General features: G+C 43.6%; 3 protein-coding genes across 6 annotated transcripts; all 3 read left to right on the forward strand.

The window, feature by feature from the left end:
• The first annotated feature begins 27,849 nt into the window (after positions 1-27,849).
• On the forward strand, positions 27,850-34,465 carry LOC115403178 (uncharacterized). Of its 4 annotated transcripts, XM_030112001.1 has the most exons (7): positions 27,850-28,045; positions 28,590-28,621; positions 31,437-31,506; positions 31,601-32,582; positions 32,710-32,877; positions 33,069-33,164; positions 33,604-34,465. In XM_030112001.1, the coding sequence occupies exons 4-7, from the start codon at positions 31,620-31,622 to the stop codon at positions 33,913-33,915; spliced, it is 1,539 nt and encodes a 512-aa protein (XP_029967861.1). In that variant the 5' UTR covers positions 27,850-28,045; positions 28,590-28,621; positions 31,437-31,506; positions 31,601-31,619; the 3' UTR covers positions 33,916-34,465. The 4 variants fall into 4 exon arrangements, 3 of the variants coding, with proteins under 3 accessions (XP_029967861.1, XP_029967862.1, XP_029967863.1); XM_030112002.1 differs by lacking the exon at positions 31,437-31,506; XM_030112003.1 differs by lacking the exon at positions 33,604-34,465 and having other exon boundaries at positions 33,069-33,405.
• A 14,709-nt stretch (positions 34,466-49,174) lies between these two features.
• On the forward strand, positions 49,175-56,020 carry LOC115403362 (trace amine-associated receptor 8a-like). Its single transcript, XM_030112228.1, has 5 exons — positions 49,175-49,338; positions 49,569-50,086; positions 54,947-55,008; positions 55,711-55,790; positions 55,948-56,020. The coding sequence occupies exons 1-5, from the start codon at positions 49,175-49,177 to the stop codon at positions 56,018-56,020; spliced, it is 897 nt and encodes a 298-aa protein (XP_029968088.1).
• Positions 56,021-57,649: 1,629 nt separating this feature from the next.
• Positions 57,650-58,841, forward strand: LOC115403364 (trace amine-associated receptor 13c-like). The gene is made up of 2 exons (XM_030112230.1): positions 57,650-57,813; positions 58,031-58,841. The coding sequence occupies exons 1-2, from the start codon at positions 57,650-57,652 to the stop codon at positions 58,839-58,841; spliced, it is 975 nt and encodes a 324-aa protein (XP_029968090.1).
• The last annotated feature ends 13,096 nt before the right edge of the window (positions 58,842-71,937 follow it).

Consider the following 71,937-nt stretch of genomic DNA (forward strand, 5'->3'; position numbering starts at 1 on the left):
CCAGGGCCCAAGAGCCCGAGAGCCGACCCCCCACACAGGCGGAGGGCCATGACCCACCCGGGAGAACCGGCCCACATGGGTGGCTGCCCACCCCAGGCCAGTACCCCCCCAAGTGCTCCGGCCACGTACCCCGAGATCCAGGGCATCCCCCACATTGCAGACAGGTAGGCACCCCCCAGAGCCAGCAGCCCCCCAAACCACAGCCGGTCCAAAGAGAGGGGAAGAGAGGGGTCCGGGGATGCCACAGCATCCCCGTCACCCAGGAGGCCCCGGATGAAAGACAGGGCCAGGAGCGCCACCCCCCCCAACCCCCCCCACCCATCCACCCCACCCCCCATCCCCTACCACCACAACCACCCACCCCGATACCCCGGATTCGCGGGCAGCAACCAGACACCAGGGCGTGCGCCGACCCAGGCCCGCGACAGCACACCCGAGCTGACTGGCACCCCAAGCCAGGTCGACCCCCTCACCCTCATTGAAGGGGACAGCCCCCAGGCACCAGGGCCCCTAGGCACACCCGCCCCAGGACACCTGGACAATCTGCCGTCAATCTGATTACAAGCAAGTCGGGTGCCGGAAGGAAAGTAGATACGTGTTCCAAAATAAGTGATTTCAAAATAAAATCTGTCGTGTTTTTGCCTTGACATTCTTTTTTTATTAATTCTTCTAGTGGAATAAATAACAAAAAATGTGATCTCAGTAATGCGACTCAGTCAATAATATTGTAGACTATTGTTATTGTTCTGCCCTCAGTAAAATGTGTCTGATAAATAAGTTTAAAAAAGTTCATAAATTTAAATAAATATTTCAGAGTTCATTTGTTGGAATTCATATTAAAAAGTACATGCTAAAAAGAAGAAAATGTTGTGCAGTCGATCAATCAATCAATCAATTTATTTTTGTATAGCCCAGTATCACAACAACAGTTGCCTCAGAGGGCTTCAAGATGTTACATTGGTTGGGAAAAATAAAAACAGTGAATAAGCATAATATTAATACGTCAAATTCACAGTAACGAGACAAAACGAAGCAACCACCGCCTTAGACCCTCACATCCGGCAAGAAAAAACTCCAAAAACCCAGTGGGAAAAGAAGAAATCTTGGGGAGAACCACAGTATGGAGGGATCCCTCTCCCAGGGATGGACAGCTTTGGCAACAGCTAGCATGAGACAATAAGAAGTAAAGCCGAGGACTATGTTGAGTACAGTCCGTTGGACGGTCCAGCACAGGAACTACGGATCCCAGAAGTAGAACCGAAGCCAGTCCGCGGGCAGCACCGACAGGAGTGTCCTCCCGGTCCGGACAGAGCTTGTTCGTAGGCCCTCGTAATAGTGGAGTCAGCAACTGGCACTGGAGAAGACTCCCCCTCGAAGGGGGGGGACAGCAGGTGAAAAGCAATGAACGGACTAAAGGGAATAACATTCAGACATTAGAGGATAGGGCTCAGTGCACCGTACTTCACACAGCATTCCAGCTCCTAGGGCAGCTTTGTGAATAGTTTAGTATTTAAAGTAGTATTTAGTTAGTATAGTTTAGATAGTTTAGTTTAGTTTGGTTTAGTTTGGTTTAGTTTAATTTAGTTTAATTTAGTTTAGCTTAGGCTGCACGGTGGCGTGGTGGTTAGCGCTCTTGCCTCACAGCAAGAAGGTCCTGGGTTCAAATACTGGCCGGGGCTCAGGGCCTTTCTGTGTGGGGTTTGCATGTTCTCCCCGTGTGTGCGTGGGTTCCCTCTGGGTACTCCGGCTTCCTCCCACGGTCCAAAAACATGCATGGTAGGTTAATTGGTCACCCTAAATTGCCCCTAGGTATGAATGCGTGAGTGAATGGTTGTCTGTCTCTATATGTCAGCCCTGCGACAGACTGGCAACCTGTCCAGGGTGTACCCCGCCTTCGCCCACAGCAGCTGGGATCGGCTCCAGCCACCCGCGACCCCGAAAGGGAGCAGCGGCAGAAAATGAATCAATAGTTTAGTTTAATTTAGTTTGGTTTAGTTTGGTTTAGTTTAGTTTAGTTGAGTTTAGTTTAGTTTAGAATCCCTGACTGACCTGATCATAGGCTGCATTGAAGAGAAACGTCTTGAGCCTAACCTTAAATGTGGAGACTGTGTCTGCCTCTTTGACACCACTTGGAAGCTGGTTCCATAAAAACGGTGCCTGATAGCTTAAGGCTCTTCCACCTAATGTCCATTTAGAGACCCTAGGAGTCACCAGTAACCCTGCATTTTGAGAGCGAAGTGCTCTGATTGGTTGATAAGGCGTTAAAGCATCTTGGAGATAGGTCGGAGCCATCCCATTTAGGATTTTGTAAGTGAGGAGAAGGATTTTAAATCTAACTCTAAACTCGACAGGAAGCCAGTGAAGAGATTTTAGAACGGGAGTAATGTGTTCACGTCTTCTAGTTCCAGTTAAAAATCTGGCGGCCGCATTTTGAACCAACTGAAAGTTTTTCAATGAACTTTTTGGGCAGGCTGCAAGAAGGGAGTTGCAGTAGTCCAGTCTAGTAGAAACAAATGCATGGATGAGTTTTTCTGCATCGCTTCTAGGTAGAATGTTTCTTATTTTAGCTATGTTGCGCAAGTGGAAATATGCTGTTTTACAAGCCAGGTTGATGTGTGCTTTAAAGGAGATATCCTGATCAAATAAGACCCCGAGGTTCCTGACAGTAGAGGAGGAGGATACACTGACGTTATCTAAGGTGATAATCTGTTCAGATAGACACTCTCTCAGTTTATGGGGGCCTAGTATAATGACCTCTGTTTTGCCAGGATTAAGACGGAGATAGTTCGTAGTCATCCAAGATTTAATTTCTCTGATACAGTCACTGAGTCTGTCTATTTGATTAGTTTGATCAGGTTTCATAGATAAATACAATTGTGTGTCATCTGCATAACAATGAAAATTGATATCGTGACTTCTAATTATGTTCCCTAAAGGAAGCATATATAACAGAAATAAAATTGGCCCGAGCATGGACCCTTGAGGAACCCCATAACTGACCTGGGAGCACGGTGAGGACTGTTGGTTAACATGAACAAATTGGTACCTGTTCGATAAATAGGATTTGAACCAGCAGAGGGCTTTTCCTCTGATGCCAACCTCACATTCCAACCTCTGCAGGAGAATATTGTGGTCAATTGTATCAAAAGCTGCACTGAGGTCTAAGAGAACCAGAATTGAGACTAGACCTGCGTCAGCCGCCAATAGCAAGTCATTAGTGACTTTAACTAATGCAGTCTCAGTGCTGTGATAAGCTCTATATCCAGACTGAAATTTCTCAAATAAACTATTGTCCTGTAGGTGGCGGGAAAGCTGTTTAACCACGACTTTTTCCAGGACTTTTGAAATAAAAGGCAGATTTGATATTGGTCTGTAGTTGGCTAGAATATCAGGATCAAGATTAGGTTTTTTCAGCAGTGGTTTGATTACTGCGAATTTAAATGACTGTGGCACATAGCCAATTTCTAGAGACGTATTTATTATAGTTATGATCGTATTTAAAATAACTGGAAGAATATCTTTGAAAAGCTTAGTTGGAATTGGATCTAGGAGACAGGTCGAAGTTTTAGAAGACATTACAATTGAAGTAATCTCAGCCCCATTTACTGGTGAAAAACTATCTAGTATTTCATGTATTTCAGGTGGCGGCAGTGGTTGGTTTCCCTGAGCTTGATCTGAGGAAAGCGCTTCACTGATTTTACCTCTGATGGTTATGATTTTATCATTAAAGAATTTAAGGAAGTCATAGCAGTTTAAAGATTCTGGGATTATTGGTTCCACTACAGTATGACTGTTTGTCAGTCTGGCTACAGTGTTGAACAGAAACCGAGGGTTATTTTTGTTTATTTCTATTAAACGAGAGTAATATAATGTCTTGGATTTAAAAAGAGTTTGTTTATAGCAAGCTACATTTCCAAGCCTTCAGAGATTGTTCTGATTTAGATTTACGCCACAGTCTTTCTAATTGCCGAGTTTTTTGTTTGAGAACACGAGTTTCAGAATTAAACCATGGAGCAACGCGCCTGGGTCGATTGGTTTTCATCTACAACGGAGCCACTACGTCAAGGGCAGATTTTAGTGATTGCATAGCACTGTCAACAAACTGATCACTATTATCACCACTGGCCAATAAGCTAATTTCTGTGAGTTCACAAGATAATGCAGCAAATGCAGGATGGATCAATTCTTTGTACCGAGCCACAGATTTTTCAGGTAACGTCTGTATCAGCTGAATTTTATCTTTTTGTCTTTTTGAGCAGAGTAGTCTTCAATCAAAATCTGAAAAGTAAATAAAAAATGGTCTGAGAGTATGGGGTTCTGAGGGAGAACATTTAGGTCACTGAACCCTATCCCATATGTTAAAACCAGATCCAGGGTGTGCTTGTGACTATGAGTGGATTCATCAACATTTTGAGTGAAACCGATACTATCTAATACTGCAATAAACGCATTACTCAAACTGTCACCAGAATCATCCACATGGATGTTAAAGTCACGTATTATAAGGATCTTGTTATGAGTCAATACTATATTGCTTAAAAACTCTGAGAACTCAGTTAAAAAGTCAGAGTAAGGACCAGGAGGTCGATACACAATAATTAATAGCACAGCTTTTTGATTCTTCCAATTTGGACAAGTAAGCGTTAGTATTAAGCTTTCAAAAGAGTTGAATTTAACATTAGTTTTGGGTTTAAGAAGAAGACTGGAGTGCGATATCACTGCTACACCTCCACCTCGACCTGTTGATCTAGCTGTTTGGAAATTAACATAGGTTGGAGGGGTACATTCATTGAGCCTCACATAGTCATCTTGCTGAAGCCAAGTTTCTGTTAGAGCAAGGAGATCAATGTTATTGTCATCGATAACGTCATTAACTAACAGAGATTTAGTAGAGATTGCTCTAATGTTTAGTAGACCACATTTTATGTATTTCCTACTGGAAGAGTTATTCTGTCTCGTACAGGTGTTAAGCTTTTTACCCATTGACTTTTTTCTAATGCTTTGAGCACTATGGACAGACACAGTCTCTGTTTGCCTAGGTAAACCTCCATGCTTGACTTGTAAAAATCTGGGAGCAGGATTAGTGACAGGATCAACAAGGTCAACAGAGGAGCATTCTACACGACTGCTCTGCGCCCGGGGCTCATAGCTGGATTGTCAATTTAGGGTACAAAGCCGATCAGCCATATTGTGAGCTAAAAGGGCTGCACCATCCAAAGTTGGGTGGATGCCATCTCTGTGGATGAGCCCAGGCTTTCCCCAGAAGGTGCACCAGTTGTTTAGAAAAATAACTCCGTTTTCCTCACTCCATCTAGACAACCAGTGATTGAATGATGAAAGTCGGCTATACATTTCATCATTGACAGGGCCGGCGCGGGCTTCTCAGGCACCCTGGGCAAGCCCAACACGAGCGCCCCGTGGTAGTGTTGCTGAGAGTCGCGCCGCCACAGTTGTTGAGCGGGGAGGAGGGGGGGGGGGGGGGTGTTAAGAGGCCGCCGAGTGTCGCCGAAAGTTGTCGAGCGGGGGGGTGGGGTGAGTCGGCAATAGTTGTCGAGGGGCGCGAGCGAGCGAACCAAGCAGTGCGCTGCTCAAACGGCCGTCACAGCGGCGCACCCTGGGCGGTGTGCCTCACAGCCTCATCAAGCGCCCCCCTGTGGCTCGGCGCCCTGGGCAAGTGCCCCGGATGCCCAGCGTAATCGCCAGGCCCTGATCATTGACCAAATTGGGCAGGGGACCAGAGAATATTACAGCATCAGACATCGACTTAGCCAATTCACACACTGAAGCTACTTGTAATTTGAGCACCTCTGATTGTCTCCGCCGGGCATCATAACCGCCTGCGTGAATCACGACTCGACGGAATCTCCTACCTGCCTGCTTTAAAAGCCTAAGGTTCCCCTCGATGTCACCCACTCTGGCCCCCGGGTAACACCTAACCTTCACCGCTGGCAGCTTCACGCCACTAACTATAGAGCTGCCAATCACCAGCGTGTCCAGTTTAGCCGGTGTGTCGTCGCTGAGGGGAGAGAACCTATTGCAGACGTGAAGCGCTTCTTGGATTGCTACGTGGCGGTGCTTGGCACTAGCCTTCCTCCGGACTGTCACAAACCGGTTCTGGTCTTGCCCCGGCTGCTCGGGACATGCTGCGATGTGTGTTTATCTGCCTTTTATTTTGAAATGAAGTTGATGCATTGTGGGTAACAGAAGTTCAGCCTCGGAAACGTGTTATCAGTCTGTCTGCTATCGTCTGAGTTTCTCCTGTGTCTCAAAGCTCATCTAAGCCTCCGAAAACAACGGCTGTAAGTTCAAAAAGTGTTTAATAACTAAAGAAATGAGAATGTATTATTTGTGTAAGCTGTAGAAGCTCTGTTAGAGATCGTTTTTGTGCTGTGTGTTACCAGGAAGTAGACAGAGCCCATTCATTCTCTGGCCTGTTGTAATGCTGAAGCATGTTAATTCAGCTTTTCATATGTGTTGACAATCTAATTAGCATATGAATGAATCGATCTTGCTGTTGTAATAATCTGTGACTTTGAGGATGGCAGTTTGATTAAGGTTAATGCACTGTTTTATGCTCATTATTTGTTATTTTTCTGATGACAAACTGATGTGTTTTTTCTTCTCCATTTCATGTATTTCAGTTTCACTCGACCTTTTCAAGCCACAATTTGTATCGTAAGCTGTCTTCAGAAGACTGTATTAAAGGAGCAAGACGCTCGGATCTTACCTTGTGAAAACGAGTTTGGCTTGCTGTTCATCTACGTTAACATACACGGAATATCTAACACATAGTGGTAACAGTACAGTTATCATTTGATAGTCTTTGCTTATTGATTTAGTATAACTACTTATAAAAACAAAGAAAGTTATGCCTTTCTTATTTCCAGTTTATGCTGCTGGTGTAGCAGCGCCCCCTAATGGATGGTGCTCTTAGCATCTGACTATATTGCCAATGACACAGGCCGACTCTGTGTTGGTGCAACAAACGCATGATGAGTGCCGTACTGTCCAAAGAAGAAAAACAAAAACGCAGTCGCAAAATAAAAGTATTTATGAAACTGCACTAATATTTGTCATCGCACAAGTGCACTTCAATGCTTTTAAGTGCTGACCCTGCACTGTGTTGCCAGGTCATCAGGGTGAAAGAGCAATTGGTCATCAGCTGGTGACTTAATCAAGAAATAGCTGGACAAGCATCACACTGTAAGAAAGAAACTGGGAACCAGGCCTGCCGACAGGGGGCGGACAAACGGGTCTGTTGTCCCGGGCCCAGGGTTGGGGGGGCAGAACCGGGCCCTCATTGAATTAAGGAATTAAGGGGGGGCCCAACCAATATTATCTTGTCCCGGGCCCAGGCAAAGCAGTGCCTATCCAAGCATGTTTTATGTTTTACAGGGGAACTCAGTTTTTTCATTGTGAGATATGAGTCACATGAGCAGTTTGGTCAGGGGGCAGGAGCATTGCCCCCCCCCCCACTTCAGAGAGTGAGCTATCACTGACCCTTAAGTAAAATATGGTGTGTAATTCATACTGACTGTCATAAACCAAGGAGTAAACATAACTATCTACAACCTCCAGACAGTGCTCTAGGATTGTGACAGCTATATGCTTTAAAACACATGAACAGAAACATGAACTCAAAAACAACTGAGAAAGACTGAACCAAGCACCAACCTCTGTTCATAAAACATGAAGATAATGCGGAAGTGCAAAAATTCTGTATTTCCAGAGAAATTCCAGCAGGGGGCAATGATTTTGGTTTCAAAAAGAGCCCGGGTCTCATTGGAGCCTATTCAAAAATGCAGATTGAGTGCTTTTGGCCGAGTTGGTAAGCAGCTTACAGTCAAGTCGGCACCGACCAACTCGGCCACTTGAGAGCCCCCCCCCCCTGCGAGGCCGACTTGGCTTGATGCCGACTTGGCTTGATGCCGACTTGACTGTATCCCGGGGGCGGTGCCGAGTTGGCCAGGGCCAACTTGGATTGGTGCCGACCTGACTGTATCCCCTTGCTGGATTGTTAACTTTCCAGATTCTGGATTCTGCTGCTCTGCCAAACCGGAAAGAAGATATAGGGTGTGTCCGAATATCCACACTATGCCCTAACACCTCAATCACTATATAGTGCTGGACTACATAGTGGACTTTATAGTGCTCTGAATCCATTGGCAATTCGGACACGCAGCTCCCTACATTTTCCCTCAGCGCTGATCACGTGACCCCCAGCCGGTACCATGGTAGCCAGATGCACCGGTTAGCGAAGACGTAATTCCACGACACAAAAAACATTTGTCATATATTTTTTTTAAATGTGCTCTGATTCTGCATTTTACTTTCCTTGTCATCTTTCTAATCATTGAAGAAATTCAATTCATACTTTCATCCATACATAGATTCGCAATGCACGATGGGTAATATTGAGCCATCGAGGGACCATCGATGCTCACTACTTTACGAGATGCACTGTGGGAAATTTCTAGTGCCCTTTTTTTTTTTTTTTTTTCTTTTTTGCTATCTGGACATTCGACAGCCCTACAAATGGCATCTTCACAGTGTAGTGTAACTGGCCTAGGATACTTTTTAAATAAAAATTCATGACAAGTGCCCTATATAGGGAATAGTGTGGACATTCAGATACAGCCTTAGTCATCCTTTGTCTTGCCTTGCCACACTTCGCCATGCCTCACCATGCCACGCCTCACTACACCACGCCACACCATGCCACAAGCCGACTTGTGACGCTGCAGCCAGGCTGCAGCCCTGTTGGATTTCCTGTACTCAATAAACATGTGGAAACGTCAATCCTGTTTCGGTCTCTCTGCGTCTGGGTCTAACGTCACTCCGATCATGGCAGAACGATCCGGCCAGACCAGCAGAGAGGCACCCCGCACGTGGGCTCTGCAGCTGGGGCTGGATTACGCTGCTATGGCCACCAACCAGCAGGCTGATTCCGAGGTCCAGGCATACAGGACAGCCGCCACAGGGTTACGGTTGGAGGACGTTTCATTCCAGGGGATTGGGACTACGATCCTGTGTGACGTCTCCACAGGACAGCCTATGGTACCTGCAGACTGGCACCAGCGGGTGTTCGACACCATCCACATGCTGTCGCACCCTGGGGTGAAGGCATCGGTGAAGCTGGTGGGGTCAAGGTTCGTCTGGGCAGGTCTCAGGAAGGACGTCAGGAGTTGGGCAGCCTCCTGCGTGGCGCGTCAGAAGGCCAAGTTTCACCGCCGCACTAAGGCCCTGCTGGAACCATTTTCTGTTCCTGAACGGAGGTTCGACTATGTCCGTCTGGACTTGGTTGGTCAGCTGCCCTCCTCCCGAGGCTTTATGCACCTCCTCACCATGGTGGACCAGACCACCAGGTGGCTGGAGGAGGTCCCGCTGGCATCGACAACATCAGCAGAGGTGACTTGGGCCTTCACATCCACCTGGGTTTTGACACGCCACTGGATGTGGCATCGGACAGAGGCCTCCATTTCACCTCCAAGCTCTGGACAGCAGTGGCAACGAACCTCGGGGTGAGGCTGCACCACACCATGGCATTCAACCCTGAGGCTAATGGGCTGTGCGAGCAGTTCCGTCGCTCCATGAAGGCGGACATCCGTGCCAGCCTTACGGGCTGCAACTGGGTTGACCGTCTGCCGTGGGTCATGCTGGGCCTGCATTCAGCCCCAAAGGAGGATCTGCAGGCATCTTCTGCGGAGCTGGTCCTGGGTCAGCCGCTGCGGGTTCCCAGAGAATTCCTCCCTCATCCCTCGGAACCCTGGTCAATGGCGGTTGGGCGGCCCATTTCCATGGAGGCCAGTTGGCATTTTGTCCCGGTTCCGGCTCATCACTGCCTCCCCCATTCCTATGTACCAAGGATGCTGATGGCGGCTAAGTTTGTATTCGTTTGTCACAATGCCCACCGGGCTCCGCTGCAGCCTCCTTATGATGGCCCGTTCTGCATCCTGGAAGCGGAGCCCAAGAACTTTCTTTTGGACATTGGTGAGAAGCAGGTCCGGATTTCAGTGGATTGCTTAAAGCCTGCGCACGTTCTGCCGGAGGAGCCGGTGGAAGTGGCGCAACCTCCAAGGTGGGGGCGTCGCCCCAAATCGGCTGCTGCCACCATGCCCCCTGTGCCTGAAGTTGCCCTACCGGCCGGTCCTGCACCTGTGCCTGTGGAGATGCGCAGTCGTTTTGGCCGTGTGATTCGGCTTCCTGTGTGGGGCTGTAGATAATTATTCATGGTGCTTTTTCATTTTTTGTTTTCCTTGGGACGCTTGCTCCCTTCTGAATGTTTGTCATTGACATCAGTTTAATTTGGTGTTACATTAGTGCTGACTCGTCCTCACCCTAACTGGAATAGCAGAAAGCCGCCACCTCTGAGCCTGGTTTGCAAAGGTTTCTTCCTTTTAAAAGAGTATATCCTTTCCACAGTGGCTTATGCTTGCTCATGTGAAACTGTTGAGTTTTCTCTGTAAAACTGTTTAAAAATATATGTTACAATTGGCATTATATAGATAAAGCAGAATTGAATTGAATTGCTGATTACCAGATGTGGGACCAAGTCACAAGTAAGTCTCAAGTCTTTTCCTTCAAGTCCCGAGTCAAGTCGCAAGTCGAGACTAACAAGTCTAAAGTCAAGTCACAAGCCCCATACTTTCAGTTTCAAGTCTTTTCAAGTCATTTTAACTACAAAAAAATGATGCACTGAATTTAGACAGTTTACATATATACTTGTGTATATAAAAAAAATTGCGTTCTCGCCACCCCGGCGGTATTGTGTCTGTCTCCTTCAAGCTCGGGTCCTCTACCAGAGGCCTGGGAGCTTGAGGGTTCTGCGCAGGATCTTAGCTGTTCCTAGGATTGCGCTCTTTTGAACAGAGATTTCAGATGTTGTTCCTGGTATCTGCTGGAGCCATCTCCCATCACTACTGGTATCACTGTTGCCTTCACACCCCACACTCTTTCTATCTCTTCCCTTAACCCTCCAGCTTCTCGTGCTCCTTTTTTCTGATGTTGCCATCACTTGGGATTGCTACATCTATCACCACAGCTGTCTTCTGCTGTTTATCCACCACCACTATGTCTGGTTGATTCGCCATCACCTGCTTGTCAGTCTGGATCTGGAAGTCCCACAGGATCTTGGCTCGGTTATTCTCGACCACCTTTGGAGGTGTCTACCATCTTGACCCTGGGACCTCCAGTCCATACTCGGTACATATGTTCCTGTACACGATGCCCGCTACCTGGTTGTGCCGTTCCATGTATGCCTTGCCTGCCAGCATCTTACACCCTGCTGTGATGTGCTGTACTGTCTCTGGGGCTTCTTTGCACAGTCTGCACCTGGGGTCTTGTGTGGTGTGGTAGATCCCGGCCTCTATTGATCTTGTGTTAAGGGCCTGTTCTTGTGCAGCCATGATTAGTGCCTCTGTGCTGTCCTTCAGTCCAACCTTTTCCAGCCATTGGTATGTTTTTCCAATGTCAGCCACTTCTTCAATGTGTCGGTGGTACATGCCATGCAGGGCTTTGTCTGTCCATGATAGCTCCTCTGGTTCCTCCTGACTGGGCTTCTTATGTCTGAGGCATTCACTTAGCAGATCATCACTGGGAGCCATCTTCTTGGTATACTCGTGGAGACTCTTGGTTTCCTCCTGGATAGTGGCTCTGACACTCACTAGTCCTCGGTTTCTCTTGGTGTATAGCCTCAGTATGCTGGACTTAGGGTGGAACCCTCCGTGCATTGTAAGGAGCTTTCTTGTCTTGATATCAGTGGCTTGTATTTCTTCCAGTGGCCAGGATATTATGCCAGCAGGGTATCTGATTACTGGTAGGGCATAGGTGTTTATGGCCTGGATCTTATTTTTGCCATTCAGCTGACTCTTCAGGACTTGTCTTACTCTTTGTAGGTATTTGGCTGTGGCTCACTTTCGAGTTGCCTCCTCTTGGTTACCATATAGATGTATAGATGTATATGTATATACATATACATATATATATTATTTATATATATATATATATATATATATATATATATATATATATATATATATATATACATATAGATATAGATATATAGATATATATATAGATATTCTTTGAAACAAACTCTTTGTGTGTGTTTGAGAGAGTGAAACATAAGTACATCAACAGGGTTGTGTATTTTCTCTTATTTAATGTAAATATTAAGTTTAAAGCAAACCTATTATGCTATTTTTCAGTCACATCATATATGTCGCAGAAGCCCAAAAACATAGTACATAAGTTTGTTTGCCCCAAATTCATCTTATGTTCGGAGTTTGAGCGGTCTAAAAAGTGGCTATGGGGAGCCCTCTTCCGAACAGCCTGATTTTCATGGGATGCACTTGAACGCATCTGGCCACTTCCACTCTCTCCCACACGTGGGGGGGGCACAGTCAGAGGCACGTCTCCTCGACCGTTTCAGCCTAAAGCTGGGGTTGGCGATCTTAGAAAACTAGCATGTATTCGAATGTAGCATCTCCCCAAGGCTCTGCCTAGCTCCACCCAGCTCCCACCCCATTGGAGGAGCTCCCGCTGTTACAGGGGGAACGCACTGGGCGCGGAAGCGCCGAGCACAGAGGGTCTTTTTGGGGGGGTTTTCGCCGCACGCGGAGTTTCTGATCACCCCCCATCACCTATCTGACTGCCCGCACACAACGCGCAGAGCCGCGGCTCGCACTCTGCAGCGCGCCCACGTTGCTTCCTTCTATTTTTTACGCGAGCCGCGAGCGCCAAGAGCACGCTCGGCAATGCGCACACTGAACCAGGGTCAGTGCACGCCATTGACATGTACGCGCAGGAGGCAGGTCGAACGGTGAAGGGAGTGGTGTTTCTCTTGTTGATGTCGTCTAGAGGAAGATTTCAGAATCGCGTGTTTGAGTGTACCGTATTGGCCCGAATATAACACGATGTTTTTTTCCAGAAATTGCATCCTAAAAAGTGGGGTCGTGTTATAATCGCGGACTTACAGTAGATGGTCAATACCCATCCGCGCCACTAGATGGAGCCAAAGTATCACTGACCATAGAGCGAGTGGAGCGATGAAATGAGATCAAATGATCTGATGAAAAATGGCGGATCATCTGGAACAAAGGGGCTCGAACGCTGGACAACTGAGCAAACAACAGAGGCGAAGTTATGATACCAACTTTAAACTGATGGTGATCAACGCAGCAGAGTCATCAAACAACTGCCAAGCCGCCAGGAGATCTGGTGTAGCAGAGTGCCTCCTCCAATATTGGAGAGCACAGAAAAAAACGCCTTCAGATGCTAACGCTATGAGAAAAGCTTTCCATGGTCCCAAGAGAGACGCTTCAGAGAGACTGATAGGAGGGTGAGTGAATACGTCACTGAAAGACGGAATGCCCACCGCCAGAGACTGATTCAGCGAAAGGCAGTGGAAAGTTATTTACATCATTTATGCAGTTTGGACCCCTTGAGCCTTCTTATTTTTTCATTTTATATCTCGTGAAATGTTATCTCAGTAGTGAGTTTTTGAGTTTATAATAATTGTACAATAAAAATTTCTTTTATGGGTGACCTTACTGTCTTCAGCATTTTTTTTTTTTTTTCACAAAATGATCTTTGAAAAATAGGGGTCGTGTTATATTCGGAGTCGTCTTATATTCGGGCCAATACGGTATATTTTCTTAAAAGTGGAGTGCGCAATTGAGGGAGGTGGCTGAATTTTTCACTTCTGAGGGATCATACAGAGGCTCTGGGAGGTAATAAGGTAATATGACTGTAAAGACACCTCTTTAAAGTGAATTTTGCATAATATGACTCCTTTAATGAAACTTCTCAAGCGTGTGCAGTTTTTATTGTCGGGCATGTGGGCAACTGCCCAGAACATTCAATGAATCGGGTGAAGGATGGGAGTCGAGGGAGCACCAGCTGTATAGGCAAGTTCAGTATATGCTGTCCTACGGTATCCAGCGCCCACAAGGCGAGGGAAAAAAAACAACGAACTGCACTGCAGCATAGAGCAAAATGTGTGTCAGAGGCCACGGTTACATGGGGTTTTTAATTCGGAATTAGTTGATTCCAAATTATTTCCAAATTATATTTATTAGCTTGGTGTTTACATGTGAAAGACAAAGGATTAAATCTGCTTTTATGCGGGAGGTTGAAGTGTTCTGATTGGACAGTGGGCAGATGTGACATATTTAAATCTACCGGAAATGAGCAGATCCTGGGACTGGGCTTCTTTTCTTTGTTTCTCGAACTGATGTTACAGTTTTAAAAATGTCTGCATAGATATGCTTAAATCCATTTGCTCTTTTCATAATATCAATTTCTTCTGATGCTCTCATGAAAGAAATACATGTATGATGACAATAAATGCATTCTATGCTTCTAAATTGTCTCCGGATGAGTGGAGCGCACGTTCTCGAGTCCACACCTCTGGCTGACACACACTGCACGAGAACAGTACAGCTGTTGATAACTACATTAATAGATCGCCAAACACAGTACGATCATTAAAAAAAAAAACTTTTTTCAGCCACAAAAATAATACAAGACAATAGTCCTTGGTGTTTTTCTTCCTCACACCACCATTTGGATTCAAATGGATACACACATTGATTTCACTATGCTTTGATTCAAATTGTAGTGACCTATTTCAACAAATAATTTGACAAGAAAACAGTGTTAAATGAAAAGAATGATGCAAGAGATGTGAGGGGGAGGAGGGAGATTCATTGAGGGAAAACATGGGAGATGAATCAAAGAGATAAATGAGCTGGATGGCAGAGGGGTTGGTCACAAAGCTGTTTGAGCTCAGCAGCGTCTCCTCTCATCCTCACTCTGTCAGGATGGAAGAAACTGAGCTCTGCAACACCTCCTGCTGGAAGCCGAAGCGTCCACTCAGCGAGGCTGTGTTCATTAACTCTCTGCTGTCCTTCATCTCTCTGCTCACTGCTTCTCTCAACCTGCTCGTCATTATCTCCATCTCCCACTTCAAGTAGCAACTTTTCATCCACCTCATGCATAACATCAATGTGTTGAATGTTTTTCATGTTTACAAGACAGCATATTTTCATTTGTGATAATATATGATATCAATTGCCACTTTCTATGCATGTTCCTGTTTTTCATTAACTAAATGTGCCAATGATAGATTTGATGTTTTATTCAAAGAAATCACTTAGTAACACATGTGATGTTCCTCTTTTAATGCAGGCAGCTCCAAACTCCCACCAACCTCCTCCTATTGTCTCTGGCTGTCTCAGATTTCTTCGTGGGCCTCGTTATGACATTTATGATCATTCTCACGAACGGCTGCTGGTTTCTTGGTGACCTTGTGTGTGCACTATACAGTGGTTTGACTTGCTTAACCACCTCAACCTCAGTAGGAACTCTGGTACTCATATCAGTTGACCGCTATGTGGCCATTTGTGATCCTCTCCACTATTCTACTAAAGTCACTGTGACAAGAGTTTCTGTCTGTATTTCTCTCTGTTGGTCTTTTTCTTTCCTGCTCAACAGCTTCATATTTAAAGATAGGTATAACAGGTATCAGGTAATAGGTATAACAGACAGGTATAACTCCTGCTATGGAGAGTGTGTAGTGATTATTAATTACACAGTTGGAGTTGTGGACTTATTTCTGACCTTTATTGGCCCTGTTTCAGTGATCATAGTTATGTATATGAGAGTGTTTGTGGTGGCTGTGTCTCAGGCCCGGGCCATGCGCTCTCAGATTAAAACATTTCAGGGTTCAGTGACTGTGCGTGTAAAAAGCTCTGAGTTGAAAGCAGCCAAGACTCTGGGTGGAGTTGTCCTCGCCTTTCTTATATGCTGCTCTCCGTTTTATATTTCATCTCTTGTAAACTTTCGCAGCTCTCCTGGGCTGACATCTATTGCTATACAGACATGGTTCTTTTACCTTAACTCCTGTCTGAACCCAATGATTTATGCTTTTTGTTACCCCTGGTTTCTGAAATCTGTCAAGGTCATTGTCACCTGTAAAATACTTAAGCCTGACTCCAGTGATATCAGTATTTTGTAGAGACAGTCAGTCCTTTTACAGACTGTTGACTTGTAGAGGTGTATCAGGCTTTCACCTAAAATCACCTGGGATAAGCTTCAGCACCCTGTGACCCTGTACAGCATAAAGAAGTATTAGAGATTAATGGACATGTAACCCTGTTAATTTCTCTCCCATGCAATAGTTGGAGTTGTATTTTTTGTTTATAGTTAATCTTGGATGATGTTCCTGAAATGTATGTTCTCTGTGTATTGGATATGTGCATTTCTCTTGTCCACCACTGTGGGGCAGTGCATCATAATTTGTTCTTCTCGTGGGTCCTCCATCTTGGATGGGCTGCAGAGAGCTTGTAAGAACTTGAACGGAGCTGAACGAAAACACAACGTTTTTAACTGATTTTGAGTCAGAAAGAAAAGAAATACTTCAGGTGTCAGAGTTTGAACCGTGGGAGAACCCAGTGATTGAGAAGATCTCTCTTGGTGAGTTGTTTTGTGAACATGCTCTGTATTTGTTAAACTAACCTCATGCCATGAGGCTGAATATGCATGTTTCACCATTTCAGTGGATAAGAGGTGAATAAGAAAAACAGTCTGGCTGTCTACAACCAGTGGATGTTGCCCAAAAGGTATTTTGCTGCCTGATTCATTGTGTAAATTGTGAATTCATATCCAAATGTGTGTATTTTGGACATGGATATTCATTTGTTGTTGTTTTATACAGTTCAGTACATTTCATCACAACTCATATGTATTCATTTGAATTAAGATTTAATTCATGTGAGATTACAGTGAAATTGACTATTAGGGTAAAAGTGAGATGGTTAGTTATAAAATAGAGGTTAAATTTCTGCACATTGTGTGCAGACTGTTTTTTTTTTAGGGCCCTTCTGAACCCTGTTTCCTGGCACCCGGCCTCTCTGTGCTGGATCCTGGTTGGCTGTTCCTGAGGCTGGATTCTGCTCTTCATCTGCTGCCTGGTTCTATCGTCCGAGTCTCCTCTCATCAGCGCTGCAACGGTCCTATCAGGTTTTGCAATGGACGCTCGACAATTAAGTGATGACCGGTCTAGAAAAACTCTTATAAGTGCACTCAAGGATACATTTATTTCTGTTGTTCCTGAGATCTCAGTGTTTTGGGGGGAATTTGTAATACCTTTGTATTCTTTTTTATGTGATTCAACTGATAAAAGAACCAAAAGTAAGAAAGAAGAATATATATTTCAGTTTAAAACTTCAATTTGTTGTCCTGTGCTTCATTTGGAGTGGAGTCTATGCATCATATTCCTTTATGATAGCCTACACAACCAGCCTCCTCATTGAACCTAGATTTAGATAGCCCTATATATCGATATTCAGATCGCTTATCAATAGCACTACCATCTGAAGGGTTACAGAACGTGGCGAGCCAGCCAGGAGGTTGGTATAGCGTGTATTTTAATAGACTCCACTCCAAGCCAGGACGGTATTGATAAGTTTTTGATCAACAAAGTTTTTGGATAAAATGGATCTTTGTAACCAGTTTGATGTTCATGGGCCTCGTTGTCTCTATGTCACAGGCATTGATGAGTCCTATTCTGATGATGACGTTATTAAGTTCTTTGAAGTTAACGGGGACGTTAAAAAAGTTGTTAGAGTTCCCAGTGACCCAGAACAGCCCCAAGGCCGCGTCCTCATTGAATACGCGGCAGAGCAAACAATTTCCAGGCTTGATCCCGCTCACCTAGGTGACTTGGCCAGCCCAAATGATCCAACTGTTACCTGGTCTGTCAGAACAATCCGTGAGTTATGCCAAGAGGATCTTGGAAGGGAATTAGCTCAGAGATATTTGGCTGAATTAAACACACTTCCTGGGGGCAGTCAAGCTGGCTTCTGGAAAGCGCTTCATAGTGAGCTGCGAAGCACCCCGGCTGAACTTCCCTCTCCACAGAGCCCGGACACTCAGCTTCAGCCCACTGAATGCCCAGTCGCTGCATCAACCATGGACAGTGGACGTATTGATGGACAAGTAAACAATCCCACTCATGTTTTTGACCACATGCCACGCAGCATACCGGCTGCATCTGTGCGAAACACTCCAATTCTGGATGAAGGAACAGTTAATCCACCACATGTTCAAAAGGTCATAGTTGAGCATTTCATTCGCAATGACTCCACACCCTCAAGTTACAGTCAGAGCAGGGTCCGAACATTTTCTGGCCGACTTCCAGTACCAAAGGGCGAAGTTGATTACGAAGCCTGGCGCACTCAGGTAGATTTGCTCCTTAATGACATGTCCCTCTCCGATTCACAGAAAGTAAGGAGAATATTGGAGAGCCTCCTCAGCCCAGCAGCTGACTATGTCAGGCCACTCGGAACTAATGCAACCCCACAAGCTTACCTCATTCGGCTTGAATCAGCATTCGGAATGGTAGAAGATGGACAGGAGCTTTTTGCTAGGTTTCTGGACTGCAATATAAACACAGGTGAGAAGCCCTCAATGTACTTGAGCCGACTCCAAGTGCTCCTCACCAAGGCTGTGTCTAGAGGGGGAGTCCCACCTGCAGAGTCTGACAAGTACTTGCTCCTACAATTCTGTAGAGGGTGTTGGGACCAGAGTCTGATAATTGGTCTACAGCTGGAGCACAAAAAATACCATCCTCCCTCATTCCCAGAATTACTGTTACTTTTGAGAACGGAGGAAGACAGGAGAGCAGCAAAATTTGATCGCATGAAAAAACACATTGGAAGCACCAAAGCTGCTGCACACCTTCACTCGGTGATGAGCATGCCTGTATTTGAATCCGAACCTGTAGCAGCTACAGTAAAGAAAAGTGACCCAAGTTCTAAACTGGAAAAGGAGGTTGCAGAGTTGCGGCAACAAGTGGCAAAACTGTTAGAGCATGGCAAGAAGGAGAAAAAACATGAGGAGATTCACAGCCGTCCAGTTCAGAGTGAACCAACTGCACAGAGTGAGAGTTTACTCGCTCAAGCTACCTTCAGAAGCCCAAACCCCCAATCTCCCACACCACCAAAACCGTGGTTTTGCTTCAAATGCGGGGGTGATGGCCATATAGCCGCAAAGTGCACATTTGAGCCCAATCCTGGTCTGGTCCTTAAAAAGAATGCTGAGCTCAAAGAAAAAAGAAGCAAATTTTGGGCTAAACAAGCAGTGAGTCAAACTTCTTTAAACATGTAGGCGCTCCTGCCGCGGGACGACCAGGAGCTGAGAGTGAGAAAGAGATAAGTCCCATTGTGATGATGCATAATGAGTGTTTTTCGAGGAGCAGTGATAATACATGCCACACTTTGCCACCTGGACTTGTGGGACCACGTTGTACTTCAACCATATCTGTGGGAAATGTAAAATGTGAGTCCATCCTCGACACTGGGTCCCAGGTAACAACAATCTCAGAGACTTTTCACTCGAAACACTTGTCAAACTTACCAGTCCAGTCGATACATAATCTTCTCCAAGTCGAAGGGGCTGGAGGTCAAACAGTACCTTACCTGGGTTACGTAGAAGTTCAGTTGACCTTTCCTGAAGATGTTACTGGAACTGAAGAGGAAATGACAGTTTTAGCTCTCATTGTCCCAGAGAACCAGTTCAACAGCAAGGTTCCAATCTTAGTTGGCACAAATGTCTTACTAAGATTATATGAACTTGGAATAAGCCATGATAAATCCCAGTTTCTTGGAAGATCAGACAGCTTTGCCATACTCCTCCAGCATGTGGCTCAGGTACACATAAGTGAAACTAAAGCATGTCCTGTGAGAGTGCATGGGGAAAAGTCCATCACCATCCCAGCGAGACACAAAATGTATCTCTTTGGAGATGTAAGGTTGCGGAAAGCTAGTCAAACCAGCACTTTTGTTCTTGAACCACCTACGTCTTCTTCCCTGCCAGGTGGACTGTTTCTCCAATGTGCACTGATCAACATTGATACGAGGGCGGCAACTAAGATTCCTGTTGTCCTCAGCAACACCACAGATCATGCAGTCACTCTACCCACCAAATGTGTCATTGGCGAAGTGTCTGCTGTTCAGAGTGTGATGCCTATGACCTCCCACACACAAGTCGATGATTCCACGTCAGTCAACAACCATTCCTTCAACCTGGATGACTCTCCAATGCCAGAGGAGTGGAAGAGACGTGTTCGAACCAAACTGAACTCCATCCCTGACGTATTCGCACTGGATGAGTTGTCATTTGGCCATACCACCGCCGTCAAACACAACATCCGTCTGCATGACGAAACACCATTTAAAGAAAGATCCAGGCCAATACACCCCAGTGATCGCGAAGCTGTCAGACAACACCTTAGAGAGCTTCTCGATGCTGGCATAATACGAGAATCCGAGAGTCCCTTCGCATCCCCAGTGGTTGTTGTAAAAAAGAAGAATGGAAAGATCAGATTATGCATCGATTATAGGAAGCTTAATAGCCGCACTATTAAAGATGCGTACGCCCTTCCTAACATTGAGGAGACATTTTCTGCCCTGAGTGGAGCAAGGTGGTTCTCGGTGATGGACCTAAAGTCTGGTTATTACCAGGTGGAAATGGCGGATGAGGATAAACACAAAACAGCTTTCACATGTCCCTTGGGCTTCTACGAGTTCAACCGTATGCCACAAGGTGTCACCAACGCACCTAGCACCTTTCAACGCCTTATGGAGAAGTGTGTTGGTGACTTACATCTGAGCGAAGTTTTGGTGTTTTTAGATGATATCATCGTCTTCTCCCAGACTTTAGAAGAGCACGAGGAAAGGCTCATGAAGGTGCTGAACCGTCTCAAGAGCTATGGGCTAAAGTTATCCCCAGAGAAGTGCCAGTTTTTCAAATCCTCTGTGAAATACCTTGGCCATGTCGTCGATGCCCAAGGAATCCATACAGACCCAGACAAAGTGTCAGCATTGAAAGATTGGCCCCGCCCTGTTAACAGAGAAGAACTCAAACGGTTTCTCGGTTTTGCAGGGTATTACAGAAGATTTGTAGAGGGATACTCCAAGATTGCAAGGCCTCTCAACACTCTCACGGCTGGATACTTTCCACCTCGAAAGAGGGGTAAAGTTTATAAGGCACCCAAGCCCAACTCTGGTATAAGCCCCAAAGCACCATTTGGCCCAGAGTGGACCCCCGAATGTGAGTCTTCTTTCAGAACACTGATCACAAAGTTGACCTCTGCCCCTATCCTCGCCTTCGCGGACCCCAAGCTCCCGTATGTGTTACATACAGATGCTTGCTGTGAGGGTTTGGGAGCAGCTCTTTATCAAGAGCAGAGTGGAAAGCTTAGAGTGGTAGCCTATGCTAGTAGAGGCTTATCCAAGAGTGAAAAGAACTACCCAACTCACAAGCTAGAATTTCTAGCATTAAAATGGGCAGTTTGCGAAAAATTTAGTGACTACCTGTATGGTGCTGACTTTTCCGTCTTAACTGACAACAACCCGCTTACCTATGTTCTTTCATCTGCCAAGCTTGATGCAGCCGGACACCGCTGGCTAGCGGCCCTCTCTACGTTCAGATTTAACATTAAGTATCGAGCTGGACATGCAAATGGTGATGCGGATGGGTTGTCAAGGAGACCTCAACCTGCTCCACAAGAGGATTATGAGTACCTGCAGGAAAAAGAACGGATCAGCTCAATGACAAAACGCCTTCTGGAGGAAGAGGTCCCATCTGATGCAGTATCAGCTGTATGTCAACGCCATTCAGTAACTACGCACTTACCTGTCCTTGCTGAATCTCTCGCTGTTGATCCTTCTTCCTTACCGGACCTATTTGTTCAGAGTGGACAAGACACCTTACCTGGTATGACAAAAGAAAACTGGCATGAAGCACAATGGAACGACCCATCCATCAGGAGTGTCATTGCTCTGGTCGAAAATGGACAAAAGCCCCATTTCAAGGATGTAAAAGCAGAGTCACCTGAAGTGAGGCTGTTGCTTCGAGAGTGGGATAAGCTGGAGCTCATTGATAACGTCCTCTACAGGAAATCCTTCGACAGAGGAAAACAAATCCACCAGCTTGTCCTGCCTGAGGAATTCAGAGAAAGAGCCCTGACAGGCTTCCATGATGAAGTTGGTCATTTAGGGCTAGAGCGTGTGTTCAATCTGGCTCGTGCCAGATGTTATTGGCCAAAAATGAAGGAGTCAGTCGATAAGAAATGTCAAACCTGCGAACGCTGTTTCAGAAGAAAAGCTCAACCTCAAAGAGCAGCGCCCATGGTTAATATTAAGACGACTTACCCATTACAGCTTGTTTGTATGGACTACCTGTCCCTGGAGCCTGACAACCGTGACACCCGAAACATCTTGGTCATCACTGACCACTTCACTCGGTTTGCAGTAGCTGTTCCAACAAAAGATCAGAAGGCCAGAACAGTTGCTAAAGCTTTATGGGAAAACTTCCTGGTCTACTATGGATTCCCCAGTCGCCTCCATAGTGATCAGGGACGCGACTTTGAGTCTCACACGATCAAGGAGCTGTGTTCACTGATAGGGGCTGAAAAAGTACGCACGTCTCCGTACCACCCGCAGGGGAACCCTGTGGAGCGTTTTAATAGGACCCTTATCAGCATGCTCGGTACCCTTGAAGAGAAAGACAAACATCATTGGCGGGATTTCGTGAGGCCAGTTGTACACGCATACAACTGCACCCGAAATGATGCAACAGGCTACTCACCCTACGAGCTGATGTTCGGCAGGCAGCCGACTCTCCCTGTTGATCTCATACTTGGTCTAAAACCTCCAACTGAGACCCATACCACTCACTCTGAATATGTCCAAAGACTGCGTCAGCGACTCAAGGAAAGCTATGAGTTGGCTGCAGAAAACTCAAGGAAATCTGGAGAAAGAAACAAGCACAGATTTGATGCCAAAGTGAAGTCTGCGGATTTGGTGGAAGGAGATCGTGTCTTAGTGAGGAATGTCAACATCCGAGGCAAGCACAAGTTAGCCGATAAATGGGAAAGGTCGATCCATGTGGTTGTGAAGCGGATAAATGATGGTCCTGTGTATGTGGTTAAACCAGAAAGTGGGAATGGTCCACAGCGCACACTTCACAGGGACTTACTACTACCATGTGGATTTTTGCCAGTTCAGACAACTCCTGAGCCAACGCCACAGCAAAGCAGACAAACCCGAATGCATTTGAGAAGCAGGCAAAACCTAACACAGGAGGAAGAATGTGAATACTCAGATGGAGAGGAAGAGTATGATGACTACTATGTGAATGAGCCTCCATGGTTCATCACATGGGGACCCTATGTGCAAGAGTTTGAAAATGTCCCAGTCAGTGGCTCACAGTCCCAACTGAACCCTCGGGCTCCTGAGTTTGTATTGCCAGAACCTCAAATGATTCCCTCAGTCCTACCTACAGAGCCATGTGACACAGTTGTGCATCAGTCTCCAACTCACGGTGACCATGTCATCATAGATATTCCTGAAGGTGAATCATTGCAAAGCAAGGAAGTCACAGACACATCACCAGTTCACAGTATGGAGAATGCTCAGAGCAGTTATTCTGAGATCCCTGCAAGTCATCCAGAGGTTGATCGCAGTGAAGAACATGGTGAGCCCCGACGTTCACGCAGAGAAAGGCATCCTCCACCTAAGTTCACTTATGATGAGTTAGGGAAACCTGTAGTACTTGCTCTTAACCAATTCTTTGAGAGACTCCAAGACTTTTTTCCAAATCAGATGCCCTGTTCAGTGTGATAAGCATGCAGGGACACATGCGGTTTAGAGGGGGAGGGTGTAACCCTGTTAATTTCTCTCCCATGCAATAGTTGGAGTTGTATTTTTTGTTTATAGTTAATCTTGGATGATGTTCCTGAAATGTATGTTCTCTGTGTATTGGATATGTGCATTTCTCTTGTCCACCACTGTGGGGCAGTGCATCATAATTTGTTCTTCTTCGTGGGTCCTCCATCTTGGATGGGCTGCAGAGAGCTTGTAAGAACTTGAACGGAGCTGAACGAAAACACAACGTTTTTAACTGATTTTGAGTCAGAAAGAAAAGAAATACTTCAGGTGTCAGAGTTTGAACCGTGGGAGAACCCAGTGATTGAGAAGATCTCTCTTGGTGAGTTGTTTTGTGAACATGCTCTGTATTTGTTAAACTAACCTCATGCCATGAGGCTGAATATGCATGTTTCACCATTTCAGTGGATAAGAGGTGAATAAGAAAAACAGTCTGGCTGTCTACAACCAGTGGATGTTGCCCAAAAGGTATTTTGCTGCCTGATTCATTGTGTAAATTGTGAATTCATATCCAAATGTGTGTATTTTGGACATGGATATTCATTTGTTGTTGTTTTATACAGTTCAGTACATTTCATCACAACTCATATGTATTCATTTGAATTAAGATTTAATTCATGTGAGATTACAGTGAAATTGACTATTAGGGTAAAAGTGAGATGGTTAGTTATAAAATAGAGGTTAAATTTCTGCACATTGTGTGCAGACTGTTTTTTTTTTAGGGCCCTTCTGAACCCTGTTTCCTGGCACCCGGCCTCTCTGTGCTGGATCCTGGTTGGCTGTTCCTGAGGCTGGATTCTGCTCTTCATCTGCTGCCTGGTTCTATCGTCCGAGTCTCCTCTCATCAGCGCTGCAACGGTCCTATCAGGTTTTGCAATGGACGCTCGACAATTAAGTGATGACCGGTCTAGAAAAACTCTTATAAGTGCACTCAAGGATACATTTATTTCTGTTGTTCCTGAGATCTCAGTGTTTTTGGGGGAATTTGTAATACCTTTGTATTCTTTTTTATGTGATTCAACTGATAAAAGAACCAAAAGAAAGAAAGAAGAATATATATTTCAGTTTAAAACTTCAATTTGTTGTCCTGTGCTTCATTTGGAGTGGAGTCTATGCATCATATTCCTTTATGATAGCCTACACAACCAGCCTCCTCATTGAACCTAGATTTAGATAGCCCTATATATCGATATTCAGATCGCTTATCAATAGCACTACCATCTGAAGGGTTACAGACAGATGGAAGGACAATACATAGTGACTGATATTACATGTATTTCATGAAGGACTGTAGTGATGCTTGTAAGATTTATTTTTTCAACAGTACTTCAATTACTTAAATTTAATAATGTAACAATAAAGAAACCTTCCCAGAGCAGTGGCTCATTTTACCATGTTACATGAGGGTAACAATCTATGTATCAGAAAGCACACAATGATGACATAATAAAAACCTGAAAATCAAGTGAATTTCTAACATTTGATTATTCTAATTGTTTGATGCCTTTGAACAAATTGCCTCCCTGAGAAATCTGGGTTTGATTTTTTTTTTAATTGATTGTCCCTATATGGGAAAGATAAAAGAAATGGGGTTTAAATATTTTATTTTTGAAAATTCGAAGAATGATTCACCAACAGATGAATGAATCAATATCTGGAGGAAAATGTTGGCTCAATAACACTTAGAAAGGTTTGACTCAGTGAAACGGAGACTTGTCCTCCCGAGAAAACGACCACAGTGGTCTTTAATTCATGCCTCAAATTTTGACCATCGGGTAAATCATAACTACGTGTCATTGACAATTGTTTTTCTTGTGGTCTATCAAACTTTATTTGTGAAGCACTTTTCATATTCAGAAAAAAACAGCGCAAAGTGCTAAATAAACAAGTCATAAAAACAGAAAGGAAAAAAACCACACCATCAATCAGGGTAGTATGCGCACACGCACACACACACACACACACACACACACACACACACGCTGACACCCAGGTATACACACACACACACACACATACAAACAGACACACTCCCAGTTTGTTTCACACAAAAGAGAAGACATGACATGACACTGAGCCTCATGAGAAACACGACCTGTGGGGCCACACTGGTTGATAATAAAATAAGTAAAATGAGCATATAAAATAAATAATAATAATAATAATAATAATAATAATAATAATAATAATAAATTAAAAGTACGTAATAAAATGGAATAAAATTACATAAATAATGATGAAAATGAGAGAACTATAAAAGGTCAATTAAAAGCCTGATAGAAAAGGTATGTTTTCAACCTCCCTTTAAAAATGTGAACCATCTCTGCAGTCCTGAGGTTCTCCGGCAGGCTGTTCCACAGGCAGGGACCATCGTGGCTAAAGGCCGCCTCACCTGCTGCGGCATCCCCGGACCCCTCTCTTCCCCCGCTCTCATTCGCACATACGTAGGGCTTTGGGAGGCAGGCTTATCAGGTTGGGTGTGGTGCAGGGGGCCATCTAAGTGGCCCCAATTACTGCACCCTTCGGTGGCTCGCCTGTTGTAATGCCCTGGATCTCAGGGTACGTGGCTGAAACGCAGGGGGGGCACTGGCATGGGGTGAGTAGCCACCCGTGAGGGCCAATTTTCCTGGGTATGGTCATGGCCCTCCGCCTGAGTGATGGGGGTTGGTTCTGGGGCTCTTGGGTCTTGGGCTCTCTGGTCTGACCGGCTCCTGCCGGTCCTGGCTCCCTGGGGTCCGGACCCCGGGGCCACCAGGGTTCCCGGCTGGGGCTTTCCTGTGCCCCTTTTCTGGACCGGCACCTGCACTGTAACAAATTTCTGTAAATTTACGGTGAATTTACCACAGTATCTTACTGTTTTTTATTATAAATGTAAAATACTGTTAAATATCCATCCACAGCATGTAAATTAACAGCAAAATCAGTCAGTTAACAATAACAGTGGATTACTGTAATTTAACAGTATAAAACAGTATTTTTCTGTCAAGCGGTGGAGATGGGCACCATTTTCCTTCACACGTTGTGTCACTATCCATCAGCATCTTACTGATAATTGTGGGATTATGTTTCTGTTTTGATGCCACACTTCATTATTCATCAAACTTTTCACATTACTGAAGTTATTTTTGAGTGAGAAGATGTGACAGGATATTTCTGAACCTGACTTTGGACAGCACAGCTTCTTCATCATTCCAAGCTGTCCATGTGGACTTCAACCAAAGAGGTAAACTTACTTTTAATCTCAAAACTCTGTCAGTGACCTGGATTGTTTGTCTGCATGATTATTGAACAGTTGACATTACAAATAATAGCCTACTGTATTTCATTAGGTCTGTTTCATCTGGGCTGCTAAAATTGGCAAAGCAAGCTCTGTAACTTAGCCCAAGACAGAGGTAACCTCCCTCCCTAAACTATAACGACCAACTAACCACTCTCTCTCCTGTCTGTCTCTTGCTGTTCTCTCTTCTTCACACTTTTTATTTTCTCTCTCCCTTGAAAAATTGATTGCTCTGGCCCTTTTCTTTCCCCTCATACATATATTTCTTTCTCTCCCTCCGCTGGTCTGTTTCACATTTTTATATCTTACCAGTGACTTTGTATTGCTAATTTTTTGTTTGTTTTTCAGGCACTAGTCATCTGTGATTGAGGATACCAGCCAAATGCTGCAGTCAAGTACTCACACTGTTCACTGTCTTTCTCCTTCTCTTCTCTTTCTCCAGTTGTTATTGTTCACATCTACACATACAAAAGACTTCTTCACAAGCTGGACTGTTCTGTTTCACTGTTTTTGGTGCAATTTTAATGCATTGTCTGAACTTATGCTTATTAGTCATTCATTGAGGATTTTATTATGCACTGTAAACCCGAACAGTACTACAAACTCATAACTTTTGCAGGCAACTAAATGAAAGTGGGCTAATTAGTTCACCTTACACTGAAACATTAAGTACTCTTAACGAATAATCTCGTTTTGATTTCACAGGACTTTGTATTTCCAAGTGAACACTGTCACTTAACTTAAAAGGTCAAAGTTAACAGGTTTACGTGAGGGGACGTGACGTCTGACGTCACGTCCCCTCACGTTCAGTGCACGTATCAAGAAAATTCAAGATGGCGAGGGATGAGATGCAGCGAACGAAGAAGAAAAAACATTAATACTCATTGAAATCCCAGGAAAACATTCATATTCATTGAAAAACCCGCACAACAACGCACATTTTTTTCTTTCGCCGTGCTGTTGCAAAGTTGTTATCGTCTGTGTTTCATGTTCCGGGACCCCGACATCAGGATTTGAAAGTTCCGCGCGCGAACCGGTGAGTACAAAAGTTCGGTAAAAGTTGAATACATATAGTTAACTTTTGTTAGACGCTGTGAATATATGTAATGAAGTTGCATGTTACGATATTACAAGCATACTTGGTAACTATCTTGAGCGTAGCTACTTCGTCACTGTCGTCAACTTAACGTGGAAAGAGCCGCTCTTTGTGTTGAAAAATATGCAGAGCACGACTTGTTTCAAATATCGGTGAAATGTTTTAATAAACGCAGTTGCTGGATATGTGACAGTTTATTTTTTATTCGACATTGCATAAAATCATAGTATGTTGAGAAGGGTTATCTAACAAATTTGCCCTCGGCAATAACGGACTGACAAAATATTACATACTACTCATCATTTACCTCTTAAAGCAACATGTGCTCTGTTATTATATAGCATCATAGCGCGGTTGGATATGACAAGTTTGTCATTCTGAGCAACAGTGTTGAGGAGTAAAGGGTGTTTATTGAAAAACGCCATTTGATTATCACGTTCATCATAATTTGAAAATAAATTACATGTTTAACCTTTCCTTGCAGGATTTGTGTGACCTCTTCTGCACCAGTTCAAGGTATGTGCAAATCTCAGTATAAGAAGTGTGATTATAAACTGTTCATGAAATATAACAATAGATTAAGTATAAGTAAATTTATCCTGACTAACTGCAAACCCATCTGAACCGCATGCACCAACTCTTAACTTTGTAGTTTCCTTTTTTTTCAAGTTACCTATTTTGATGTTTGTCTGAATTATAGGTAACCTGAGTGAATGGATTGGAAGTGCAAGCTGTGCTCTGTATCCTTGGACACACGTGCAAACCTATTTAGGCATTATCAACTGCACCATAACCACTTCTCTAGAGTCAGCCCTCTGCCATGTCTGTACAGTGACTGCATTTGTACTTTCCAGTCATTTAATGCAGTTAAAGCTCATTTGTCACGTTTTCATAGTGATACAGGCAGAATAAATGTGACTGATAGATCGCAGTCAGGAAGTGCATTTTTTACATGCCCCTTGTGTGGCGTTAAACAGACATTTTCTGAGGCATTACTATTTTCTCATTTAAGGAACCATTTAAGAAATCATGAGGTGGTAGTATGCCCATACAGTAATTGCAGTTACAGTACAAATGCATACTCATCTTTCAATGCACACAAAAGCCGAAACCATGCAGGCAGTTCAGATTTTGATATGAACATTGTATGTTCAGAAAGTAATGATACACCAGACACAGCTGCTGCTGAAAATGTTAGGGAGGGACCTGCTCAGAGTGAGAGCATGGACCCTGTTGAAGAAGAGAGTCAGTGTGACACAGACACTTTAAGAGTGCAGCTGCATCAGAGTTTAGCATCGCTATTCTTAAAGATGAAAACAATTCTTCATGTGTCTGACCTGGCGACTCAGGACATAGTGGAACATCTGACACAAATATTTTCCCTGTCTCAGCCTCTAGTCAAACAAACTGTTAGAGAAGTCTTACAAAATCATGACATCTCTGCCAGTGAAAATACTCTAGATGATGTTGTTACTGCTGTTCTGGACAGTAACATTCTAGTAAATGCCACAGCCAAAGGTAGAGAGTTATCTTCAACTAAAAGAAGGAAAACATTTGTTGAGAAAAACTACCCTGTGGTGAAGCCTGTGGAGTATGTGCTGGAGCCAGGACACACAGCAGTCCATGTTCCTATTCTTGACATGATTCAGAAAATGTTTAAACACACAGACATTCTGGACAAAATTCAAGAAACAAAGATTTCACTGGACGGTCATTTCATGAGCCACCAAGATGGTTCATACTATAAAGAGAATGAATTATTCTCTTCGTCAGATGATCTAAAGCTACCACTCCTTTTGTACATTGATGATCTTGAAATAGCAAACCCACTTGGAACATCACGGAAGATCCATAAACTATGTGCAGTCTACTGGGTATTTGCTGATCTGCCTAGTAAATACAGATCATCATTGCATGTGCTTCAGTTAGCAGCATTATGTAAGGTGTCTGACATTCAGCGGTTTGGATATGAACGATTTTTGGGTCCTCTGTTACGAGACATTCAAACTCTTGAGCAAGACGGTGTTTTTATTGAGTCCATTGGTAAATCAGTAAAAGGAACAGTCTTGTGTGTTGTGGCTGATAATCTTGCAGCTCATGCATTAGCAGGATTTACAAAGTGTTTCAGAGCTCAGTATATTTGTAGATTCTGCACAGCCACCAAAGACCAAATTCAGGCTCATGATGTTGGGAGTGGAGAATTCAGTGTGCGGACAAAAGCCAGTCACGATGTTGATGTGGATGCTGCACTGCATGGGGTTACTCAGGGTCAGAATGGTGTTCAGGGACAGTGTGTTCTGAGGCAGGGTCTACAGTATTTTCATACAGTCACAGGTTTCCCACCAGATGTCCTGCATGATCTTCTTGAGGGCATTGTGCCTGTAGAGATTGCGCTGTGTGTTGGGAAAATGATCCATCATAAATACTTCACCCTGGAGTATTTGAACAGAAAAATTGTCTCATTCCCATACAAGCACACAGACAAGGTTAACAGACCTCAGCCTATCCCAAAGACCTTCACTGTCAAGAACACGATTGGTGGCAATGGCCATGAAAATGCTACTTTGCTCAGACTACTCCCATTGATCATTGGTAGTAAAGTTCCAGAAGAGGATGGAGCATGGAGTGTACTTATGGATTTGAAAGACATAGTGGAGCTGATGATTTGCCCAGTGTTTACAGATGAATCCCTCCAGTATTTGCAAATGAAGATACAGGATCATAGACAGATGCTGCAGGAAGTTTTTCCTGAATTTACACTCAGACCAAAGCATCACTACACTGAGCACTACCCTGACCTCATACGTTGTTTTGGGCCTCTTGTCCACTTGTGGACAATGAGATTTGAGGGAAAACACCGCTTTTTCAAGCGTGTAGTACATGACACACAAAACTTCAAGAATGTTTTAAAAACATTAGCCAACAGACACCAACACATGCTGGCATACTCTCTCAGTGCCCCATCCTTCTTCAAACCTCACCAGCAGACATCAAGCGTCTCGTCTGTGATGGTATCAGGGCTTCCAGATGTTGCAAAGGCATATGTTGAACACATGACAGACAGCAGCATGATTTACAGCACATCAGTTGTCAATGTTGATGGAACTGATTATGGCGTGGAGATGTTTGTGTCTGTGGGACAGGAGGGAGGATTGCCTCAGTTTTGCAAGATCGAACAGATTCTCCTTGTCGATAACCAGATTGTCTTTCTTTGCAAGAGACACACATCATATTACATTGAACATCTGAGATCGTATGAACTTTCACCAGGGAATTTGACTGTCCACCTTTTAAAAGAGCTCAATGACACATTGCCTCTCTTTGCATACAGAACAGATGGAAGACTACTCTTAACACCAAAACGGTTCATACTACTGCACTGAAATTTCAGCTCATTTAAGGTAAATGACTGATACCTTTTGTTCAAATTTGATTCTTAATCACAGTAAAACTAACCCTTTTCCTGTTCTTTGTTTTTTTGCTTTTTTGTTACAGTACATCAACACATCAAGATATGGCTGCTCCGCAGAAATTTGTGCTCCGTGTATGTGTTACAACAGATGTTGCCATGAAGCTAATTCTAACCGAGCGACCACAGTCGGTAGAAGAGCTCAAGAATATAATGCAAGAGAAGTTTAAGCCAAGGCTGGACTGTGACTTTACCTTTCAATATGAGGACCCTGACTTCAATGGACAGCTCAGTGTTCTTATGGATATTCAGGAGCTCCCTGAAAAAGGTACACTGAAAGTGGTGAGATCTGAAAGCGATGTATCCTCCACTGGAAGCTCTGATACAGACATACTGCCACATGTCCCTTTAAGACAGCGTCAGAAGAATTGGCCAGATTCCTTCCCAGTGCCAACTTTTTCTTATGAAGTTGAGCATGTATGTGCACAGGGAAATGCTGCCTTTGAAAGTTCTGGGAAGACACTGAAATTAACAAGAGCCCAAAAACACAATATCCTGGAAAACATGGCCGAAACCATGTACAACTTCAAGCCGTATCCACACGACAAGGAAGTGGGTATGGCTGCTGAAGCTCTAGTGGCCGCTCATCCATGCCTCAGAGAACCTGGAAGTAAAAATGGATGGTATGGATGGAAAGTGGCCTTGAAGTTCAAGATGGGGAATTATCGGACTAAGTTGGCCAGGTCTGGTTGTCTGGAGGTCTCCGTCAATGCAGGCAAGAGGAGTCGAACCAACCCTGAAAATGATCATCCCCATTCCAAGATCAAAAGAGCCAGAAGAGCTGAGGTGAATTTCCTGCCCAACTTTCCCAGGGGAGAGAATGAGGCAACTTTAGAAGACCTGAGAGTACAAATCATACAAGAGACTGAAAAGACTGAGAGAGACCAGATACTAATAGAAAAGCTCATGCACACAACCTTTGCCCTTCGCCGACAACACATCGTTCAAGGAAGTCCACAGGTGAGGGAATTCCTGGAGAACTGGCCGGCCTTGCGAATGCAGTCGCAGGTAATTATACAGTACAGTGTGTTTTTAATTAGTAATAGTTAATAAAAGTAATTGATATTTAACATTTCATGTAGAATTTTTTTGACAACTCCACATTGTTTTCAGACCTAAATATTTATGTTTACAGGTGTTTGCAGAGTTCCATCGCATTACCAACGTGAATCTACGTAACCAGTTTTATTGTGAGCTTGACCGATACACACCAAATCTAGTTGCACTGTATCGACAGAAGTCCTCAAGGACTGGAAAGGGAGCTGAGGCACTGCGAGAGATGCTGAGAATTTATGACTTGGAGGTAAGTTTATGTTTTATTTGTTTCCATGGGGACAATGCTGATCATATAATGTGTTATCATTACAGATTGCAACTAGAAAAGCACTAGGAGAGCGCAGACCTCCGCCAAGCAGCTCATTTCCACCCAAATGCAGTGACACGGACTGGGTATGCTGGCAAAATATTTAAAAAAATTTTTTCTTTTCAAACTAGGAAGAACATGACATCAACATGCGACGCACTCTGGCTCTTCGTGCCCTCCCAGTGTATCTCCGAGAGGATGACACTGAATTCTACAAAACCTGTAATGTAAGTATGAATACTATATAGAACCCTGCCATTATTTGTGTTTTATTTTCATTACATCTCAATACAGGGCTCAAATTTGATGTTTTGTTTTTGTAAGTCTTTCTTTGTTTTGTTTTTATGGGTTTTTAATATATTTTCACAATGACGGTATGGAACCCGGCGGTCTGGCTCAGTTGGTAGAGTGGCCGCGCCACACCTGTGTGGCTGGGGGTTTGATCCCCGCTCTGGGGTTGTGTCAGGAAGGGCATCCGGCATAGAACATGTGCCAAAACGATGAGGGACTGGTTGTTCGCTGCGGCAACCCCTGATCAGGGAGCAGCTGGCGTCGGTCTTTCTTTATCACAATGACAGTAAGGAATAATACATCTTGGCTCTACAAACAAGGATTGTGTCACATCCCTCTGGAATTTTTTTTTTTTTGTGTGTGTGTGTTTTGCAGGGTGAAGATGAGATGGAGACCACTGACACACCGCTCGCGCTCCTCTCTGTGGTCCCTGACTCCACTGGTTCCATCAGCTTCAGCCCTGAGAACATATCCATTGTGATAGAGGATGAAGTTGTGATGAGCGAGCTTCCCAGGTTGGCTGATGCATTTGTGGTGCTTCTTGGTTTAATCTATGCATTACACTTGGATTATCCAAAGAAACTCACCCACACATTCACATTCATCCAGAAAGTGCTGATGTGTCTGGACGATAACAAACCACTGAAACCATGCCTACTCTCCCTGAAAAATGACTTGTTAAAGTAATAGACAAGCTGAGAAATGCATGCCTGCTGAGTGCCGGTGTGGATGTGTACATATGATTCATGTCAGCAACATTATTACAGCCATGTTGTTCTGTTGTTCATTCTTAGAAGTGCCTGATATTATAGATGTGTCTGTTAAAATGTTGAAAGCACTTTTACATATGCCCAGGGTTTTTTTTCTAAGTTTAGAATGAGAGGTACAATTTTTTGTTTATTTTGTTGTACTGCCTCCTTGACCTCATTGATCAGCGTGTCTTCATTGTGTGGCAGTTCAGTTTATTTATTCATTTATTTATATTATGTTTTCTTTTATGTATTCTGTTTTATTTTGTATGTTTTTTGTTTTCCTCATTTGCACAATTTCAGAGGTTTATGCTGCTACTTTTATAAGATATGTTTGATATGTTTTGTTGTTGTTTTTTTCTCAGAAAGTACAGTGCAGAGAAGGGAAAGTTTGTTCATCCCCAGTGACTCAAAATAAGCAGCTAAAATATATATTTGCAAAAAAAAAAAAAAAATGACTCCAGGTGTGGCACTTAAATGTTGTTCTACATGTCACAGTTTTACAAAGCCAGAAATATTGTTCTGAAAAGAAAAAATAAACAAACAAATGTAACAGTTAGTAATGCCTTTTTAAAAGGTATGTTTTAAGGTGCTGTTTTATACCCTAACAAATTGAATTCTGATTGAATTCTGTTTATGCTGCTACGTTTATAAGATATGTTTGATATGTTTTTTTGTTGTTTTTTTGAGCAAGTACAGTGCAGAGAAGGGAAAGTTTGTTCATCCCCAGTGACTCAAAATAAGCAGCTAAAATATATATTTGCAAAAAAATGACTCCAGGTGTGGCACTTTAATGTTGTTAAACATTTCACAGTTTCAGAAAGCCAGAAATATTGTTCTGAAAAGAAAGAACAAACAAATGTAACAGTTGGTAATGCCTTTTTAAAAGATGTGTTTTAAGGTGCTGTTTTATACCCTAATAAATTGAATTCTGATTGGAACACTTTAGTCAAGAACCTTTTTGTTGCATGGATGATGTTTCTTTTGCACATCATGATTACAGTTCTACAGTTACATGTACACAACTCTTATCTGCATAACTGAATTTGCACAGTTACTTTTTTTGGCATGTCTTTGGGGGGCAGAATCTCTCTCATTCCATGAGCCATCATGGAACGGCTTGATTGGCGAGCTGCTGGACCCCTGGTCCATAGGAGCTGTGTTGGTTTTGAGTATTGGAAACTGAAATCAGGGTGTCTTGTACATTTTAAGTTGGCAAGTGATGCATATTTTGAGTTCATGAAGGTTTGATATTTTGAGTAGATACTATTGATGTAATGCATTTTGTACAGTTAATTTTTTCGAGTGTATATAACTTAGTTTTTACAAGTATAATTCAATATAATCATTTAAGTATGAAGAAGATAAATATTAAGTTTAGGGAATTTAATAAATATATATTGAATTTAGAATATAGATTGAGTCAACTGAACACATGTTTTTTAAGTATCATGTAACTCAAAAAATTTGTCAGCATAACTTAAAAGTTCTTATGTAATCGGTTACGACAAAAAATTTGAGTTTTCTGAACTTATTTGGGTTTACAGTGTGTACAGTGTCTTACAAATAGATAATGGAATACCATTTCTTTTAGTAATACAAATGTTCTAAATGTTATTCATGTTACAAAGTCTGCTGAGGGTTTGGATTAAAGTACAGCAATGTTATGGAATATATATTGTCCTGTGTTTTATACCTGGGGTTCTCAGACGTGCTACTTAAAGGTCTGATCTGATTTTTATTCAAGTTCAGAGTTCAGGAATGTTTGGCAATACCATTTAATCAACAGTCGACTTATGATTATTCTGGGAAACAGCGTTAGTGTGAGCGCTCTGTACTCTGTCAGTTCTTGATTCTTGAAAACCAGCATCAGAGTGAGAGGTCGTTGCATTGTTGGCTCTGTGTTACTCCCCATCTCCGCTAGCTTAACCTGCTACTTTTCTTCAGTTGTTTGGATGTGTTTGTGATTGGCTGATAGAAGCACAAGCGCAAGAAGCTACACAATTCAAGTAAAATACAAGAAAAGTCATGTCTTCTCTTTTGATAGTTGGACTTGTGGATGTTACCTGCTGTGGTGATAAACATGAGGTATGGATGGACATGTTTCCAGTTGACTTGCTGTTCAGTCCAGAATTTCAAAAGCCCTGTATGATGTTATAAGCTACTTTTTTTAATTTGTGGGGATTTACAGAAATTAAATGTAAAATAGCGGATTTAATATTCTTTGTGAATAAACTGGTGTATATTGAAAAATTGCCACAACAAAGTTATCCTACTGTCAAGTACTGTAATCCAAAATACAGTAGTATACTGCTAAAATAAATAACAGTACATGCGCTGTAAAATTACCACACCACCCACTGTTATCCTACGGTAATATACTGTAATTCAAAATACAGTACTATACTGTTAAATTAAATTACAGTAGGTGCATTGTAAAAAAACAGTAAAATACTGGCGTCCCTGCTGCCAGTATTTTACTGTTTTTTTACAGTGAAATTCTTTACAGTGTGGGTGTCTGCCTTTGGGAGCAGTTCGGATCTGGGCTCTGGGATGGCCGCCGGCTGTCTGGGCCCTGAGGGCCTCTCTGGCCTGCTTCTGGCCTTCTCAGGGGTCAGAGGTCATACATGCATGAAACACTACACTGTAAAAAAAATTCCACAGAATTTACGGTAAAATACTGGCAGCTGTAGTTGCCAGAAATTCCCCGTAAAAATTACGGTAACCATGTAGATGACTTTACGGTATAGTGACTGTAAATTTTGCAGTATAAAACTGTTATTTGTTTACAATAATCTCCTGTCAAAATTACAGTCTATCTCAGTAATAAACACAACATTTCAAAAATTAATTGAATTAATATTTGTTCATTTCCCAAGCCACTTTGTCCTTTTCAGGGTCACAGAGGGCTGGAGCCAGTCCCAGCTACTTCAGGCAAGGACAGGGTCACTGGACAGTTCACCAGTTTGTCAGAGGGCTGACACACATTCACTGGGGGCAATTAACCTGGCATGCATGATTTTGGACTGCAGGAGGAAGCCAGAATACCCAGAAGGACCCCACACACAGGGAGAACATGCAAACTCCACAGAGGCCTCAAGCTCCTACCGGTATTTGAACCCGTGACATTCTGGCTGTGAGGCAAGAGCGCCAACCACTGTGCCACCGTGCAGCCCATAACTGTTCTAGGATGATTCATGAATTGTATGTGCTCAACTTGTGCTCCAAACAGTCAATCGATAATATTAAATAACAACAGCTGATATTATGTCATTGTGAAATATTGTTTTTCTTTAAATCAGCAATATATGGACCACATTTTGAACATGTTTCTTCTGTAGAAATGACAGTTTACATCAGTGGTCGTCAATGAGATTTGGCTTCGGGCCACGGTTTTTTGGGCACTTGGAACGCGGGCTGGGGGGGGGGGGGGGGGTATGCATGCGCGCGGACTGGACTGGGTGCGGGGTGCGTGTACGGTCGCGAGCCTGGGGGTGTGTGCGTGCGTGCGTGCTTGCTTGCGTGCACCCGTTGCAATCCAGTCGTGGGCCGGATTGGGCGGTTCGGCCCGCGGGTCGCCATTTGACTGTCACTGGTGCATAATATGCTGAATGATTAACGGTTTTCTCCTGTAAATTTAAACGTACACATCTGTGGAATCTGTGATTTATCCTGAATAATACTGCAGATTATAGACTTACTATCCACTTTTGCCTTCATGATATTTCCTCATAAATTTTACAATTCTTTGAAAAGATCACAGTAAAATTGTCTGTCTTTTATATACTGGAAAATTACAGTTATGCACTGTATCTTGATTTACAGAAATTCAGTGTATTTACTACGGTGATACACAATTTTGGAATTGACGGTGCTTTGCTGTTGCTCTTTGACAGTTTTTTACTGTATTTTTTACAAACTTTTTTTACAGTGTACCACTATCACAAAATTTTGTGGTGTCCTTGCACTTCGTTCTTTCTCTACACCTCCTTTTGTTGTTGTGGCCTTGTCTGTTCACTTGTTTGTTTCATCGACTTTTTTGGTGGGGGGAAAACAAAACAAACAAAAAAAAAAAAATATATATATATATATAAAATATATAATATATATATATATATATATATATATATAATATATATATATATATATATATATATATATATATATATATATATATATGTTCTGGTTTTGTCAGACTTTGCTTGGAGTTGGCTATCAATTTTGTTTTTTTCTTTGGTCTCTGTGTTAGTTATCGGCTCTGTTCTGTTTTAGTGCTGTTTAGATTGTGGTTCAGGGATTTTTCTCTGTTGCATGTGGTGTGTCGATAAGACTGTAAGACTGTTCTGTATTGTGAATTTGTATGTATGTTGTTCTGCCCCCTCCACCCCCTTATCCCCCGTTCCCCCCGTCTTTATCTTTCTCTCTTTTTCTGTCTCTTGCTCTCTGAGCATTTCCGTCCTGGTCCTGTCTGGCAGCCATGCCAGATGCCAGTTTCAAGTAAAGGCAGCAGCAGGAGGAGATTCAATCTCTTCCTGCTGCTAAGATTAAAATCTGTTCGGACAGTAAAAGGCTTCAATCACACAATATTGCATGCCCCAGCTGCCGAACAGGACAAGGGGGGAAAAGAAAATAAATAAATAAAAATAAAAAAAATAAAGGCCGCCTCACCATGGGTCTTGGTTCTAGCTTTTGGGAAGCACAGTAGGCTGCTGCTAGAGAATCCCAGGGCCCGCAAGGGTTGATATGGTAAAAACAGATCAGCTAAATAAGAAGGCGCAAGGCCGTTAAGACATTTTAAAACTAATAAGAGAACTTTAACATCGATCCTGAATCAGACAGGGAGCCAATGCAACAACTGTAAAATCGGTGTAATGTGGGCCCGCCCCCTGGTCCTTGTTATCATGCGTGTGGCAAAATTTCGTAATAATTGTAGGGTTAAAATATTCTTTTTGGCAAGACCAGAGAGCAAGGCATTACAGTCTGACAGGAGATAAAAGCATGCATTAACACCTCTGTACTCGCCTGGGAGAGAAACGGGCGGACTCTGGCTATATTCTTAAGATGATTAAAAACCAATCTTAGTTATATTTTACTGTGTGAAATAAAATTTAGCTCGGAGTCAAAAATCATGCCCAGGTTTACAACAGATTGTCCTGGTTCAAAATCTAGTAGTTTTGGTGAAAGTTTCTCTCTCTGGCCTTCGGGACCGATAACTAAAATCTCAGTTTTGTCCTGGTTGAGCTCGAGGAAATTCACTGCCATTCATGACTTGATGTCTGAAATACAGTTTAAAAGGGTTTCTATTGGCCCTGAGTCATCAGGAGACACAGCGATGAACAGCTGAGTATTATCAGCGTAACTATGGAAACTGATGCCGTGTCTCCTGATGATGTCCCCAAGAAGAAGCATGTAGAGGTTAGAAACAATGGGACCTACAATTGAACCTTGGGGAACCCCACACCTAATTTTATGGGTTCCTGACTAACATGTATCCATACTTACATACTGTAAAAACATCGATCTGTGAGATAAGAACTGAACCAGTTAAGATCAGTAACAGAGAGGCCCACCAGGTGTCTCATTCTATCGAGATTCAAGATTGGATCATTGTTTAGAATCGAATAAAAACATTATCTTCAATTAAGTGCGTGCGTGTTTAAAATCTGAACAGTCTAAAAGGTTTAAAAATTCTCTGGACATTGAGTCCGAGATGTTATCAACATATAAGTTAAAAACACCACTTCTTAAAATTCTGCTATATTTAGAATTAATTAAGTTCTGAAAATTCACAAATAAAAAATAAGACTAGAATAGTGAGGGGGTCTGTACACTGTTAAACAGAGGATCAGGGGACTGCTAAAAACAAAAAACAAGGGTGTAGTGCTTAAATGAAGTCAAACTGTTAAAAACCACTGCACATGCGTTCCATGAGTTTTTTACAGTTTTTCACGATTGTCAACACACGTTTCCCATTACAATAACGGCTTTCTCAATACTGCACACACAAAACTGAAAACTGCACACACAAAACGCTAAACCTGACGCTCCCTTTGCAAGAACACTCTTGCCATCATATCTCTACATTGTGTTCACAAAATGGAACTCATGTTTTCATTTGCTATACACAGTCATTGTCAGGATGGTGGTCATGCAGGGTGCATGCAGTCCTATGCTGTCTCCAAAATCACTCACTCATTCCCTATTCCCTACTCACTACATAGGGAATAGTATGTAGTGGACTATATAGTGGACTATATAGTGAACGGTTTCGGACACTACTTCGCCGCACAGTTAATTACGTCATTATTGTCGCATGATTCTAATGTGCCATAGATGCAGTTTGTCGGGGTTTGTTGCATACATAACAGTTTTAAATAAATAAATATATACCAATCTAATCATGTCTTTTTCATTTTTCTATTCTCTTACTTGTATTTGTAATGTGTCTTTCTTAGGAAGCATACCATCATAGTATCGTATTGGCCCGAATATAAGACGATGTTTTTTTCCAGAAATTGCATCCTCAAAAGTGGGGTCGTGTTATAATCGCGAACTTACGGTAGATGGTCAATACGCATCCGTGCCGCTAGATGGAGCCAAAGTATCACTGACTAGAGAGCGAGTGGAGCGATGAAATGAGATCAAATGATCTGATGAAAAATGGCGGATCATCTGGGACAAAGGGGCTGAACGCTGGACAACTGAGCAAACAACAGAGGCGAAGTTATGATACCAACTTTAAACTGATGGTGATCAACGCAGCAGAGTCATCAAACAACTGCCAAGCCGCCAGGAGATCTGGTGTAGCAGAGCCTCGTTCTTATTGGAGAGCACAGAAAAAAAGAGAAAAGCTTTCCGTGGTCCTGAGAGTGACGCTTCAGAGAGACTGATAGAAGGCTGAGTGAATACGTCACTGAAAAACGGAAAGACGGAATGCCCACCACCAGAGCCTGATTCAGCTGAAGGCACTGGAAAGTTATTTACATCATTTATGCAGTTTTGACCCCTTGAAGCTTCTTATTTGTTGCTTATTGTTTCTTATTTTGAGAGACAGAGAATATATTTTTTATTCAATGCTGTAGTAGTATTTTTCATTTCATATCTTGTGAAATGTTATCTCAGTTGTGAGTTTTTGAGTTTATAATAATTGTAAAAAGTTGTTTTATGAGTGACCTTATTGTCTTCAGCATTTTTTTTTTCACAAAATGATCTTTGAAAAATAGGGGTCGTGTTATAATCGGAGTCGTCTTATATTCGGGCCTATACGGTACATTAATTTTTCGCCAAAGCCTGAAAAATAATAAAATCTATAATAAAATCTGTCGCGAGCCAGTCATCACAAAGAAAAACATCAGTTGCACACCCGTCTCTTCTTCGTGTTCTTCTTTCGTCGGCATACATTAGACCACCACAATGCCAGCTAGTGCCAACTTAGCTTTGTTTTTCTTCATCTTCATCAAAATATTGGTTGGAAACATTTGGAACGGCAGAGAAGGCTGCGACATGCTGCTCTTGCTATATTAGCAAGACGTCGTCGCATTGTGAGTACAAGCTAGGCTCTTACATTTATATTTAAAATAAATATACAACCTTAAGTTCTCAATTGCCAATGTAAACCAAGCTGGTGACCAGCCTTTGGTAGAACTATGCCCCCTAATGGGGATAGTTCAACGATATTTAATTTCTATTAACTTTTTTATTTTCGATATTGTGTGATATCAGCTCCGGGCTCTGTGATGTCCGCCGGCTGTCTGGGCTCTGAGGGCCTCTCTGGCCTGCTTCTGGCCTTCTCAGAGGTCAGAGGTCATATATGCATGATCACTATCACCATCACTGTCACCATCATATTCACATGATCACGTTGATCTTTAATCACTCTTTACATACTGGGTTACCTTGTCTTCTTGTGGTGGTTAGACTAATGGTGATCTGTAGCAGACCTCTCTTGATGCACGCCCCTAGTTTACTACTAGTTACGACTAGCTATATTAAAAAAAAAAGTGGTGTCCTTGCATTTCCCTCCTCCCCTACACCTCCTTTTATTTTTGTGGCCTGGTCTGTTCACTAATATGGTTTGGAAAAAAAGGGGGGAAAAAAAAAAAAAAATGTATGTATGGTTCTGTAATTTTCTGTGTTGGTTGTCGGCTCTGTTTTGGTGTTGTCTAGATTGGGGGTTTGGGATTGTTCTAGGTTGCGTGTGGTGCGTCGACAACACTGTTTTGTATTGTGACTTTGTACATAGGTTGTGCCGCCCCCCCCCCCCCGTTCTCCCTCTCTTTATCTTTCTCTCTTTCTGTCCCTGCTCTCTGAGCGTTTCCGTCCCGGTCCTGTCCGGTAGCCATGCCGGATGCCAGCTTTAAATAAAGGCAGCAGCAGGAGGAGACTCAGTCTCATCCTGCTGCTAATATTAAAATCTGTTCGGATAGTAAAAGGCTACAATCATACAATATTGCACGCCCCAGCTACCGAACAGGACAAGGGAAAAAAAAAAAAAAAAAAAAAAAAAAAAAACGATATTTAATTTCTATTAACTTTTTTATTTTCGATATTGTGTGATATCAGCTAAACACTGGTTATATTTTTCTGGCCTTCCCCTCCTTGCTTCATCCTTCTCTTTTTCTCTCACTTGCTTCTTGTTTGCCATACTCATTGCAGATAAAGTCAGTGGATTGTTACTAAAAACACTGATCATTATTTTTAGGCAGAAGCATCCTTTTCACTTAAATGTTTATTCCATTCCCTTCAAATGTGTGCATGTGTAACTGACACACAATTAATGATAATTAATAATTAAGCAAATAATTAATAAGCACAAAATTTCATGACATTGTTATCAGTTTTATTATTTTATTTGCAGAACATCCACCCAACTCAGTACTGTCGTCTGAATCAACAACTTCCTGTCCTGGCCATCTACTTTGATGGCCAAAGCCACCTGCGGCCAGATTTTCGCCTCTCCAGACCAACGGTAGCCCATCTGATCCACGCCCTTCACTCTCCACTTGACCATGGTTGGGGTCGTGACCTGGAAACACTGGTCTTCCTCTTCTGGTTGGCCAGTACAACTTCCTACCGTGTTGTCTCACGAGCGTTTGGCATCCCACGGTCCACTGTGAATGACATAAGACACAGGATGGCAGACAAAATACTTAGTCTGAAAAACAGGGTCTTTCGCTTTCCCTCACCTGATGAGCTCCAGCAAGTTTGCTCTGGATTTCAGCGGATCGCTGGATCTGCAGCATTTTCCAGAGTTGTGGGAAGCATCAATGGCTGTCAAATAAGGATTAAACCCCCAAGTGCAGATGCTCAGTGCTATTTCAATCAGAAACTGATTTATTCTGTATAGCTGCAGGCTATATGTGACCACCAGTGTCAATTTCTTGACCTCTTCAGTGCATGATTCACAAGTCCTGAAAAACAGCCCTGTCTTTGTCCATAGCCTACATCCACCTGAGGGCTATTACGTTCTGGGCGACGGAGGCTACCCCTGTATGTCAGAGCCAATTGCTCTCATCACGCCATACACGGAGCCAGTAAGAAATGTCGTGGCAGCCAGGTTTAACAGGCACCATGCAAAGGCCCGTTCTGTAATCGAAAGGGCCTTTGGCATCATGAAAACACGGTGGCGCTCAATATTTTTTAAGGCACTTGAAGTACACCACGTGTTTGCAGTCAAGATCATTGCATGCTGACAAATTTTGCACAACATTTGCCTGAAAAATGGGGACAATCTTGAGCCAATGGAAGAGGCCCTGGAACCACAGGATGGAGATGGTCTTCCTCAGGCAGACATGCAGTGTGGAGAACGGCTGCGTGATCGCATGGCTGCTGCTCTCTCTGCATCGACAGATGCTCCTCCGGCTCTTCATGACCATGACCATTATTAAAGGATAAAGTGTTAGTGTAAATAGTTCCAGTGTATGTGAATGATACGAACCACTATCTTGTAAAATGTGTTCCAAATGTTACATGAATTGTTGATACATGTCTTGTTGTGCTTTACAGAAGGGAGACAGTTTGCTGCAAATATTGTTAGTTATTGTAATTATTAGTTGTAATTGTTCATAAAAAAGAAAAGTAAATCCATTCCATCCTCATCAGACACTTGTCTTCGCGATTTTTTAGCTATGAGGAATTGAAACTCCTTCCATTGCATAATATGGGACCTTTAATGAAAATCTCTCAAGTTTCCCAATTTGTATAAACATCAGCACTCCTAACTCTATCTGTTTGCAATATATTTATTCAACTTCTTTATTTTTTTCACATTTTTTCAACAATTTTCTCTAGGAGACTCAACAGTCTCTCCTCCCTGGCCTCATCTCTCCTCGCCCTTTCCTCAGCCCTCTTCTCTTCTCTCTCCAGCAGCTCCAAAATGGGGTCCCTCCTCTGTCTTTCAGAAGGCCCTGGCTCTGCATCGTCCTCTTCAGTGGACTCTGGCTCTGTGGGCACTGACTCAGGGGAGACTGATGCAGAGGCTGAGGCTGGAGGGTTCTCTCCCAGGCTGAGGCAATTAGGCAAGGAGGCGCAATGGATGGCCTCCCGACTAATGCCTCATCCATGAGGGAGAACCACTTCCATGATGCTGCTGTAGCCTCCCCCGATTCAGTGCCACTCCCTGATGGGAGTGTCCGGAGCTCCTGCACACATTTCAACAATTTGTAGGACATACTCTCTTCTAAAGACAGGAGTAACTGATCTGTGCTTTCCCTATGTGGAATGACAGTTGAAAGCAATGAATACCTTATATGTTTTTTTTAGGTTCTCCCATTTCTTGGCTGCTCGGGCAGGACCCACCAACCCAGCCAAGCCCATCTCCTTCAGTACAGCACTGAAACATAAAAAAACAAAAACAAAAACAAAATAAACATTTAAAAAACATATTGTAATGTGTGAACTGAAAACAGGAAATGTATTTATCAGTGCCGTTAACAACATTCATATATGGTCATTTAGTAAAAGGATTAAGAATAATTTCACTTTTGTTATGACATAACTCACTCCCATCCTGCAGTAGCGGCAAATCTCCTGCATGAGAACAGGTCGTCCCTCTGTGTCCTTGGTTTTATCAGCCATTCCACATCCTCGTTGGTCCCTGAAAAGACTACGTTACATGTATTCACAATTAATATTTATTTACTGCTCTGTTACACTCGAGTGTTAAATAAGCACCACAATAAACATCACAAGTAACTTGACACAGGAATTGTCAGTGCAATGGCAGAGGGCTAGGCCAGGTTTGGGTACTCAGACAGTCAGAGGCCAGCTCCTGCTTTACCTCCAGCTGTGACTTCTCTTTGCAATCAGTTTGCGATCAGTTTAATCAAGAGTTAACTATGGACAATCATGCGAATAATCGCGACGAAATATTTTAATCGACTGACAGCCCTAATATATATATACATACATGTTTGGAGATAATTCAAAGTTTGTAAAGACCAGGTAGGTCCCTACATCTTTCACTCAGCAAGAGTGATTTTCCTTCACTGTCGTTTTATATGTCAAACTTGGGTCGCTGGGGAAAAATAATGAGGTCACGTTGTTGTGACTGCAAAAAATTATCTTTGGACATTAGTGTCCTGTTCGGGTATGTTATTTAAGGGGGTGCAGCGCACGAACCTGGGGCGGATAGTAGTGACGTCACACGCCAACCTGAAGACACTGGCCGGAAGAGTAGTGCCGTGGAGTTGTTGCCAAGGAGCTGTGCCAGTTGGAATCATAACTTTTGTTACCCATTTGGATCCACTGGGTTATTCTGCCACGGAGCTGCCGGGCCGGTGAGGAGACACATCAGGGACCAGAGGACTGTGGGTTATTCGGGGCCGGAGAAACTGAGCTCTGCTTCCCGCAGCTCTTCAACACCTCCTGCTGGAAGCCGAAGCGTCCACTCAGCGAGGCTGTGCTCATTTACTCTGTGCTGTCCTTCATCTCTCTGCTCACTGCTTCTCTCAACCTGCTCGTCATTATCTCCATCTCCCACTTCAAGTAGCAACTTTTCATCTACCTCTTGCATAACATGAATGTGTTGAAGTTTTTCATGTTCACGGGATGACATATTTTCATATGTAAACTGCCGCTTTCCATACATGTCCATGTTTTCAATTAACTAAATGTGCCAATGATAGATTTGCTGTTTTATTAATACAAATCAGTTAATAACACATGTGACGTTTCTCTTTTGATGCAGGCAGCTCCACACTCTCACCAACCTCCTGCTATTGTCTCTGGCTGTCTCAGATTTCTTCGTGGGCCTCCCTATGACATTTCTGATTGTCCAAACCAACGGCTGCTGGTTTCTTGGTGACCTTGTGTGTGTATTATATAGTGGTTTGACTTGTCTAAGTACCTCCACCATCCTTCCCAGAGCCGTGGCTCATTTTAACATGTTACTTGGGTGGAACGATCTCTGTATCTATTCTTTTGTTTCAGAAAGCACACAATGATGGCATAATAAAAACCTGAAAATCAAGTCAATTTCTAACATTTGATTATCCTAATTGTTAGATGCCTTTAATTAAACTACCTCCCTGAGAAATCTGGATGTTTTTTTTTTTTAATTGACTGTCCATATATGGGAAAGATAACAGCAATGGGGTTTTAATAATGTTATTGACGATTCAAGATTCACCCACAGATGAATGAATGAATATGTGGAGGAAAATTCTGATTCAAAAATACTTTGAAAGGTTTGACTCAGAGAAATGGAGACTGTCCTTCCAAGCAGACCTGGCGCTGGCAATCGGGTCCCCCCAGGACAGACTACAACATTATTTCAAATAAAGTTTCAACCACTCCAGTGGTTGTTTATGATCATGCTTTTTATGTCATCTTCTCCAGACAATGAGGGTCACATAGACGGACTGTCACATTAGCAAACAGTCTTCTGTTTCACAGACTAGTACAAACGGAAAAAGCATCATTTTCTGCGCTATTATTACCATTAATGTCTGAAATGGACATTAGAATGTGCCAATGCATATCTTTAGAAACTTTACAGTAATGGATCCTCTTAGATCTCTGAGGATTAGGCATTTAGATTTGTGAGTTTCATATGAAGAGTATAAATCTATAGAAAATACTGCTTGTACACTACTGTAACACAACTCAATGTAAAAACAGAATATATTGCACACAACAGTACTCTTGAAAACATGTTCAGAGTGTAAAGTTTTTTTTATTTACTTCATTCACACCACACACACACACACACACACACACACACACACACACACACACACACACACACACACACACACCACAATCACTGAGTGGCATCATGTCGCTGAGCTGCATCGGGCCACATCACCTCATCCACATCGCAGGCTATATTCCCTCTTGCCAGGCACCGCAGGAAAAACCCCCTGGAATGGCGAATCCATCCTTGGAAGGCATATGAATAGGATATCACATGCTGTGGGGGGGTGGGGGGGGGGGGGACTACTTATCCTGAAATACAGTGCAATACACGCGAAACAAAGTGGTGGTTTTAAAAATGTTTGTTTTGTTTTTCACCAAAGTTCACAATTTGATGAAATTACATACTAAGTTTAACCGCTTGGGTGGCTCTTTCATTAGACATAATTCTATCTTTACGAGACAATGAAAACAAACAGACTCAAAGAAAAAGAAATACAAGGCGGGGTTGACATTTACATAAACACTTTTTCAATGTAAATTCATCAACGTTGTCTGGCTGTTGAAATGACGTTTTTCAACTGATATATTTCAGCAAAATTTTTAGAAGTCATGATTTTAAAAATACTGATGATTACATATACATCTAAAAAATGTTGATATTTCAATGTTGAATCCACAGTGAGTTTACGACACAACTTCAACCATTTAGTGTCAACGTTGTTTTGACGTTGAATAAACGTTTTTCATCAACTGACATTATTTAGCTAATTTTCAATGTTTAAGGTCGGTTGAATGCCAGCTGGCTCATTATGACGTCAAAAAAAGATCCAATAATGACGTCTGAATCCTGGACCTATTTTGTACGTATGCTGACGTCTAGACACATTGGTTTAGTCTTCCAAAAATTTTGATTCATAGATAAATTAAAATAATACAAGCGACAGATCTCCCTTCTCAGCCTTACTGGTGGTGTCCAACAGCTGGGACAGGCTCTTACAGTTGGTACCAGCTACTCCACAGGAGCTGCTGGAAGGTGCCACAATGCAAGGACCAACTACCTTCAGGGCTCCTTTTATTTTTTGTACGGGAGTCTCCCTCAGCCTTTTTCACTCCCATGATAACCACAAGGCAGTGGTGCTATTTTACCCATAGCTGGGGGGTTCAGTTGCAACATGCAGACAGGGGGAGACAGGAGTTGAACCAACAATCTTCCGATTGTAAGACGACTGCGTTCCCCACTAAACCACAGCCGTCTCGACAGCTGGTAATGCAAACGTTATACATAGTGTAGCTAGTGAGCTACACACATTAGCTAGCTATTCGGTTAACACTAACTACATGGAGGGCGCTCGCTCAAGCATATTTTTCTGTGGATGACATGACATGATGACATGCTTATTTACATTACATATCTAATTCACATGACATGACGCCGTTGTGTGAATTAGATATGTAATGTAAACAAGCACAACCCTGTACTGCATCAGAGAACCAGAGGACCACTTCTGTACTTCTGTGTTGCAGAGAGAGAAGACGGAAGTGACACACGGACCGCTGACAACCCAACAGTGCTCAAAACAACCCGTGTGCTGAGTTTAAAAATCTGTGTTGGGTCTGATGGACTCGAACCCAACACAAGAGTTGCAATAAATAACTCCAAATGTATCATAATAGCCCAAATTGGGTTACTGATTTTATAACCCAGCGATTGGGTTAACAAAATGACCCAATATTTTTTAGTGTGCACAAACACAATGACAAGACAACAGTGCTGGATGTGTTTCTTCCTAACACCTGCATCTGGATTCAAGCCATACAGACATTGACTTCACTGTGCTTTGATTCAAATTGTGGTGATCCACAGTATTTCAACAAATAATTTGATAAGAAAGAGTGTTCAATGAAAAGAATGATGCAAGACATGTGAGGGGGAGGAGGGAGATTCATTGAGGGAAAACATGGAAGATGAAACAAAGAGATAAATGAGGTGGATGACAGAGGGGTTGGTCACAAAGCTGTTGGAGCTCACCAGCTTCTCCTCTCATCCTCGCTCTGTCAGGATGGGAGAAACTGAGCTCTGCTTCCCGCAGCTCTTCAACACCTCCTGCTGGAAGCCGAAGCGTCCACTCAGCGAGGCTGTGCTCATTAACTCTCTGCTGTCCTTCATCTCTCTGCTCACTGCTTCTCTCAACCTGCTCGTCATTATCTCCATCTCCCACTTCAAGTAGCAACTTTTCATCCACCTCATGCATAACATCAATGTGCTGAAGTTTTTCATGTTTACAAGATGACATATTTTTTTATGTAAACTGCCACTTCACACTTATGTTCTTTTTTTTATTTAAGTAAATGTGCCAATGATAGATTTGATATTCTATTCATATTCTATTCAGATTGATGTTTTATTAAGACAAATCACTTCATGACTCATGTGATGTTTCTCTTTCAATGCAGGCAGCTCCACACTCCCACCAACCTCCTGCTATTGTCTCTGGCTGTCTCAGATTTCTTCGTGGGCCTCGTTATGACATTTATGATCATTCTCACCAACGGCTGCTGGTTTCTTGGTGATGTTATGTGTGTATTATATAGTGGTTTGACTTGCCTAATCACCTCAACCTCAGTAGGAACCCTGGTACTCATATCAGTCGACCGCTATGTGGCCATTTGTGACCCTCTCCGCTACACCACTAAAGTCACAGTGACAAGAGTTTCTGTATGTATTTCTCTCTGTTGGTCTTTTTCTTTCCTGCACAACAGCTTCATTTTGAGAGATAACCTCATACAGCCAGGCATGTATAACTCCTGCTATGGAGAGTGTATAGTGATCATTAATTACACAGTTGTAGTTGTGGACTTATTCCTGACGTTTATTGGCCCTGTTTCAGTGATCATAGTTATATATATGAGAGTGTTTGTGGTGGCTGTGTCTCAGGCCCGGGCCATGCGCTCTCAGATTAAGACATTTCAGGGTTCAGTGACTGTGCGTGTTAAAAATTCTGAGTTGAAAGCAGCCAAGACTCTGGGTGGAGTTGTCCTTGCCTTTCTCATAAGCTGCTCTCCGTTTTATATTTCATCTCTTGTAAACTTTCGTAGCTCTGCTTCGTTGACATCTTTTGCTATAGAGACATGGTTTTTTTACCTGAACTCCTGTCTGAACCCAATGATTTATGCTTATTGTTACCCCTGGTTTCTGAAATGCATCAAGCTCATTGTCACATGTAAAATATTGAAGCCTGACTCCAGTGATATCAGTATTCTGTAGCTACAGTCAGTCCTACTGTGACCTTTTCAGGTGTATCAGGCCTTCACCTAAAATGCTAAAATGACTACAACACTTTTTGAATAAAGCTGCAACCACTCCAGTGGCTGTTTATGATCATGCTTTTTATGTCATCTTCTCCAGAGAATGAGGATCACATAGACGGACTGTCACATTAGCAAACACTCTTCTGTTTCACGGACTGACACTAACGGAAAAAGCATAATTCCCGTCGCTACTATTACCATAAATGTCCGAAATGGACATTGTATAGACCCTCCAGAAAAACGCGAGCAAAAATTCATGATTATGCGTACTTAAATCCCAGATTCTGCGAGCTAAAACGCTTGATTATGCAAATAAATATGCAGGGTTTTATGCTATTTTATGTGGCAAAATTGCGAACAGTTGTGAAGTATGCTGTGAAATATGCAAAAAGATGCCAGATATGTAGGTTACCCATCCACACACAAACTCTCTCTCTCTCTCTCTCTCTCTCTCTCTCTCTCTCTCTCTCTCTCTCTCTCTCTCTCTCTCTCTCTCTCTCTCTCACGCACACGCATGCACGCACGCACACGCACGCACGCACGCACACGCACACACACACACACACACACACACACGCACCTCCGTCACATTCATTTTTATATTAGTTTGTTATTTATCTTTAATTGTTACTCAACAATGCTCACCAATACTCACAAATGGAACACACACACACACAGTGTGTGTGTATGTTCCATTGCTAAAACCTGTGATAAAACGGTCAACACGGTGTTTCAAATGAACTGGTTTCCTTGCTAACTAGTGACCGACGTTCTTTAACACTTCCTGCTGTTGAAATGTTGAAATCAGACTCATTAAAGGTCGGACACGGCTTTTTGTCTGGTTTTTAACATCTATCAGCAACAAGGGACGTGAACGAAAACCAGTCGCCAGTTAATAAGGAAACCAGTTCTTCCAAAACACCGGCTACTCTCCGGTTTCTGGACACTTCTTCTCCAGTTAGCTGCTGCGTTCAGGTGACTGGAGCGTGCTGCGGAAAACTGAGACTCCGTCATTCACATGAAGGCAGCGGAGACAGCTGGACTCAGGAGACACGTGAAGGAAGCGTGGACAATTGCACAAAGGAATGGTTCTCAGACAGCTGTGAAGCGGCTCTCATCATTCACTTAAAATAGCCCTTCAAAAGGAACGACTCGTCCATTGAATGTCACAGCGCTTCAAGCGAGACCATTTCTCTTTTTTTTGCGGTAAATGTGAGATTATTGCGGGGATTATGCACCCTTTTGGAAAATATGTGGCCTCCGCATAATCAGTGGCAAAAGGGTGATTTATGCGTGAATTCATGCGATCGCATAATCGTGTTTTTCTGGAGGGTCTAATTATAACGTGGCTAAATGTATAAAAAGAGCACGGCTACCGCATGCGGTAATGACACTGCTAATCCTACGTTAAGTTCAGCGTCAGCGAGGCGAGTGCAGCTAGGCGCTGCAGTGACCAGTGCATCAGTTCCACCTCTCCCCTCCAACACCGGCCGCATCTCTGCCTGCTGTGTCGGCAGGGCCGGCCCTAAGACATCTCGTGGCCCTAACGCCGTGTTTCCACTGGACGTGACGCAAACTTTTCGTACGATGAGATTACATACAATCAGTGTCAATGTAATGACGTGATTGTCGCTCGATCTTGAGCAGCGGGCAGCGGACAGCGAACGATGTCGACTTGCACTGCCACTTGCCGCCTCCCACCGCTCGACAATCGCCGCCCGCCATCCGCCGCCCGCCATCCATCGCCCGCCATCCGCCGCTTCATTGCTCGTCACTTGTCGCTCGAGTTGACATAATTTAACCTTTCAAGCAAATTCGCACCAGGACAGCCTATCAGCGTGGAGGTCTTCACGGACATGCTGACGTAGGGCGTGCAGGGCTCCGACCTCCAAAACTGTTGGCGCGATGTCCGACCTCCAAAACTGTTGGCGCGATGCCAAGGCGAGCGGCGTGCGGCGTACAGCTTCAGGTGGAAACACAGCGTCAGCCTGAAGTAGCGCTGGAACCGGCCGTCGTCCGGGCGCAGCTCCTGCAGAAGACGGTGGAACTCACCGAGCTCATACCAGCGCATTGCCCGCAGCCGACGCTGACTCCTGCATGCTAAATACAGAGCAGCGATTGTGGCAGTCGGAGCCATCTCAATCTCAATCTTTATTTGTAAAAGCACTTTTGATATTCATAAAAACAACGCAAAGTGCTGAACAGTAAAAACAGTCATGAAAACAAAAAAGAGCAAAAACCGCACCATCGATCAGTTTGCACACGCAGAGAGAGAGAACTTCCCGTGCTTGGGGAAGTACAGCAGTGTGCAAACACAGCAGCAAGGTTTGTGGCCGGCTGTGACAGGAAAAGAACTGAAAAACTGAAACCTCCATGAACCCAAGCAGGAAGACAGACCGGGACCAGAACCAGAACCAAGACCATCTCCATTCTCTGAATGAGGCTGTGTGCAAGCACATGGAACTGGTCCTGCATTTGTATATAAAAATAGTATCACTGTGATCACTTTACACCCCTACTACACACTTGTACTTTCAGCACGTAGGAAGTAAAAAGAGACTATATATTTCTATTCTATTTAATCTTCATTGTTATTTTATAATATTTGCACTGTCTTTTACACTGTTTTGCATTCCAGTGAAGTGTTTTAAACTGCTTATGTTGTGTGCTTTTTATGTAACGCTTTGGCAATGTGAATGTATGTTTGTCATGCCAATAAAGCTTCTTTGAACTGAAATTGAATTAAATTGAAATTGAGAGAGAGAGAGAGAGAGAGAGACAGCCAGGTGCACACAGGACTGTGGGACAAACATCAGAAGAATCCTGCCCACTGCTGCTGTCCATTAGATAGTCATGTTTCTGCATGATTTTTTGTTTTGCATACCTGGATTTGTACCAGCAATAAAACTCGAACGTCTAGCATGGCGCGATTATGTCGCAAGAATGAATTCACACACCAGCGATAAAACTCGCACGTCTAGCGCGGCGCGTTGTCATTTGTCGAGCGAATGCAGTCGCGTTAAACGCATCCAGTGGAAACACAGCGTAAGCAGGATACCTTTTGGGGGCCCCACACTGCAAATTATGGGCAGTTAAAACACAAAAGCAGATACCGTATTCTATTCAAAACCTCATTTCATTTAATTTTTTCATTTCATTTATTTATTTATTTGTTTGGGACAGTGCATGTTAATGAACATAAAAGTAAACATGCCAGATTGTAGCCAAGAGGCTAATTTCCATCTGTAGTCCCAACGGGCTGGGGTCAGGGAATACAATACACAAAAGAAACAAACATTTACATTAAAATTTAACAGTTGAAACAAAACGAAGACAAAACACATGACACATGGAACAAGAGGAAAAAGACAAGGAACAAGACAATAGAAAATTATACAATATAAAAACAAAGAATAGCATTCACACAGTCCAAACCTTTCACTCTCATTCATGCTCACCATCCTATAGTTAAAAACTGATATTCCCTTGTATTATTTCAGAGTGACTCTCTAATGGTCACACGAGTGTTGGTGTAATAGCCATTCTTTAAGTTGTCTCTTGAAGGAGACATAGGTGGAAGTTTCTCTTACTGCGACCGGTAGAACGTTCCAACTGGAGCATCCCTTAATGGATAGCACATTCTTTGAGAATTCGCAATCATGATATTGCACTTCACAGTCCCCCCTTACTGTGGAGCGAGTGCTCTTTAAGCTGGACTTTTGTTTGATAAATCCATTAAGTGGTGGCGGGGCCAAGCCGTTCAGAACTCTATATACCAGACAATTATTCTTAAAGGTTTTAAAACTTTCGAATGATAAAAATTTGAATTTCTCTAGTAGAGCACATATATGGAATGACTGAGGTTTTTGATCAAGTATCTTAATCACTTTTTTGAAAAGCTGCTCTATTAGTCTTAGTGCAGTGACACCAGCAAAGGACCAAACTGTGAAGCAGTATTCAATGTGAGAGAATATCATGCAATGGAGATAAGACTTAGCTGCCACTGTAGTAATGAACGGCCGGATTTGTTTAAAGTTTTGTAGATTAAATCTGATGGTATTTGCAACTTTTTTTATATGTTTTTTGAATGTGAGGTTGGAATCTAAGATAACCCCAAGATATTTAAAGTGGGTTACCAATTCCAACTCCTCTCCATTCAGAAATACATTAGATCTGTCTTGCTTTACTTTTTGTTTACTGAATATCATGCAGACTGTCTTTTTGGAGTTAAGCAGAAGGCAATTTTGTCTAAGCCAATGGTGTACTCTGGTAAGTCCTTCTGTAAGATTGGCAGTGATGGTATGGATATTTGTACCGTAAGTGAACAACACAGCATCGTCAGCATACATAAGCATATCAAGTTCAGGACAAACGTCTGGTAAGTCATTGATGTATAATGAGAAGAGCAAAGGACCTAATATGGAACCTTGAGGAACACCAGCTTCACTGCTGAAGCTGGTGTCCGTATGAACATTATATAAAATGAAGTATAAGTATGAAGTATATCCATGGGTTCCCCTCAGACCAGGAGCCTCAGTTGGAGTCCCGCTTCTGGAGGGCCTTCTGCCAACTGTTGGGGGAGCAGGTGAGTCTCTCTTCTGGATATCATCCACGGAATAACAGACAGTCAGAGAGGCTCAAACAGGAGCTGGAGATGGGACTCCGGATTCTTGCATCTCAGCATCCCTCCTCCAGGTCTAAACAGGTCCTGTGGGTGGATTTCACCCACAACTCTCTGCCTTGTTCCTTTACCGGGATGTCCCCATTCCAGTGTACTATGAGGTTGCACCTCGGAGCGGGCTCGGAGGATGCTGGTTTAAATTAAGTCATCTGAGTCCAGCACCACAGATTGGCATTGCTCCCCTGCTCCGGTATTGGGTCAGTCAGCAGGTCAAACTCTCCACACACTCAGGACATCCTCCCATAAATTGTCTCCTTAGTTCACAGAGCCATTCCCCATCATGAAAGTAATTGACTCTTCTGTGAGGCCGGGGTTCCCCAGGGTTATGAAGATCCACCCTACTTTTTACGTGAGCTGCATCAAGCCTGAGCTGTCCATCCCATTGGTTCCAACCGAGTCCCCTCCACCTCTTCCGCGCATCTTGGATGGCGAGCCTGCGTATTCCGCCAGAAAGGTGCTGGTTGTCCACAAGAGTGGGAACATTTTCCAATACCTTTAATCGATAATAATTCATTTGATTTGTAGAGCACTTTACGTCACACCGTGTACCTCTGCGTTTATATGGGAGCTTTTGGGGCCTGTTTTGTTCCTCCCTTCTCTGTGCAGGTGGACGGTGCTGAGGTGGTGTTACAGAAGTTGGGGGCTGAGCTAATCTCTGGGATTGGGTTCAGCTGCTACCAGGAGTGGTGACCACTTTCCCCCTGTTGAAGAGAAATATTTAAGGAAGACCTAAGACCCCACTGCAGCACTGAGTCATAGCACCTCCTTGAGTTAGTTGGTGTAATGGTTTTGTTCCAGTGTGGCACCTTTTCCCTACTCACCCCGTGTCCTTTCCCTACTCAGCCTGCTGACTGCCCAGCCAGGAATCCTTCCGCCTTTGACCACCCGCCTCAGCCGTTCACCTGCCTTCATCTGAACTCTGCCCGTCCAAAGATCAGCTTCCCTCCTCTGGGCCATCTTGCCCTACCTCGGCCTCTCAGTCCAGCACCTTCTAGACCTGGCAACAGCCCAACCGGGAATCCTCCCGTCTCTGATGTTGAGGTCTCATAATTGTTCAGATGCACATTTCGGTCAGTTCTACCTGCTTCACACAGACCATGGAGCAGACTTCAGGCCTCAGACCCTCACCACGAGTCAGGTCCCTCTCAGACAAAGAACCGGGCGTGGGAAGGGGTTGTTCTGCAGGCGGCTGGGGGTAACTAAAACTCGCATCACACCACTTCATCCGCAGAGCGACGGGCTGGTGGAGCGTTTTAATAGGACACTGGCCACCCAGCTCGCCATACTCACCAGCCGCCCCCAGTGAGACTGGCACTGCCACCTGCCCCTGGTCCTGTGGTCGTACCGCTCCGCGGTACAGGACTCCAGCCAATGCACGCCGGCTGCTTTGATGTTCAGGAGAGAACTGCAAACTCCCGTGGACTTGGTGTTTGGCCCCCCACCAGAACCGGAGGTCGCTGTTGGACCCGAGTTGGATTATTTACAGCGGTTGAGAGAGGACCTGTGGGTGGCGCACGATTTTGCCCGGCGAGCCCAGGAGGACACGAGACTCAGGCAAAAACGTGCATACGACACTCACCGCCAGGGGCAGCCCCTCTCTCAGGGACAGTGGGTGTGGGTGTACTGCCCCCTCCGAAAAAAGGGATTATCTCCGAAGCTCTCCACCTACTGGCGCGGAAAAGCCGTGGTGTTGGAGCAGCTTTCGGACATTGTGTACAGACTCCAGGCACCCGGTACTGGCTTTTGGAGCTGCCAGGGGGGGGGAACAAGCCGAAGGGTCTGCGTCACTTCACTCACCGCTGCCAGCAGCCCGGACATTTGGACTTTTACTGTTCATGGCTCCAGGATTTCGGGGATGTGTAAACCCTTCGGGTGGGGGCTATGTAGCGGCTGCTCGGGGGCCGCTTCCTCTTTGCCTGTGCCATGCCGCTAGGCATTATGGGAAGTGGGACTGTTTGGGCCAGGTCCGGGGCAGCTTTGTGTGTGTTTTTCATGTTTGTTGTGTTCCGTTTCGTTATGGTTGTGTTTGGGTTTATGTTTGTGTACTGTTACCACCTTTTGTGTTTGTTTTATTTAATTTCCTGTTGCATCGTGTTTCAAGGGGGTTGCTTTGAGGGTGACCCAGCCTGTGCACTGACTGGGGGTGTGCTGCGGGATGCTTACTTGTTTTAACAAGTGTGTTCAAATCTAAGGAGCATGAATCCTTCTTCGCCGCTGCCACCGCTCATCGAACGCCACAATATTGACAAGACAACAGTGCTGGATATGTTTCTTCCTAACACCTGCATCTGGATTCAAGGAGATACAGACATTGACTTCACTGTGCTTTGATTCAAATTGTGGTGGTTTATTTCAACAAATAGATTTGATAAGAAAGACTGTTCAGTGAAAAGAATGATGCAAGACATGTGAGGGGGAGGAGGGAGATTCATTGAGGGAAAACATGGAAGATGAAACAAAGAAATAAATGAGCTGGATGACAGAGGGGTTGGTCACAAAGCTGTTGGAGCTCAGCAGCTTCTCCTCTCATCCTCACTCTGTCAGGATGGGAGAAACTGAGCTCTGCTTCCCGCAGCTCTTCAACACCTCCTGCTGGAAGCCAAAGCGTCCACTCAGCGAGGCTGTGCTCATTTACTCTGTGCTGTCCTTCATCTCTCTGCTCACTGCTTCTCTCAACCTGCTCGTCATTATCTCCATCTCCCACTTCAAGTAGCAACTTTTCATCAACCTCATGCATAACATGAATGTGCTGAAGTTTTTCATGTTTACAAGATGCCATATTTTCATTTGTGATAATATATGATGTCAACTGCCAATTTCTATGTATGTTCCTGTTTTTCATTAGCCAAAGGTGTCAATGATAGATTTGATGTTTTATTCAAAGAAATCACTAAATAACTCATGTGATGTTCCTCTTTAAATGCAGGCAGCTCCACACTCCCACCAACCTCCTGCTATTGTCTCTGGCTGTCTCAGATTTCTTCGTGGGCCTCATTATGCCTTTTCTGACTGTCCAAACCAACGGCTGCTGGTTTCTTGGTGACCTTGTGTGCTTAATATATACTGTTATGAATTGTCTAATCATCTCGGCCTCAGTAGGAACCATGGTACTCATATCAGTTGACCGCTATGTGGCCATTTGTGATCCTCTCCACTACTCCACTAAAGTCACTGTGACAAGAGTTTCTGTCTGTATTTCTCTCTGTTGGTCTTTTTCTTTTTTGTTCAGCATCCTCCTATTGAAGGATAACTTCAAAAATCCAGGCAGGTATAACTCCTGCTATGGAGAGTGTGTAGTGGTTGTTAGTTACACCGTCGGAGTTGTGGACTTATTCATGACATTTGTTGGCCCTTTTACAGTGATCATAGTTATGTATATGAGAGTGTTTGTGGTGGCTGTGTCCCAGGCCCGGGCCATGCGCTCTCAGATTAAGACATTTCAGGGTTCAGTGACTGTGCGTGTTAAAAAGTCTGAGTTGAAAGCCACTAAGACTCTGGGTGGAGTTGTCCTTACCTTTCTCTCATGCTGCTCTCCGTTTTACATTTCATCTCTTATCGGCCAGAGTAGCTCAGCTGGGTTTGCACCTATTCCCATAGAGACATGGCTCTTTTGCCTTAACTCTTGTCTGAACCCAATGATTTATGCTTTTTGTTATCCCTGGTTTCTGAAATCTGCCAAGCTCATTGTCACTTGTAAAATACTGAAGCCTGACTCTAGTCATATCAAAAGTTTGTAGAGACAATCAGTCCTGCTCACAAAACTGGACATATTTAAGGACAATGCATAGCGACTGATATTTTATCTATTCCATGAAGGAGGACCAATATAAAATATAGATGTGTTTCACTTTTAGACGTCAAACTGTGGAATGGACACACTGATGAATTAAAGCTATGCAGTTCTCTGTTGATGTTTAAGAAAATTTTAAAATGTAAAATAATCAATACTTATGTGTGTTGACAAAATGTAATATAATTAGGACTTTTGAGTTAGAGTATAATATAGCATTACTATTTTTCTTTTACTGTTGATATTCTAGGCAATAACACGCCTGGTGCTTCAGCCCATCCTTTTTCATTTATTGTGATTCTTTTGTTTTTGAAGTGATCTTTGGAATATTTTTTGTACCATGTATATAGTTGAAATAAACTGTTCATTCAATCAGCACTGTAGTAATTCTTGTGATGATAATTATAAATTTTGTATTGTTGTTTATTTTTTCAGCAGAAATTCAATTACATTTAATCTTGAAAGAAAGCTTATCTTAAAAGAAAATGGTCTATATATTTATATTAAAAAAAACTGCTTGCCAGACACTTCAGCATGTGTTCTTTGGGAGGCAGGGAAAGCGGTGATGAGGGGAAAAATATTTTTTTTCTTCTCACACAAAAAAAAAAGAAGCTTCAAGAACTTTGGAGTTGGAAATTGCTGGAGGAGGCTTATCATGTCTCCCCACAAGAGCCCATGCTGAAAGATATAAAGCAAGCTAAACTGAAACTGAATGAAATTACGAATTACGAAAAAACACAATTCTCGATGCAACGACTCCATTTAGTGAACTTTGAGCACAGCAAAAAATCTGGAAGATTCCTGGCCAATCAGTTAAAAACAAATAGCTAACAAGAAAAACACAATCTCAGCTGTTAAAGAGCAAGAAGGAAACATCAGCCATGACAAGACAAGATCAATAAAATCTTGACAGATTTCTTTTTTTTTTTTCATTCTTTATTTATGAATATTCCACATATTTAAATGATGGATACATATAAAAGGTACAGGCATGTACACTTGGCATTAGTGTTTAGAATTCTTAATTCACATTTCCATCCTAAAAAGAAAAAGGAAAAGAAAAAAAGAGAAAGAAAAGGTGGGCCTTTTCAGATTTGTATATTCAACCCACTTTTCCCAACACGATGCAAACCTTTCCTGTCTGTTATTTATAAATGCTGTCATCTTTAGAGTTTTCTGTCAAAGATTATACCAATCACAAACGGAAACAAGAGATGAGGAAATTAATTCTTTTTTTTTTTTTTTTTTTTTTAATGATATCAATCTTCCAAAATTGAAAGATGAAAACAGAACAGTGTTGGATTCTCCTCTATCAGTGGATGAACTCCATAAACCTCTGGCAGCTGCTATAAGACAAAATAAAGACATCAGAGGGATTCTGGCCAACAACAATATAGAACATAAAACTAAGTCTTTATGCAGATGATGTATTACTTTTCCTGCAGAACTCGCAAACCTCTATCTCCCAGACAATCAGACTTATTGATAATTCTCACTGATATCAGACTATTCTATCAACTGGTCTCAGACTACAGCCATGCCTATAAACAGTGACAATACAATACAGTCTGGAAACATTAGATATTTAGGTATAAACATTTCTTCCAGGATATCAGAAAGATATCAGATTTCAAAACTAAATCATGTTCCATTACTGAAATCAATAGAAGATGATCTCTTATGGTGGAGACGCTTACCTGTATCACTTGGTTGGTGCGATGGTGCACTTGGTTGGTGGGATGGTTGGAACCATTAAAACAATGATTTTGCCTAAGGTTAACTATCTATTCCTAATGATACCAACCAAACCGTCCTCTGGTTGGTTTAAATCACTTGGCTCATATATATCCAAATTTCTCAGGAAAAATAAACCATCACGTATCAGTTTAAAGACTTTACTACAGACTAAAGACACAGGTGGACTAGACTTGCCCAACTTCAATAATTACTTCCTCGCCAGCAAGCTGCAATCTATCTCCAAATGGCTTAAACCTAACAATCTATGCTCACTGGCCTTTTTATTAGGTACACCTTGCCAGTACCGGGTTGAACCCCCCTTTGCCTTCAGAACTGCCTTAATTGCCAACAAGGTACTGGAAACATTCCTCAGAGAGTTTGTTCTATATTGACATGATAGCATCATGCAGTTGCTGCAGATTTGTCGGCTGCACATCCATGATGCGAATCTCCTGTTCTACCACATCCCAAAGGTGCTCTATTGGATTGAGATCTAGTGACTGTGGAGGCCATTTGAGTACAGTGAACTCATTGTCATGTTCAAGAAACCAGTCTGAGATGATTCAAGCTTTATGACATGGCGCGTTATCTTGCTGGAAGTAGCCATCAGAAGATGAGTACACTGTGGTCATAAAGGGATGGACATGGTCAGCAACAATACTTAGGTAGTCTGTGGCGCTGCAACAATCCTCAATTGGTACTAAGGGGCCCACCACCACCACCACCACCACCAGCCTGAACTATTGATAGAAGGCAGGATGGGCCCATGCTTTTATGTTGTTGACGTCAAATTCTGACCGTACCATCTGAATGTCACAGCAGAATAGAGTTGCCAACCGTTCCTTGAAAAACGGAATCGTTCCGTATTTGGATGTAAAAATGGGTGTTCCGTATTGAGTTGAAAAGGAACGCACTTTGTTCCGTATTTTTGAGAGTCAAAACATGCGCTTTTTTTTGAAAACTTACGGTAAATTGTTCACCGGCTCTCTGAGGTTCTGTGACCAATGAGCTGACAAACATGGCTTGACAACACAGAATCACTTTTATCTCATTTGTCAAAAAAAGACCGTTCCTAGTAGGCTAAGGCAGTTCATTGGCCAATAGTCAATTTCGTCACAAAGCGCACGGGAAGAAGTTAATCAAAACATTAAAGCAGCGGGCAGCATGGCTTCCATGAACACGTAAGTTTGTGCCATTTATACATATCGGATATATCATGTTTAGTTCATTGACTTGTGTCTGCTGCTGCAGACTGTGGTGTGTTTTCAGTTTAGAAACGGCACCTTGTTGGTTTTTTGTTCAGAAGGTTTTTTAGTTTTGATTTTGCACTTTTTTAGTTGAAAATAAAAAAAAAGGAACATGTTAAAATCCAGAAGAGACAGCAGCTGTTTGATGTTATTTTGCACATTTAGCAATAAATATAGAATAGAATAGGAATAGAAGACTTTATTAATCTCACAGTGGAGAAATGTACAGGTGTATAGGCTCATAGAACCCACAGCAGGGTGCAAAAGTAATGAATGATGCAATAATTAACAAGTGATAGTGCAAATCATACTAGGATTGATAATAGAAGCTAAAGACAATGAAGATCTAACTGTATGTAACACCTGAATCTTAAAAATATAACAGGAAATATATAATATATACAATATATACAATACAATACACAATATACGATGCAATATATAACTATACAGTATGATATAATATGTACAATATGTTTTAGTGGAGTGAATGGATACAGCAGAGTGAATGGATGATAAAGTGTCACTGAATTTCTTAAAGGGGGGCGGGTGCAGGATATTATAATGTCCAGGATTATTGTACATATTCTACACAGTAGAATTGTACAGTCTGACAGCGGTGGGGATGAGAGACCTGTGGTAGCACTCCTTCCTGCACTGAGGGCGTCTCAGTCGCCACTGAAGGAGCTGCTGAGCTCCTCTACTGTCCGGTGCAGTGGCTGAGAGCTGTTGTCCATGATGATGGATGATACTTGAATAACTGTCTCACTGTATGCCTCAAATACAAACAGATCAAGCTGATCATGAGTTATTACAATCTTGCTACTGTAGGTGTAATGCAGTAGCCTAATGTGTTTTTATAGTCTGTAATAGGTATAACTGTGGCAAAATGCATATGCGTTTTTCACCCCCCAAAAACCCAGTTTTTTTCAGCTGCCTGCCAGAGGCGTTCCTTATTTCAATCTCTGGGAGTTGGCAACCCTACAGCAGAAATCAAGACTCATCAGACCAGGCAATGTTTTTCCAATCTTCTATTGTCCAATCTCAGTGAGCCTGTTGCAATTATAACCTCAGTTTCTTGTTCTTAGCTGACAGGAGTGGCACCCGGTGTGATCTTCTGTTGCTGTAGCCCATCTGCCTCAAGGTTCGACATGTTGTGCATTGAGAGATGCTCTTCTGCAGACCTTGGTTGTAACGAGTGGTTATTTGAGTTACTGTTGCCTTTCTATCAGCTCGAACCAGTCTGGTCATTCTCCTCTGACCTCTGGCATCAACAAGGCATTTTCACCCACAGAAACTCACTGGATATTTTCTCTTTTTCGGTCCATTCTCTGTAAACCGTAGAAATGGTTTTGTGTGAAAATCCCAGTAGCCCTGCAGTTTCTGAAATACTCTGACCAGCCCGCCTGGCACCAACAACCATGCCACATTTAAAGTCACTTAAATCACCTTTCTTCCCCATTCTGATGCTCGGTTTGAACTGCAGCAGATTGTCTTGACCATGTCTACTTGCCTAAATGCATTGAGTTGCTGCCATGCGATTGGCATATTTGAAATTTGTGTTAACCAAGTCTTCCCTGATCCCGTATAAACTCACACCCATCTGGAACAACCCTGACATCCTGCAAAACAAAAAGATGATCAACTTCACTCAATGGAGAAATAAAGGAATTAGACAGAACATATCATTAAAAACGGCAACTTTCTATCATTTAATACTCTCACCTCACAATATGGAATCAGCAGCACAGCATTTTTAGAATATCATGAACTTTAATCTAGTATAGGTAAAAAAATATACCTTCAACCAACTGCACTGGCAACTACCTCTCAGGGGGGAAGAGTTTTTAAACTTTAGTTCCCCAAAGTTGCTAATTGAAGATATATAGAATATTATCAAAGCTAAGATAAATCTTCCTTCCGACCTTAAGATGGGAAGCTGACCTATCCAAAAACTTTGATCAAAATGCATGGTCACAGATATGTTTAAAAACCTATAACATGACAAAGAACTCAAATATACAACTATTGCAATTCGAAATTCTGCATAGAATTGATTATACAGGACAAATGATGTTCAGGATGGGTCTGTTACAATCTGATATCTGCTCACATTGCAATGATAACGTGACTGACAGCTACCTCCATGCCTTGTGGTAATGCACACCAGTGCAGAGGTTCTGGCTTCAGGTGTGTGAAGACCTGTAAACATGGTTTTCATGCAATATTCCTGCAACTCCTGCAATGTGCCTATTAGGTGATCTGGGTGAAATTAACATGACAATAAACTCCATAAAAACAAACATGGCTCTCATTATCTTGTGTATCGCAAAGAAAACTATCCTTGCGAATTGGAAATCCAGAAATAATCCAAGTTACAGGGAGTTTAGCAATCTTTTCTTAGATCACATTAGCTTGGAGACAATATATGTCTGTTCAAAGGATCAATCAGCTAAACCTGGTTCCCTGTGGTCCCCTGTGATCAGGTCCAACACTTAAAGTAAGGGGAAGATGGGGGTCGGATGTAAGTGGGTGGGCCTGATGGCTGCGGGTGGTTGGCGCTGTCTTGGGGTGGGGGTCTGGGCTGCTTCACTGGGGGGGGTGTCTTCTTGTTTGGTTTGGATGGGGTTGGGGGCACCGCCGGTTGCTGGGGCTGAGGCAAGGGCTCCGGGGGGCCTTGGATCAGTGGGTGCCGGCTCATGTCCGGGTGGCCGAGGTGTTCTGGGATGGGTGGGCCTGGGTGCCCTGAGTCCTGGTGCCTGGGGTGTGTCCCCTTCCATGAGGGTGGAAAGTCGGCCTGGCTGCAGGGGTCGGTCAGCTCGGGCGTGCTGCTACAGGCTTGGGTCGGTGCACGCCCTGGTGTCTGGTTGCTGCCCATACCAGGGTACAGGGTGGGGGGGTGCGGGTCTGTAGTCGTTAGGGGCTAGACAGTGGCGGTCCTGGCTTTTATGACGCCCTGGGCAGACAGTGTCCCTAGTGCGCGTTAACGAGCAGTTGGACATGTGTGCCTTATAAAGTGGCCGATGAGTTTAAGTTCTTAGACAATATTTCTGGATGTTTTGTTGAAAGTAAGTTATTATTTTGCTCTTATTTTACTGCTGGATCAGTGAATCCTGGTTATAAAGTGATATAAATGGTTTTGTGGGGTCTCTGCTGTTTTAGTTCTGTTTGCAGAGATCAGCTCATTCTGCGGTTTAAACATTTTTTGACTTTGTTGGAGTTTCAGTCTCACTTTCAGTTGGATCAATTGGTTATCATAAGAATGGTTTTTATGAGCTTTTAGTTTTGTTTCTGACATTTCTGTGGTATACAGCATGGCTGTGTTCATAATGTTAAGAATATGTTTCTAGTGCATTTTCACCTCCGCGGCAAAGCTCAGCTCCGCCGCCCCTGACACCGGGGGCGTTGGGGTTCTATTAATGTTACGAATATGTTTATAGCTTATTTGCACCTCCACAGCTCTGCTGCCCCCGGTACCGGGGGCGTGGGGCTCAAAAAACTCTCAGTAGAGAAAACAAATAACAGAGTTATACTAAGTAGCGTTGGCTTATTTTATCACATCCATTCCATAATATGGTAAACATAAGGACATGATATAATATGGTGAATATAAGGAGATGACATGGATTCATACCTTTGTCTTTTGCACGCTTCTCCTCGTCTTCTTTCCTCTTTTTTCTAAATTGTGCACCTGATGGCTTTAACCATCGTTTTTCCATTTTTGGCACTTTACCATCAACTTTCTAAACATTACCAACCCGTCGGCTCCTAAACTAACATTCAAGATTAAACCAATTTATCTTGGTTTGTGAATTTGCTTGTTATTGTCACTGAACATTTTCATAGTGAAATAACACATGAGACTCTTTGATATATTCAATATTATATAATATTATGAATAACTGTGCTTTATATTTATATATTTTTGTGATTTGTAACCAATTTGTGTTGTAATTTGACTTCAAATTAACCTGAAGGGTGAGGCCCAGCAGCAAACTCATCCTCCCTCCCTCCCGCCCTCCCTTCTTGGTTTGGTTTCATCCACTTCTGTGAGCGGCGACTTCCCTTTAGAGGGTGCAAATTTGTCACCCATAACATGACCTGATGAGCAAATGAGCACTGGGCACAAATAAATGTGTTTTTGTTTTTTTGTTTTTTTTTTCTTCATTCCCGTGACGCCCCCTAGAGAATGCCGCCCTGCGCAATTGCCCATGTTGCCCATATCAAAAACTGACACTGGGGCTATAGGTTTGTGGGAAGGAGCTCAAAACATGTCGAGAAAACACATGCTGTCTGTCGACATTGCCAGACTAAGCTGAAGTACTGCGGCAATACCAGCAAGTTGAGGGCTCACGTCTCCCGCTTAGATCCGGAGGAAGCTGCATGGGTTAAAGACGACCGCTTGAAGCCCGTCATTCCACTGAACCAACGTGCTCTCAACAAGATGACAAAGCTAGCCCCGGGCTCGGAGCGAGCTAAGAAAATCACAACGTTAATTTCTTATTTCATTGCCAAAGATAGGAGGCCATACAGTGTGGTGGAAAACCAAGGCTTCCGCTACATGGTGCACAACATGAAGCCAAGGTATGTGATACCATCCCGGAGCTATTTCATCTAGCGACTCTATTCACCGCCGCTGCAGACCGCACCGGGCTAGCCTCAGCCTCTCGAGCCGGCGCCGCGTGACTTTGCCCTGGGGCTGGCAACCCAGTCCTGATCCAGGACCAGGACTACGGTTCTCTGCCCGGCGGTACCGTCATTCCAGAACAATGTGCAATGTGATTGGGCCGCGCGTCTCGCCGCCAAGGGACCGGCAAAAGGCTACTGTGAATATTCCTGCGATGGGCCTCTGTCTCCGGTGTCCCGACGATTGAGGCTTCCGTGAGACTTTGCCTGCTGCCCACCTCCACTCCCTGGCCCGGCGGTAAGCCTTGCTGCCCTCTGAGAGCGACAGGCGCATGGCTACTTTTCTGGACTGTTGTTATGCTAATGGCAATCAGGTGTTTGCATTGGCTAACAATATGACATTCCTCCTAGGCTCCACCGACAAAGCCACGAACAGTCAGAGCTGTCGCCGGAGGACATCACAGAGGTCCAGAACACAGAAGAGGTCCTGATGAGGATGTGCTCGGCCATCGCCATCGACGGGGGGCTGCCATGACCAACGCCCAGCCTGGTATGAGACACCTCTGGCTCAGCTTCCCCTCCCTCCCTTACCAGGATCAGAGGGGCGTATTGGGGCTGCCCCTTTCCACATCCTCTCTCTTCGTCCCTGATATCCAGGTCATCATCAACCGCCTGGAGGTGGGGGCCAGAGGCAGCAGTAGCTCGCCCCCCACCTCCGGCCACAACGCGGACAGGCAGACCGAGGGGACGCAGAAGAGGGGGATGATTGGAGATGATGTAGCCGCTACTAAACACCAGTAGCGGCCGGTGGAGCGGTGTGCAGGTGGTGGGAGCGCTTGTTTCGTTTGCCTACACCGTCAGTGGCGGGTGGTGCGGTGGTAATTCACTTCCGCATTGGCGGAAGCGCTCGTTTCCATACCCGCGCATTCCAGGCGGGCAGTGTTGAAGAAACCAGTTTATTAAAAATAATCGTTGCCTACCTGTTGTGTTGTTTGGAATGTGCCTTGAATGTGCAGGTGTGGAAACAAGTGCTCCCGTCAATGCGGAAGTGAATTAACACCACACCACCCACGGCTGGCAGTGTGAGTGGACAAAACAAGCTCTCTCACCACCTGCGCCCCTTCGCCACGGGCCGCTACTGCTAAGCGCCCAAGGCTGACTCCCACTGGGGTGAGTTATGCCCCCCCTGCTTGCGCTGCCTGCACGCTCCCAGGCCAGGAGCACTGGCCAAAAGAGTCGGTGATTTGTGCGCTCTTTCAGTCCATCCCTCCTGCATATCGTTCAGTCCGGATGGCGGACTAGTTCATCTTTTGCCCAATCCGGCTTTTCACTCCGAGGGGGTTACTTCGGACTTTCGGTCACTAGTAATCCAGATCATGGTACTTGGTACTCCGCCGGGCTCGTCAGTGGACGGGGCACGACTGCGGTTGCTGCGGTTGCTGTGTCTGGTCTTGCTACGCGGGGCACACAGCTAGCTTCCGGACTACGGGCCAGCTGCTCGTGGTGCCCCGCTGTCGTCCCAGCGACTTGCCCACTGGGTTGGTGGTGCTATTACTACAGCTTACAAGGCGCGGAAACGCCCTCCGCCGGCAGTGATCCGGGCCCACTCCACACGTGGAGTTTCCGCATCTGTGGCTCTGTGCAGAGGGGTCACTGTGGGTGACATCTGTCAGGCTGCCTCCTGGTCTTTGGTGCCCACCTTTGTGCGGTCATATCTCATGGATATGTGCACAGACTCAGTGGCTCTGTTGGTCTTAAGCGGGGACCGGGGTCCTGTCGCTTAGACAAACTGCTTTTTGGTCTCTCTGGCTGTTGTGTTTTCCCTGGGGGAATACAGGTTGCAGTAGTGAACCCTGGTGCATGCTTGGTGGGTTCTGTCAAAGCCTTGCTCGGTGTGTGTGTTTGCTGTCATTAGGCCACGACTGTTTCTGACACGTGTACGGTCAGCGTCTCGTTGCGAGGGCGCTTGACGTCGTTGTCTTGGGGCTCTGTGGGTGGTGCCTGGTGTACGGTCTGCTTTGCTTCTTCATTTCCGCGGCAGTCTTGTCAGCCTGTCCAGCTGAAGGTACATTTATCCCTACGGCCCCCGCCTTTGGTGGTTACCAACAGCGAAACCCATAGGTGGCCTAAGCATCACACGAAGCTGAAATAGTAGTTACTAGACGTAAGTACAGTTCTACAAGTGTGTACGCGCCCACCTTCCTGCAAGCCCAGCTGGACTGCCTCTCTCCTGTGAGCTGACTCGAAGAGGGGAGATTGAGGGGCTCACCCGGCTTATATAGCCCTGGTGAGGGGCGTGGCATGCACCACCGCACGTACAAGATTGGCGCGGCAACTGCTTTGATCTGTCTCAGTGTCTGGCTGGCGCCAAGAGAAGTTACCAAAAGCGAAGCCCGTAGGTGGGCACGCACACACTCGTAGAACTGTAGTTACGTTTAGTAACTATTATAAATCTGATATTACTCTCACACCGTAAACCTCGCATGTCAATCAGTGCTGAAGTTGCCCGCTGTCGCCTGGCTGCTGGGTCGTGTCAGACGGATCACCGCTTTTTTTCACCGCAGCACCACAGCCAGTCATGAGTTGGAGCAAAAGCAAACCCGACTCGGTAAGCAAACAGCTTCAAATTAATTTTTAAAATAAAAAATATAATTCCTAATGTAGGCTGCTGGCAATTGCCTTTTTTTTCTTTATTTTATCAGAACTGCCTAAACACAAACTCAAGATTGATGCTCCAACATGGTGGAACAGTGGCTATGATATGATTGATCGTTTTCTTGAACAGCAGAATGCTGTCTGCGCTCCTCTCTCCTAAAGTAAGTATAGGATTTAAGATTTTATTAGACCTAATTTTATTGCCAATAGTACCAGTGTGACATTTTCACATATGTGTATCAAGTACACTCCCAGTATGCTAAACATACACGTGTTATTGATAAAGTGAACCAATTAGCTGTGTCCATCTGTCACTGTAAAAGTTGTCTGGCTCAGAGGTTATAGGTTGACATGCACCAAAACTATTATAGTTCTCTAAAACTAAAACAAGGTGTGAAAAACATCAGTCAATATAAATGAAAAAAAAACCCTGTTTATTGAGATTGTGAATTTAAATGACTGAGTCATGTTTGTGTGAATGGTGAGGAAAGGTGCACATGACATCTGCACACTGAGTGAAGCCGACGTGTCCAACGCTGAGTGCCTGCAGGTTCTCAAGCCCATGAAATTGGCCACCACAACACTGTCCAAGGAGAGCACGCCTACTCTCTCCATCAGCGCCCCACTACATGCACAACTCCTGGCCGACTTCACCCCCACACCAGAGGATGACTCGATGACCTGTGAAATCAAGCATGCCATCCGGGAAGATTTGAGGAAGAGATATACATCTACAAAAGAGAGCCACATCTGCCCTCGATCCCTGCTTTAAAGCTCTTCCACTCCTTTCAGAGGATGAAAAAGTGGAGACATACAGCACAGCAGAGTGACTACAGAGACTGCATCCCTCGAGGTAGTCTCTCCTTTGACATAAATGATTGTACTACTTTTGATGATGATTATTTATCTGATCAATAGAATGTTTTGTAATAGAAACATTGCTAATCCAAGACTAAAAAACTGAATGCCTTAGTTTCATTGAGAACGCTTTTATTGAGCTTGAAATGGAACTTGGGATTTAAAATGAAAGAATTATTATGATGATGCTTTTGTATTTTCTTTATAATTTTGAAATATGAATGCTTTAACCTGTGTTATATTATTGTTTCCCGTGTGTACAGGTATCGGTTTCGGTTCTTAAAGTGGCTGCGCGGTCAATAAACATGCTGGGAGCCTGGTATCTGTTTTTTTCCCCCAACTATTTGTCCCAATCCCAGCACCCCCCCCCCCCCCCCCCCCCCCCCACGCCCCCCACCCCCCGCCCCGTTCTCTCGCTCTCTCTCCCTCTCTCCTGTCATGTGAATCACTCAATATCCCGGTTGAAAGGGACATTAAATACTGTTCTGCGCATGTTCTATCCACAAGGAATCTTGGTCTTTTGAGTACAGAAACTACTTGTGATACAGTTTAACTGCCACTAAGTAAATAAAATGTGCGGAAACGATCGTTCAGTTCTTTTACTGAAAAAACGGTGTATCGCATCATTGAACATGTCACCACGTCTTGCCGGCTCACACTCTTTTTCTAACAACATGCAGAGGGAGTCTGCCCTGCAGCAGCTGCGGCGCCCTTCTTCCTCTGTGGTGTCTGTGTAAAATAAGGTTGAACATGCAACAGCACACCTAGTGGCATGAAGTGCAAATGCAGTCATGGCGTCGTCTGTGCGCCGTGAAGGCAGGTACCAAAAAAAGTACTGTTCAGGAACCATTACCGTACGTGAGGTATCGAAATAGTACTTGTACCTGAAAAATATCGAATGGTACCCAGCCCTAGGTGAGGCAGGAGGCTGAAATGCCTGAGGGGGAAGGTGACGATGACTTGGCTGAGGAGCATGATGATGAGGAGGGTGACACAGCTGAGAAAGTTGGAGATGAATCCCCAAAGCTGGAGGACGGCCCCGCCATGCCCTTCACCTCAAAACCATCCTCTCTAACTGCACTGCTTGGCCAAACCTTTTGTGTTGTCACCACAGTGCAGCCCAAGTCAACACAAACCAAGGAAGAGGTTCGTATCTGGAATCCTCTTCACTTCCATTCACCCATGACCCCCTTGAGTGGTGGAGCACCAAAGATCATGTGTATCCTCTCCTTGCCAAGCTGGCCAAATGATACGTATGTATCCCAGGTTACTACAGAGAAAATCTTCTTCCCAGCAGGGGACATTGTTTCAGCACAATGGAGAACACTCACTCCTAAACATGTGGACCACATGGTCTTAATCCACAAGAATCCACAAGAATCTAGTTGTACACAACAATGAATCTTCAGAAGAACTTCATCATTCACAAGTCAGTGCACTGTGTTCTGTCACTGTATTCTTCAGAAAGTTCAACCTCCAAAGGAAACAAGTTTTCCATATTTTGTTTTTTACACTTTTTTATTTTCCACTTGTTAAGTAAAAAACAATAATTCAGAAGTTACAGAAAGCACTTTGAGTTGTTGCTCAATAAAAGGGAAGTTAAATGCTTCAGCACCCAAATGTTGAATGGCGCAATAGCTTTGTGGTGTATTTGGGTTAAGGTTGTCAAATGGAAAATCAACAATTGGTAATCGAGAATCAAGAATTGTTAATAATCGAAACTCGGTTTGAAATCGAATCGTTGATCTTTTTCAAGAAATAATTTGATACACAGTGTTAAATGATAAGAATGATGCAAGAGATGTGAGGGGGAGGAGGGAGATTCATTGAGGGAAAACATGGAAGATGAAACAAAGAGATAAATGAGCTGGATGACAGAGGGGTTGGTCACAAAGCTGTTGGAGCTCAGCAGCGTCTCCT

Source organism: Salarias fasciatus, chromosome 16, assembly GCF_902148845.1.
Source record: "Salarias fasciatus chromosome 16, fSalaFa1.1, whole genome shotgun sequence".
In the NCBI taxonomy this organism is placed as follows: Eukaryota; Metazoa; Chordata; class Actinopteri; order Blenniiformes; family Blenniidae; genus Salarias; species Salarias fasciatus.

Excerpts from the sequence above, each read along its gene's own strand:
- LOC115403362 (XM_030112228.1), top strand. The coding sequence starts at position 49,175 with ATGGGAGAAACTGAGCTCTGCTTCCCGCAGCTCTTCAACACCTCCTGC. Across the intron at positions 49,339-49,568 it reads ATCTCCATCTCCCACTTCAA|GCAGCTCCACACTCCCACCA; the intron begins GTAGCAACTTTT and ends CTTTCAATGCAG. Across the intron at positions 55,791-55,947 it reads TTCAGCTGCTACCAGGAGTG|CCTGCTGACTGCCCAGCCAG; the intron begins GTGACCACTTTC and ends TTCCCTACTCAG.
- LOC115403364 (XM_030112230.1), top strand. The coding sequence starts at position 57,650 with ATGGGAGAAACTGAGCTCTGCTTCCCGCAGCTCTTCAACACCTCCTGC. Across the intron at positions 57,814-58,030 it reads ATCTCCATCTCCCACTTCAA|GCAGCTCCACACTCCCACCA; the intron begins GTAGCAACTTTT and ends CTTTAAATGCAG.
- LOC115403178 (XM_030112001.1), top strand. The coding sequence starts at position 31,620 with ATGGCTGCTCCGCAGAAATTTGTGCTCCGTGTATGTGTTACAACAGAT. Across the intron at positions 32,583-32,709 it reads CCTTGCGAATGCAGTCGCAG|GTGTTTGCAGAGTTCCATCG; the intron begins GTAATTATACAG and ends TTATGTTTACAG. Across the intron at positions 33,165-33,603 it reads AATTCTACAAAACCTGTAAT|GGTGAAGATGAGATGGAGAC; the intron begins GTAAGTATGAAT and ends TGTGTTTTGCAG.